At 38.4% G+C, this 71,645-nt stretch overlaps 7 protein-coding genes across 17 annotated transcripts in view; 6 read left to right on the plus strand and 1 right to left on the minus strand.

The window, feature by feature from the left end:
* Nucleotides 1-5,380: 5,380 nt before the first annotated feature.
* ids (iduronate 2-sulfatase) lies at nt 5,381-17,937 on the minus strand. 6 transcript variants are annotated; one of them, XM_079839216.1, is made up of 9 exons: nt 17,902-17,937; nt 17,608-17,693; nt 17,317-17,494; nt 17,018-17,106; nt 12,951-13,151; nt 12,694-12,864; nt 12,419-12,545; nt 8,660-8,833; nt 5,381-6,375 (listed from the first exon to the last, which is right to left on the minus strand). In XM_079839216.1, the coding sequence occupies exons 1-9, from the start codon at nt 17,927-17,929 to the stop codon at nt 5,849-5,851; spliced, it is 1,581 nt and encodes a 526-aa protein (XP_079695342.1). In that variant the 5' UTR covers nt 17,930-17,937; the 3' UTR covers nt 5,381-5,848. The 6 variants fall into 6 exon arrangements, with proteins under 6 accessions (XP_079695342.1, XP_079695341.1, XP_079695340.1 ...); XM_079839215.1 differs by having other exon boundaries at nt 17,608-17,750; nt 17,902-17,934; XM_079839214.1 differs by lacking the exon at nt 17,902-17,937 and having other exon boundaries at nt 17,608-17,886.
* Nucleotide 17,938: 1 nt separating this feature from the next.
* On the plus strand, nt 17,939-24,748 carry lygl1 (lysozyme g-like 1). 2 transcript variants are annotated; one of them, XM_079839221.1, is made up of 6 exons: nt 17,939-18,086; nt 18,629-18,760; nt 19,838-19,921; nt 20,015-20,211; nt 21,914-22,052; nt 22,305-24,748. In XM_079839221.1, exons 2-6 carry the CDS (start codon nt 18,757-18,759, stop codon nt 22,436-22,438), a joined length of 558 nt encoding a protein of 185 aa, XP_079695347.1. In that variant the 5' UTR covers nt 17,939-18,086; nt 18,629-18,756; the 3' UTR covers nt 22,439-24,748. The 2 variants fall into 2 exon arrangements, with proteins under 2 accessions (XP_079695347.1, XP_079695346.1); XM_079839220.1 differs by having other exon boundaries at nt 17,966-18,086; nt 19,805-19,921.
* Nucleotides 24,135-26,187, plus strand: LOC307139985 (lysozyme g-like). The gene is made up of 5 exons (XM_079839222.1): nt 24,135-24,263; nt 24,834-24,917; nt 25,028-25,224; nt 25,296-25,437; nt 25,697-26,187. Exons 1-5 carry the CDS (start codon nt 24,260-24,262, stop codon nt 25,831-25,833), a joined length of 564 nt encoding a protein of 187 aa, XP_079695348.1. The 5' UTR covers nt 24,135-24,259; the 3' UTR covers nt 25,834-26,187.
* Nucleotides 26,188-32,244: 6,057 nt separating this feature from the next.
* On the plus strand, nt 32,245-34,823 carry LOC307139986 (lysozyme g-like). Its single transcript, XM_079839223.1, has 5 exons — nt 32,245-32,325; nt 32,487-32,570; nt 32,665-32,861; nt 33,781-33,919; nt 34,170-34,823. The coding sequence occupies exons 1-5, from the start codon at nt 32,322-32,324 to the stop codon at nt 34,301-34,303; spliced, it is 558 nt and encodes a 185-aa protein (XP_079695349.1). The 5' UTR covers nt 32,245-32,321; the 3' UTR covers nt 34,304-34,823.
* An 8,222-nt stretch (nt 34,824-43,045) lies between these two features.
* Nucleotides 43,046-45,628, plus strand: LOC307139776 (lysozyme g-like). Its single transcript, XM_079838872.1, has 5 exons — nt 43,046-43,082; nt 43,244-43,327; nt 43,420-43,616; nt 44,866-45,004; nt 45,304-45,628. The coding sequence occupies exons 1-5, from the start codon at nt 43,079-43,081 to the stop codon at nt 45,435-45,437; spliced, it is 558 nt and encodes a 185-aa protein (XP_079694998.1). The 5' UTR covers nt 43,046-43,078; the 3' UTR covers nt 45,438-45,628.
* A 15,881-nt stretch (nt 45,629-61,509) lies between these two features.
* Nucleotides 61,510-62,775, plus strand: LOC307140001 (lysozyme g-like; the record flags this gene model as incomplete). The annotated part of the gene is made up of 5 exons (XM_079839243.1): nt 61,510-61,513; nt 61,636-61,752; nt 61,835-62,031; nt 62,215-62,353; nt 62,642-62,775. 5 exons carry the CDS (start codon nt 61,510-61,512, stop codon nt 62,773-62,775), a joined length of 591 nt encoding a protein of 196 aa, XP_079695369.1.
* A 318-nt stretch (nt 62,776-63,093) lies between these two features.
* The window catches only part of LOC307140171 (uncharacterized protein), a 72,749-nt gene continuing 64,197 nt past the window's right edge, over nt 63,094-71,645 (plus strand). The window contains exon 1 of one of the 5 annotated variants that reach the window (XM_079839445.1): nt 63,094-63,219. The gene's annotated coding sequence lies outside the window, so the exon portion shown is untranslated. Of the gene's footprint in view, nt 63,364-71,645 lie in introns of all 5 variants that reach the window. The other 4 variants (XM_079839448.1, XM_079839444.1, XM_079839449.1 and 1 more) reach the window with 4 other exon arrangements.

Raw genomic sequence — 71,645 nt, forward strand, 5'->3', positions numbered from 1 at the left:
TCGATGCGCACTTCTGCCGAGCCCGCACTGGTGTGGGTTACGCAGCGGACTTCTTCCCGGCAGTCAAAGCGGCATTACGTCATGAAAGTGCGGACTCAGAGGAAGACCGTGAGGGTTTAGGGTGCCATTTGGGACAGGGCCATAGTCTAAATTCACAGTACTGATAAGGAGTAGGCAAAAGTCCCTGGGTAACCTACTACTTCCGGCGAGATTCTGAAGTGTGCATTTGATGGACACTTTACTATCCCATGAGGCCACAGGATAGGATTTGTGAATGACAGTGAAGCTACGTAACTGACGCTGGTCAGTCACATGATAATGACAACATGGTAAATGTACGTACAGAATACATTCATACTATACGGAACGTACTTTTTTAGTGGTTGTGAAGTAATTACTAATTCAAAATACAGGTGGGACGCCTGGTGCTCTTTTTTTGATCGCCTTTTTTTCGTATCATACATTTAAGTAATTATCATAAATTAGGTATCATTTGAAAGCTTACAAACTCAAAATTCATCATGTGAAAACCGTTTTGAAATCGGACATTATGTTACCATGGAAACGTTACTCTAAATTATTCTAGCGGGCTCCTTCCCTAGTGGGCGGTGTCATGTTTCATATTACAACAATTATTTTAACTACTTTATGATCAAAATCTTTTCCAATCTTTACAAAACACATATTGTCGGAAAGGTCTGAGTCTCAAGGGTCCATATTTGGTGACTGTTTTGTGATGGAAGTTATATTTGGACAGAAATTTACAGGAAAATGCATCAAAAAACAATCAATGGAATTTGAATAACACCCGGTGGCTATGTTTGGTATAGCGCCTAAACAAAATCATGGGAACTTCAATTTTTGTGATATCAACTTCAAATTTGGAACACAACTTGGTTAGACATATGGCTTTGATTTTATAGTAATTTTAGAGTAAAATTTTTTTTGTAAAATATATATTTTATATGAAATAAAAAATATTTAGCACAGTATTTTTAATTTACAGTAAATTTAAACTTCCATAACTTTTTCATACTTTCATATTTTGAATTGCTTCACTTCAGCAATAATCTGCAGAGTGTCTTCTTTAAAACGAGACCAAACTTTGGTCTATATTCCGAAGCATTCTTGAATTACAGCCCTTTAAGTTTGGATAGTGCATTTTCATGTGTATTCTCAAAAAAGGGGGGTTACAGTTGGTCTGGGGTGAACACAAGCTCAAGACACTTTCACCTTTTTATTCTATAACATAAAATACATCAGTATTACCCTACACATGATTTTTTTAAGCTGTTATGTGTCTTGAAAGATGTGGTTTCTAACGTGGCTAAATGGGACTACAGAGGCTGTCGAGGAGATTAAACGTCATCACACCGAACAGGCAAACTCAGTCCGCTTTTACAGCCTCATAATGCTCATAATTGTGCTCTTATAAACTATACTAGCTCAAACGATCTGGGAAAATGTTTTAGATAAAAACTGAAAGAGTTGTCGGAAGCTTAGTGATGGTGACGTTGAAGTCGAGCGACCGTGGTGTAGTCTGTTTATAGCCTTTAGCTTTTTACTTCTGGCGACTGCAATCAAAATTCATAAAAATTGTGTTCATCTGTGAAAATGACAAAACGTGCAAGTATCATAAACTTTTGTTGATCACAGAGCTTGTTTTTTGCGATAATCCAAAAGCCTATGGGAAAATCGTATTGGGTTTTTGTTGAGGGAACCAGTGCGATGCTACTGCCCGTTGGCCTTCAAAGTCATCATCCCTGCACCACTCTATTCAGTTCACTTTTGGGCCTTTACATTTGCCAAAAAATATAACTTTTTTGTGTTATTAAACAAACAAGCAAACCCTGCACGGGTAAGAAAAATTAACACAAAAGTAACGCAACGCATTAGTTTACATAAAAAGTAACTAGTTACTTTTTTTAGGGAGTAAAGCAATATTGTGGGCCTAATGCATTACTTTTAAAATAAATTTTCTGCAACACTGGTTATTGCTTTTTCTTGATAGTTTATCTATTGAAAGTCATTTGAGAGGAGCAATTTAGATTATTTTAATTAGGAAATTTAAAATACTTCAATACTAAAGCATCACAGAATCAGCTGGTGGGTAAGAAAAGCAAAGTTAGTCTGGTATGAGCAATTAAAATATCAGCTTCAATCAGCCTGTGGATTCTTCTCCGACTGCCCTGACCTTGCTTTTAGTCGACAAGGAAAAAAAGAGAGACAGCAGTGGAATTTTCCGGACCAGCTGGCAATGAAGCCTGTCTGCTGAAGCTGAATATATTGGCGGTCCCAAAGGATCCCCTCAGTATAACACTCCTGCTGCACTCTTATAAGAACACACTTGAAAAGGGACAGACACACAGACACAAATAATGCGCTTGCTTTGTTTTCTTGTTTTTCCTTTTGAGAGAAAGCGAGAAAATGTATTTATGTTGCCACATAAATATTGAATGCATTCCTTCCAAAATAATTCATACTCTGCAGGAGTAAACAATGTGGCATCTAACGCGAAAGAGTGCAGGGAATCCAAAATAAACCTGAAAAGAGAAAGCAGGTATGAGTCTTTAAAATGCAGACTTGTGGCATGAAATGAGTCTGGGGAGAAAACGCTCGGTGACGTCACATCGCGAACGCTGCTTGGAAGACGTTGCTGCAATCGCTTCCCTTTTTAAAACGTTGGCCAATACATTCATCACTGTTAAACTATTCTCTGAGGTGTATCCGGGCAACATCATTTGCAAGTTTTCACATTTAAGCATCTAATTACCTTGGCAACGGTGCAGTGGGAGCGCATGACTTGAAATTCTATAGGCCTATTTGAGTTGATTTTCATCACGCTGCCTGGGAAAACAAGAGCTTTAGTGCTGGCAGAGTCTCTGTCGGCCTCCCAGACAAAATACAATTACAACTTAGTGACCTGATAAATTACTAAAGCAGAGTGTTGTCTGAGCAGAGCTTTCTTGAATTAAACTCATTTCTCACTTAAGTTGACGTTACATCATTTCCATGTATCACGTTCTGAAGGGAATGAGGAAATTAAGTCAATGGACTCATATTTATCATTGATGATATTATCTTAAATATACGTAACAAGTGAATATTCCCATTTATTATTTTAAGAAAAGTGTTTGTATTCCAATTTGAGGAACATGATTAACTTGAAATGCCCTTTTTAAAGGAATATTGGTGCTTAAAATAGCAATAATCCAACTGTGAATGCAAAACAGGTACAGTATTTTTTAATAATGCTGTTAAAGATTATTTTCTTGATTTGTTGTATCATTGCTCAAAATTATAGAAGCTTGTTTCCGCCACAGAATAAAACAAATTCAAAAGGTATTTTTAAAGGTAATGACTTCTCACAATTCTGACCTTTTTTTTTTCAAGAATTGCATGGTAAAGTCCGAATTGCGAGTTATATAGTCAAAATAGCGGTTTATAAAGTCATAACTGCGAGTTACAGTCATAATTGCAAGATAAAGTCAGAGTTGTGAGTTATAAAGTCAAAATTGCGAGTTATAGTCATAATTGCATGATAAAGTCCGAATTGTGAGATATAAGGTCAGAATTTTGAGATATAAAGTCAGAATTGCGAGTTATAAAGTCAGAATTGCGAGTTATAAAGTCAGAATTGCGAGTTGAGTTATAAAGTCAAAATTGTAAGTTAGTCATAATTGCATGATAAAGTCCAAATTGTGAGATATAAAGTCAGAATTGCGAGTTATAGTCATAATTGCATGATAAAGTCTGAATTGTGAGATATAAAGTCAGAATTGCAAGTTATAAAGTCAAAATTGCGAATTATAAAGTCAAAATTGCAAGATATAGTAAGAATTGCAAGTTATAAAGTCAAAATTGCGAGTTATAAAGTCAAAATTGTGAGTTATAAAGTCAGAATTGCATGATAAAGTCAGAATTTTGAGTTATAAACTAAAAGTTGCGAGTTAAGGTCCTTTCACACTGAACGCGAATGTGCTGCGGCGAAAAAACGTTTATTTTTTCCGTTTCGATGTCGATTTTTTTTTACACTTGCAGTGACAGAAAAGGCTTAAACCAATCACATACAAGGAAACAAAGGTGACAAAATGTCCAGTTGATGTCACTAGCCATTCAATCAACATTAACCTTTGCCAGATATCGGATTTCTCACGAGATTACAGCTGTAGTAGTTGTGTTTACAGCTGTAGAGATGCAGCTGTGTTTGCCCACTATAGGCTACAGATTACGATATTATAATCAATATGTTTTTTCTAACCTAATAGAGTCTGGGAAACTACGTCACTGTGCGTTGCATTCTGGGTAGTCGCCGCCATGTTTTAGGACACGCTCGTCAGCTGTCACCTGTCAGTATTGGACACCGCTATAATAAACAGAATAGCAGAAACCACAATGGACCGGATAAATATAAAGCGCAACATTCCATACATAGAAAAGCTGAACAAAGAAGCAAAGTTGCGATACATAGAAAAAATCAATACAATTAACGGGCTTGATCCATACGAAAACAAAGTGTGGTCAGACGATTTAAACGAGTTGCCGGACACTACGTTTCCAGATGTGTTTTCTTATCTTGTTTGTGGTGTCAGTACATACACATCTGAGCAATTTAGAAACTACAAATCACTTGAGGCTCACCTGCAATTTACAAATGGGTGGGTGCAGGACCTGCAGATTTTCCGCGTCAACGAGCAGAAAACGTTTGTTCGCACAAAGGTATGTAACAAACACAAACACCTTCTGTCACCACTATAGTCATAATTGCATGATAAAGTCCGAATTGTGAGATATAAAGTCAAAATTGCGAGTTATAAAGTAATAATTGCATTATAAAGTCATAATTGCATGATAAAGTCCGGATTTTGAGATATAAAGTCATAATTGCGAGTTATAAAGTCATAATTGCGAGTTATAAAGTCATAATTGCATGATAAAGTCAGAATTGTGAGATATAAAGTCAAAATTGCGAGTTATAAAGTCATAATTGCATGATAAAGTCATAATTGCATGATAAAGTCCGGATTTTGAGATATAAAGTCATAATTGCGAGTTATAAAGTCAAAATTGCATGATAAAGTCCGGATTTTGAGATATAAAGTCATAATTGCGAGTTATAAAGTCAAAATTGCATGATAAAGTCCGAATTTTGAGATATAGTAAGAATTGCGAGTTATAAAGTCAAAATTGTGAGTTATAGTCATAATTGCATGATAAAGTCTGAATTGTGAGATATAAGGTCAGATTTTTGAGATATAAAGTCAGAATTGTGTTATAAAGTCAGAATTATATTACGCAATTCTGACTTTATATCTCTCAATTCTGAATTTATAATCTCGCAATTCTGACTTTGTCAAAAAACTCACAATTGAGATAAAGCAATTATCTTTTAAAAAGTTTTATTCTGTGGCGGAAACAAGCTTCCATACCAAATACCGTACATTTGCATTACTATGTAGTAAAAATACTGCAAAATGTATTTAAATCAAAATAAATTTGTTATACTGCATTTAATATATAAAATATATGAATATATTAAAGTATTTTTATTCTTAGTACAAAATACTGCAGTAGATTTTTATTTAAATCAGAATAAAGGCAGTATAACAAATTCTACCATGATGCACAAACCATTTTTATAATAAATTATATTTTTCACATTACAGTAATGAGATGTTATTAGCATTATGATAATGAGAATTGGTGGGAGGGGTACTTAATTATCACGACAATATGTCAGAAAGCAAAATAGGCTTCAGTTTCTTTAAGTAAAATGTAACTTTTTTTTGATAAAGCACGTCCAGACAGGTTTTGTAACATTAATTTTCCCTTTACTGACAAACTAGAGTCACAAAATCCCTTTTGATTTCAAACTGTTGCTGTGAAACATGATATGATGCTTTAAGGTCTCTGTCCATGACGGCAGCATGCCAAGCTTTTGCATTACTGTGGCGGGGTCAAATTCATCAAAAATGTTATTGTCCTCTCCCGGGTCTTCAGCCAGGAGGTACAATTCTCCCGCGTGGATGTCTGTCATGTTAGGCTGGCAGTGGAGCGGGTCAAAGCCCACCCATAAGGTGTACCGGTAGTCAGTGGAGCGAATCGAGTAGCCCATGATGCGGATATCGGCGAGGTTGGGCAGGTCAGAGTTCTCCTGGATGGAATCGGAGGGCCGAGGGTACTGGCTGAATGAGTAGGCTTCCCTGTTGAGGTCTTTTTCTGGGATGCGGATGAGATGAGCCAGGCTTGAGCCCTCGGTGCACAGCTCGATCTTAAAGGACGGCGAGGGGCAGTGGCTCAGAGGACGCAGTCCAGCCAGGCTCGACAGCGTGGGAAAAACATCCACCAGATCCACCACTCTCTCAACTCCTTGACCTGAGAGATGCCAAGAAAGACAAAGGCCTGATGTAAAACTATGATGGAAATGCTGATTCAGATGCATAGCATTATTCTGGTATGATTACGAGAACCAATAATGCATCTACACTGAAACAAATTTGGTTTAGAAGGTATTTTTACCCAGAAATTGCTAGTAAATTTCACAATTAGTTATAAAGAAGAGGCAAGTAACATTGAATCAAATGTGAAATTCGAAAGTAGAAGCACTGGACTGTTTTTTCTTGTAAAGCGTAATCAAATAATCTTATTTACATTTTTTTTTTTTACAGTGTAAAGCCACAATGGTTAGCATTATATTCAGTGTACAGTTGATATGCCCAAACATATACTTTTGTGTTGTTTAACTGCATTTTAGTTTGGCTGGCTAATCCTTTTTTATCAAAAACTTGCTATTTTATGGAGCATAACAGTGAACACCCACACAGCCGCCTTATTCCAAAAGTATTTTTCCCCACTCGTATTTGAAAACTATCTTCAGAAAAAAAAAAAAAAAAGGAAGGAGGGGGGGGGGGGGGCGTACAAAACCGTACTTAGTGTCTTTTATGAGGGAATTAACTACCTGCATTGCATCGCAATTTAATAAAACTGGGAAATCAAAGACTTATTGATTATAAGCATGAAATACAATATATTTGAAGTTTACAAGTTTTATAAGTAAACACTACACTGTAAAAGTGATCAGTTGACTTAACTTAATAATTTTAAGGCAACGGATTTCCTCACTTTTTTAAGTAATAAACTTCATGCGTAGTTGAAAAAATTAAGTTATGTGAACTTGACAGTTACACATGAATTACATTTTTCAATTACGCATGAAGTTTATTTACTTAATAATTTTAAGACAACGGGTTTCCTCACATTTTTTAAAGGTGCAGTGTGTGAATTTTAGCAGCATCTAGCGGTGAGGTTGTGAATTCCAAACACCCCCTCAATATGCCAATTTGCTGATCAAGAATGTCAATGTTCAAAACAGTTGTGCCGCATATGATTTTTGTAGAAACTGTGATATGTTTCCTTTGATACATAGATAGTTTCCTTTTTTTTTTTTTTTTTTGCTTTGATTCCCGTTTCTAACAGTGACTCTTCTGATTGGTGAATCACTGGAAATTGTGCAATACATACAGAATTTGCATGTATTTTGACCTTATTCGACGGAAGTGATGGCGCGGGGACGGCTGATGCAGAGCCATAGAAAAAAATTAAATACATTTTTAAATATGGATATTTTTCTTACACAAATGCATCGATTCGCTTCAGAAGGCCTTTATTAACAGCCCGGAGCCGCGTGGAGCACGTTATTTGACGGACAGATGCATTTTTGAGATTTGAGATGCATCAGGCTCAATGAGATTCTGCTCCCTTCTGGAGCCTGTCCCTAGCGGCCAGTCGATGAATTGCAGTTTTAGTCACTTCCGTATTGGCTTCAAGATAAACTGGAGGAGGTTGCCGCTTGGGCAAGAGTCATGAAATATCATGTTATGTTATTTTATTATTTTTCCAGAAGAGGTTGGCAGAGACACTCAATGTGAGATATTTTGAGCTGAATTAAAAGGTTATGCCTGAAATTGTGTTATTTTGATAAAATTTTTAATGTATTATTTATTGATAAAATCTAGTAATTTTTAAGGGTTAAATAGCCAAAGGGCTCATAGCATGCCTGTCTTTAAACTTTATACATTTTTCAAAAACATTTCTGTATGGAGTAAATTAATGTTGTCGTTTTTATTTTTACTTATGGAACCCAAGTGTTGCTATAATATTAACCATAAAATACAAATAAATGTATGAATTTAGCAATTATTCTGGCCCCAGCTCTGAAATTTCCATGAAATTTACTGATACTGTTACTGAATATAGCGCAGTTCATTAGAGCAACAACAAGCAACAATCCAGAGCCCACTGTGAGAGCAATAACTCTCAGGACTTATTAGCTTCTCTATGCTGTGGCATTATCATTACAGTCATTACTCCAGCTGCTTATGCTGGGTGTTTTATAAAGATTGCCACAAATGTGCACTTGAGAGCTGAAAACGAGAACCAGCACCAGATGCATGCGCTCACAGTACACTCGCAGTAAAAACCTTTGCACGGCGCACAAGCAAAAATAAGAACCAAAGCTCTAAATGGGGCGATACTGTTGCCATAACGTCATTTCCAGAAAGTTGATATCACACGCTTGAGTGACTTCGGTTGGAGTCTCAGGATCTTGAGAAGGATCCTGCGGTCTTTGCGTGTTGACAGCTGCTTTGAGTAACATTACCTTTGCCAAACTGCTCCCGTGTGCCCTGAAACACGTCGATGAAGGGGAACGTCTTCTCCCCAGGCCGAGAGAAAGGTGAGGTCACACCTGGCTTGTACACGATCAATGGCACTCGGGTGGCCACATCAAAGTTGCTGTATTTGGCCCACTCGCCATGTTCCCCTAATGACCAACCTGAGAGAGAAAGAGAGTTAACCGTGAGAAAAGTACTCCGAGGCACACAGAACGATTCGTTCAAATGGGCTTTTCCGGCAGTTACTCTAATGTAAGGCATAACGTAAGTGTGGCCTAATGAATGAACGTGGCAAATAGAAAGCAGGATTGTAATTTGAATTTAAGATGATAGTAAAATTTCAAGAAACTGTTTATCATACAACATATGGGTTATTTCCAGAAACATTAGATATGAAAATAGTAATGAAATAATATGAAATATGTATTTATTTGGCAACACTTAAAGGGGCTATATGCAACTTTTTCCCCAAAATAAACGTAACAATAGCCTTTTTATTTTATTTTACCATTTATGACCCAAACATCTACTGACACCTTGTCCGCTCACAGTGGGTGCACCTATAAGCCTGTATCCTATTTTTCCTATTTTCTGTCGGGTCGGATTTTTCCCGCGCTGTCTGCGGATGTGACGTCACCACCGCTGCAAGAGCGAGCAGAAAATAAGAGCAGTTCTGTTTTTTGGCCACAGGTGTCAGTCGCGAGTTTAAATTTCAGAAAAACGCATATAGCCCCTTTAAGGATAACATTTGTTAACATTCATTAACTTCATTAGTTACTCTAACATGAACTAAGAATGAACAATACTTCTACAGCATTTATTCATTTTAGCTAATGTTAATCTAAACATTTATCAACCCATTCGGTAACACTTTACAGTAAGGTTGCAATAATTAACATTAGTTCACATGATCTAACCATAAACAATACCTCTGTTCAGCATTAATCTTAACTCAAACATATATTAATGCATCTATTCGTTAACAGCGCAATTAGCTACTATTAGTTCATGAATTCACTTCACTGTTTTTGTAAGGTTATTTTACTGTACATATTTACATTAGTTTACGTAGCAGTTGACACACATTTCTAACTCACATCTTACTCTAAATGTAAAAATATCAACATTTATCAACATTATGATTTGGGCTGTTGGTAAACATAATTCTACAGTGGAAGCCATGTTCAGACACACTTTACTATCATTGCTTACTTTCAACAAAGCATGCATTAATGGTTTTTGAGAACCTTATTATAAAGTGTACACTATTTCAACATTAACTGATTTGAAGGTTCATTACAAAGCAGTAAATAATAAATGCTTTGTTAATGATAGTAAAGTGTGTATAAAGATGAACAACCTATCCATTTATATGTTCAGATGGTTTCCATTATAGAATTATGTTTACCAACAGCACAATCAATGGCTTATAATTAAATAATGCTGATAAAGTACACTACAGCATTTTTACCTTTAGAGTAAGATGTGAGTTAGAAATGTTCATCCTTAGTGTGTGTCAACTGCTATGTAAACTAATGTAAATATGTACAGTAAGATAACCTTGCAAAAACAGTGAAGCTACAGGCATTGCCCATGGTTAGTTCATGTTAACTAATGCATTAACTAATATTCACTAATTGCTCTGTTAACAAATAGATGCATTAATATATGTGTGAGTTAGGATTAATGCTGAACAGAGGTATTGTTTATGGTTAGTTCAAGTTAACTAATGCATTAACTAATTTTAACTAATTGCGCTGTTAACAAATAGATGCATTAATATATGTGTGAGTTAAGATTAATGCTGAACAGAGGTATTGTTTATGGTTAGTTCAAGTTAACTAATGCATTAACTAATATTAACTAATTGCGCTGTTAACAAATAGATGCATTAATATATGTGTGAGTTAAGATTAATGCTGAACAGAGGTATTGTTTATGGTTAGTTCAAGTTAACTAATGCATTAACTAATATTAACTAATTGCGCTGTTAACAAATAGATGCATTAATATATGTGTGAGTTAAGATTAATGCTGAACAGAGGTATTGTTTATGGTTAGTTCAAGTTAACTAATGCATTAACTAATATTAACTAATTACGCTGTTAACAAATAGATGCATTAATATATATGTGAGTTAAGATTAATGCTGAACAGAGGTATTGTTTATGGTTAGTTCAAGTTAACTAATGCATTAACTAATATTAACTAATTGCGCTGTTAACAAATAGATGCATTAATATATGTGTGAGTTAAGATTAATGCTGAACAGAGGTATTGTTTATGGTTAGTTCAAGTTAACTAATGCATTAACTAATATTAACTAATTGCGCTGTTAACAAATAGACGCATTAATATATGTGTGAGTTAAGATTAATGCGGAACAGAGGTATTGTTTATGGTTAGTTCAAGTTAACTAATGCATTAACTAATATTAACTAATTGCGCTGTTAACAAATAGATGCATTAATATATGTGTGAGTTAAGATTAATGCTGAACAGAGGTATTGTTTATGGTTAGTTCAAGTTAACTAATACATTAACTAATATTAACTAATTGCGCTGTTAACAAATAGATGCATTAATATATGTGTGAGTTAAGATTAATGCGGAACAGAGGTATTGTTTATGGTTAGTTCAAGTTAACTAATGCATTAACTAATATTAACTAATTGCGCTGTTAACAAATAGATGCATTAATATATGTGTGAGTTAAGATTAATGCGGAACAGAGGTATTGTTTATGGTTAGTTCATGTTAACTAATGTTAACTAATACAACCTTATTGTAAAGTGTTACCGATGCGGTGTTTACGAACATGAACATTTTTATTAACTAACATTAACAAAGGTTAAGAAATGCTGTAAAAATATATTTACTAATTATTAGTTCATGTTAGTTAATGCATTAACTATATGTGGCAGCTGCTCATTATTATATTGTATTATTGTAATTCAATACTTGAATAATGTAATATTTAAGAACATTTCACACTATTATTATTATTATTATTATTATTATTGGAGATCTCTTTTTTTATCCATTTTTGTTTTTGTTCAGGGTTACTATTATAATTGAAACAAAATAAGATCATATAAATAATAATAATAAACATAATTAAATAAAATATAAACTTTCAGCTAGTTACCAGAGTTTCTCATTTTAGTTTAGCTAACTTGAGATGCTAAAATAACTAAAAATAATAATAAAAAAACTATATTGACATATATAAAACAGACACACACAACAAAATTACTCAAATTTACTGAAATTAAAATGAAAATATAAACATAAAATCAAATTCAAAATATTAATAAAAACTATAATAGTGTCTATAACTATCTATAATGATATACTGTATAAAATAACTATAATGATACTAAATCAACACTGCATTATGTTGCCAATGTTGAATTTCTTTGAAACCAAACCATGCATTAAAAATGAGCCTATTAATATATTCAGGATTTTGCACTTCCACAACCCTGTAAGAGCCACTTAATGCACTGCATTAATGATTGTATTATGATGAGAAAAAAACGTCATCTATATGACAAACTGAACCGACTATTCAAAATGCAATTTATGCTAAATGAAACAAAAACGTGATAGCATAATTTCTGAAAAGAGCTTACAGAACAGACAGAAAACCTCAGCATTAATATGAATCAAATGCTTCAATACTGCCACCTAATGGATGTACTACCTAACAACAGGCTGGACTGACAGAACTTTCTTCAACAAACCGTGATCGGAGCTAAACACCACTATAGTGTTCTTGGCGAGGCCGAAATCATCAAGGGCTTGCAGAATTTTTCCCACCTGAGCATCCACATATGACACTGAGGCAAAGTAGTGCTGTCGGATCTGCAGCTAAAAGATGAACATCACGTTTGGGGGTTTATTAAAATCACATCAAATCTTCAAACAACTGAATCGGCCTCAAATTAGCCATAACAACCCATACGTAAATGATATACTGGTAGAAAATCAGCGTGACTATTGTGTTTCTGCATGGCACCTGAAAGTCTTTAGGGATGGGGCCATAAGGAAAGCTCAGATTTAATGCCTGGACATCTTCCCTCTTGCGGATGTCAGTCCAGGGGTTGTAGGCCACATCAGGAAGTTTCTTGGGAACATCTGGGTCTGGAGCCAGCGTCATACTCTCGATGGGATAGAGCTTTAGGTACTCCTATAAAAATGCAATATTTCCCAGATTTACTGACTTAACAGCTGCTCATGAGTGTGTCATATGCTTCACTAAAAACAAACACATACCCGTGGGATTCTGAAAGGAATATGAGGCTTATAGAAGCCAACAGCCAGGAAGAATGGATTCTGAGCGTCCTTCATAGAGTCCAGGAGTCGTATGGCCTCTGCGGTGTTCTCCATGTCAGGAAGGGTTCCTAAAGGCATCTCGGACACATCCACGGGACACAGTAAATTACTGTGCAGTGTGCCATCTTTATCTTTGCAAACCTAACAGATGAATATGAGATATTGGGAATGATGGACTTTTAACTCACAATTCTGGCTTTAATCAGCTTTGCATTACATAAATAAATTATATTTTAAGTCAAGTCAAGTTTACAATGCCGATTGTTTCAAAGCAGCTTCACAGGGTAACAGGAAAATAATGCAACAGAATTTGATTGGGCTGTACAGCCGCTCTGGAGAAAACAGTGATGTCATCCAGCTCATTTCAATTATCATATAGTGACAATGCGGGTAGATCAGTTATTTAGTTGAAAATGTATTTGAATATTTAGTTTAATATTTAGTGTCCCCAACTGAGCAAGCCAAGCCAAAGGCGAAAGTATATTCAAATGGAAAACCATAATTTGTAATATGTACATTTTTTCTGCATTTCTGATCAAGTAAGTGCAGGTTTGATGAGCATAAGAGACTTTTTTCAAAAACATTCAAAATAGTAATGTTTCCAAACTTTTGACCGCTATATATAGTTAAGCGTTATACAGGTAAATTAATGAAACCCAATTTAATTTAAGTTTCAAGATTTGTATGTTACAAATAAAAGCAACTTTTATCTCACAATTCTGGCATTATTTAAAAAAAAAAAAATTATTAAATTGTGAGCTATAAACTGGCAATTCTCACTTTATTTCTCACAATTCTAACTTTGTTTCTTTAGTGAGATATAAACTTGCAATAGCGTGGAGAAAAAAAAAAAAAGAGTACGAATTGTGAGAAAAAAATAATCACAATAGCCCTTATTGTGTGGTGGAAACAAGCTTCCATAGGGAAAAAAACATTACAATAATTTAGAAATCTTTGTATTTTATGGATGTAAGTTACTAAATATAACTTTTTGCCCTTTTCTTATCAAGTTAACAAGTCGAATCATGCTCTCATGGACTTTTCAATTATAAATTACGAATTACATTTTTTTAACCATATTAAAATGTTATTTATATTTTTAATCAAATATTTTACATTGAAGGAGATCCACGCTATAACTTAAAGGGATAGTTCACACAAAATGTTTAATTCTGTCATCATTTACTCTCAAGTTGTTCCAAACATGTATGAGTTTCTTTCTTCTGTTGAACACAAAGTAAGATATTTTGAAGAATGTGGCGGAAGTCAATGGGGCCCATTAACTTTCTGATATACTGACATTCTTCAAAATATCTTCTTTTGTGTTCAATAGAAGAAAGAAACTTATTCATGTTTGGAACAACATGAGGGTGAGTATTTTATAAAGTATAATGTCTAACTGCATTTTTAGCTCTATTTTTTATTACATTCATTATCTAATTTCATGTATTTTTGTACATTGTATCAGATACTACCTTAATTAGCACATCAGACCTCATAAACACTTGAGGCTCTCACAGATTAACCAGCAGGGGTCAGAATTGTATAAAAGTGAGAGAGATCAGAGATTATATAATGGTTTAACAATGGTGGCAGGATGACTTAAAATTAATTAAGTTGTTAAATTATTATTATTAATATTATTATTATAAGACATATAAGACAAATTAACTTAATAAACAAAACTTGCAACTCATTTTTCCTCTCAATAAATATTGTTTTTGTATTTTTTTTAGAACATACATTAAAACAGACACTTCAAATAAATTATGTTTAATTAATTTACCTGTAATAATAATAATATTTATATATATATTTAAATCTCCAACCTATGACGCTTAACTATATATTCCGGTCAAAAGTTTGTAAACATTACTATTTTTAATGTCTCTTATACTCATCAAGCCCACACTTATATGATCAAAAATACAGAGAGAAAAAAAACAGTAATATTGTGAAATATTATTACAATTTATGGTTTTCCATTTGAATATACTTTAAAATATAATTTATTCTTGTGATCATTACTGCAGTCTTCAATGTGACATGATCCTTCAGAATTCATTCTAATATGATGATTTATTATCAATTTTGGAAACAGTTGTGCTGCTTAACCCATAAGAACCCACAGTGACACGTGTGTCACAAATACTGGTGATTACCTGGAAAGGTCTTTTTAAAGCATTATCCTTCCATTTCAACTCAGGAAGTCCCTAAGTGACACATAAGGAGCACCCAGGTTCAGTCATGTGACAATGTGTGCATTTTTTGTTGTCATGGCAACATTTCCAAAATTGGGGCCTGTCTGGTTGGCACATGTTGCAGTGTCAGCAATTGTTTTAAATGCTTATTTTTGTTACTTAAAAGGTATGTTTCAACCCATGCAACAATTCTAATGTTTTAATAATATATCATAGATTACACTTAACCTGATTTTAATATATTTCTTAAACAAATTGATATAAAACAAGTTGTGGGGACATGTCACATGGGTCTGTTAACCTTAAAACAGTAGGTGGAATTTTGATGTGACGTATTTGTCACATTAAGAAAAATGTTAATGAATAGCTCAATTAATTTAGCTGATTCAATTATTTTTTAGTGTTATATACTTTCTCTGTGTTTTATATAAAATCTGGAATTCAGAAAAATGTTAACAGCTCTGTTAAATAAATGGAAATAATGATTGGTATTGATCTGTGCATGGGTCTGCGCCAAATGCCAGGAAATCGTGCATACCTGGGAAAATGACACAAGGTGTCCCATGGTGGCTGACAACATGTCACACAACCGTTTTAAGACTCTGCTAGCATGTCTACATTTCACTGACAACAATGATTTGTAAAATCGGCAAGCAGGGGATAAGTTTTGGAAGATCCGTCCATGGCTTGATATGTTTCATCAATAATTTTGAATAATATGCATCATTTTGATATATGTTGTGAAAAAGAAAATAAACAGAAAAAAACTTTTATTTAGCAAAGAAAACTGATCAAATGTTTTTTTTAAGCTGAGAAATAAATGCCCAATGTAACATATATGTAACATAAAAAGATTATCATAAACGGCCAATGTCACATATATGTAACATAACAGATCTTTCACAAAAACAACTGCAGAAACATGTTACAAGTGGTCCTTTAAGCCTGTTTTATATGCCCCATAATTTTTCCTAAAAGGAGAAATTGGTCCGGGTTCTTTATATTATAACCTGTGATACTTTTTTAGAATGCATTATTGAATAAAAAGATAAAATGAACAGCATTTATTTAAAATAGAACATTTTTGTAACCGTTCAAAAGATTGGGGTCAGTATTTATTTATAATTTTTTTTTAAAGAAATTAATACTTTTATTCAGCAAGGATGTGTTAAATTGATAAAAAGGTATAGTAAAGACTTAGATTGTTAGAAAAGATTTCTATTTTGAATAAATGCTGTTTTTTTGTTTTGTTTGTTTTTTACTTTAATCATCAATGAATACTGAAAGAAAGTATTACAGGTTCCAAAAAAATATTAAGCAGCACAACTGTTTCCAACATTGATAATAACGGAGTATCAAATCATCATATTAGAATGATTTCTGAAGGATCATGTGACACTGAAAACTGGAGTAATGATGCTGAAAAATCAGCTTTCATCACAGAAATAAATTATATTTCACAAAGTATATTGAAATAGACAACCGTTATTTTACATTGTAATAATATTTTATGATATTAAATTTTTTTTCTGTATTTTTGATCAAATAAATGCAGGCATGATGAGCATAAGAAACATAAGCATAAAAAATGTATGTTTTCCAAATATTTTACCCGTACTGTGTAGGTGTATGGGCTGTTAATATATATATATATATATATATATATATATATATATATATATATATATATATATATATATATATATATATATATATATATATATATATATATATATATATATATATATATATATATATATATATATAGTTTGAAAGCACAGACACTGCGGAAGTGCTCACACTGACCTTCCTCTTTTCATATTTAAAAGAGGGTGGATGATACGGCGGTACAGACCAGCTGTACGGGTAATCATCCGAGTGGTTGGAGGCAATGCCTTGAGGACGAGCACGTAAAAGAGAAACATTATTAGTTGGAACATCAAACCAGACAGTTAACACATGAAAGGGTTATAGGGCAAATCTTGCCAAAAAGAAATGCCAAAATGAAAAGGGAAAAAAGTTATATTTGGCATAAAGTAATCCAAATTTTCAGGATTTTGTGGATTGTGGCATCATGCATACAGTACATCATGTGGTTCAGTTACCGGGATGGAAGACTTTGCCCACTGATAAAGTGGTGTATCCATTAGACTTGAAGTATTGAGGGAGTGTGGTGTAGTTCCCTGCATGAACTCTCCAGTATGAGTTGAAATCATACAGCTTTGTGGTGTCTGGTCTTCGACTTGTTAGGAAAGACACCCTACTAGGTCCACAAACAGCTTGCTTTAAAAGAACATAATAGCAATGTGCACCTGTAACTTAAATGTACACTACTAATAAAGATATATATATATATATTTATTTATTTATTTTTCATGACCAAGAATACAACATACCTGTGCAAAGGCGTTATAAAACACTGTGCTTACAGATGCAAGCTGATCGATGTTTGGTGATTTGACCACTGGATCAGAGTAGCAGCCTAAAGTTGGTCTCAAATCATCAGCAAGTAGATACAAAATGTTGAACTTTTTGCTGCCTATTGCAAAATCAACATGTAAGATCAAAACAAACAACCACATCTGAGTATTTACAAACATTATGTTAATATATAATAAAACGATATTTTAAATTCAATACTATCGCCTCTGCATCTTTACTTTATGATGTAACATGTCCAGCTAACTTACATCCAGTGTTTTGCTTCCTGGTTTTCATAGACTCGCTATGATGAACGGGACTGACCTTAAAGGCACAGTACATGTTTTTCTCTTGCCAGCCATGGTTGGGAGCCGAGAAAAAAAATCGTTTGATAAATGCCAATCTCAGTAACAGTTATAAAATATTAGATCTACCGAGGTTGACAACATTGAATGTTAAGTACCTTTCTTACAGTTTGTTTGAAAAAGCACGTTAATCTCTGCATGTTAAATCTGAAAGCAAATTCTCCTGCATTGCCTTTTCAATGGAGTAGATAAACTGAATTTGAAAATAATGACAATATAAATTTTCATTGTGGTGAAATTTACGCAGGTCTTATGCAATGTCAAGTGTATTGATTGTAACATTTGATAATTATCTGGATTCTCTTCCATAGACATGTTTGGTTAATGCATTAGCCTAACTAATGTGAAAATTAGCAATATGAGCAATTATAATTAACCTGTTTACTACAAATACAAATGTTCGTGTTCATTAAGTAATGCTAACAACTTTTGCTGAGATTTTTTGCCAAACTGATAAGCTTTAATTAAGATAAGATAATGAATTATGTCAACTATTCATTGTTAGTTTATGTTAACTAATGAAGTTCACTATGTTAACAAATAACACTTATTCTGAAGCTTTATTTAGCCTATTGATTTATTTATATAATCTGTCTGGTGACTAAAGCAAAAGTTCCACATTTCTCATCAGTAAACACAGATTTAGCCACACCTTAAAGGGGGAAAGAGAAAGAGAAACCAGTTCAACTACGATCACAAGTTCACAACATTCATCGGTCTTGATTGTTTAGTTTTTGTTCACAAGATTTTCGAGTCATCATGGGTAAGAAGAATAATATTCCATGCTAAATAATATTTTACTTAATATGATACTGATAGTTATGGGGCGCCGTTTGTAAAGCGACTCACGCTGAAAATAACAGCAACATTTTGACACATTTAGCTTCAAACAATGTTTAAAAAACTGGTATGAATTTTTGGCGGTCACTTTTTTAGCACATTTACAACAATATTTGTCAACTTAGAGATATTTTAAATAGTTAAATCTAAATGTTAAATGTTAAATCTAAATGTTAATTGTTAAATCTAAATGTTAAATCTAAATCTAAATGTTAAATCTAAATCTAAATCTAAATGTTAGCTATATCTAAATGTTAAATCTAAATCTTAATGTTAAATCTAAATCTAAATGTTAAATCTAAATGTTAAATCTAAATCTAAATGTTAAATCTAAATCTAAATGCTAAACCTAAATGTTAAATCTAAACATTAAATCTAAATGTTACATCTAAATCTAAATGTAAAATCTAAATGTTACATCTAAATGTTAAAACCGGTTATCTGCATTCTGAATTTGCATATTAGTTAAATATTTAGTTTCACCCGAAACATTTAGATTCAACATTTATATTTAGATTTAACATTTAGATTTAACATTTAGATTTAGATTTAGATTTTGTATTTAGATGTAACATTTAGATTTAACGTTTAGATTTAACATTTAGATTTAGATTCAACATTTAGATTTAGATTTAAAATTTAGATTTAGATTTAACATTTAGATTTAAATTTAGATTTAGATTTAACATTTAGATTTAACATTTAGATTTAGATTTAACATTTAGATTTAGATTTAACATTTAGATTTAACTATTTAAAATATCTCTAAGTTGATAAATATTGTTGTAAATGTGCTAAAAAAGTGACCGCCAAAAATTCATACCAGTTTTTTAAACATTGTTTGAAGCTAAATGTGTCAAAATGTTGCTGTTATTTTCAGCGTGAGTCGCTTTACAAACGGCGCCCCATAGATAGTAGCCTATAGTAGACTAATTAATTTAATGTTTATGGTTTTTACTTTTTAAAGGCCTTCAGACGATACTTGCCATGTTTTTTCTAGCATGCATTTATGGAGACATCATGAAAATAGACACCACTGGTGCATCAGAGAAGACAGCAAGACAGGACCAATTAAAAGTGACAGGTATGACTGCTTAACTGGTGTGTCCAGTAACCAAACTTTACCAATATGCACTACATTCCATTTTATTTTAACAATGATTTATGCTTTTCAAAGGTGTTGAAGCCTCCAAAAAACTGGCTGAGCATGATCTGGCCCGTATGGAGAAATACAAGAGTATAATCACTAAAGTTGGCAACGCGAAGCTGATGGACCCGGCTGTGATTGCTGCCATCATATCCAGAGAGTCCAGAGCCGGAGCCGCTCTGAAGGATGGGTGGGGCGACCATGGCAATGGCTTTGGCCTCATGCAGGTTGGTTAGAGGAATAGATGTAGTATATTTGAAAACAATAACTCCAAGACAGGGAGCGCTTAATATGAGGGATATAAGATGACATTTAGGGGCCCTATTTTAACGATCTAAGCGCATTGTCTGAAGCGCAGGTGCACCTAGGGCATGTCCGAATCCACTTTTGCTAATTTAACGACAGAAAAAAAACGGTCTGCGCGCCAGGCGCATGGTCTAAAAGGGTTGTACCTAGTCTCTTAATTGGTCATGGGTGTGTTTTTGGCATAACAACAATAAACCAATTAGAGTCTCATCTCCCATTTCCTTTAAAAGCCAGTTGCGCTTGCACCATGGCAGATTCGCTATTTACATGGCAGAATTTGCGAGAGGAAAGACTGAAAGCTCCAGAGAGGAATCCTTTAATTGTTAATTGTGCAACCGCCTATAGCCGCATATTGCTAATGCGGCCTTTAAATAACACAAAAAATACTGCGCTATTGACTTTAGACCAGGTTTTTTTTGGTTAATGGGCAAACAGATGGGCACAAGTGCATTTGCTATTTAAACAATGTGGCGCTGGACGTGAAAATGATAACTGCGTCAGGCTGAAACTAGCAAAAAACACTTGCATCGCACCTGCCGTCGCATTGCGCTGGGTGTATGATAGGGCCCAGGGTGTTTAAACTAAATCTGAAAATTAAATTGACATACTAATCAGAGATAATATGACATTCTTCTTTCAGACGAATGCAATCAGAGTTATATTAAAAAATGTCCTTGCTCTTCCAAGCTTTATAATGGCAGTGAATGGCTGTTTCTGTTTTGAAGTCCATAAAAGTGCATCTATCCATCATAAAAGTAATCCATGCGGCTCCGGGGGGTTAATAAAGGCCTTCACGAGAGTCAGGCGTTCCAGCGTATGACGTAGGACACTCTGGTGAGAATATGCTAGTTCTCGCGAGAATCAAGTTTTGTTTTGCTCTATCCTCTGCGTGTCCGTGTTCGTCACCGGAACTTGTGCTACGCCTGCGTTCTACACCATACGCTGGAATGCCAGTCTCTCGTAAACGCGTGTATGACAGTTAGCGGAAGTTAGAGATTACATTTTGTACAGTTATGGATATTTTTCTTACACAAACGCATCGTTTCACTTCAGAAGGCCTTTATTAACCCCCCGGAGCCGATTGGACTACTTTTATGATGGATAGATGCACTTTCAAAACAGAAATAGCCCTTCACTGCCATTATAAAGCTTGTAAGAGACAGGACATTTTTTAATGTAACTCTGATTGTATTGGTCTGAAAGAAGAATGTCATATACAGGATGACTTGAGGGTGAGTAAATCATGGGCTAATTTTCATTTTTGGTAAAACAATCCCTTTAAGTAACCTAAATATAATGTGCATTTGGCATTTTTGTTACAGTTCTGAGACAGAAAATAGTTGGGAATGGGAAATTACACAATATCAACCACATGAATGCAACATGTCAAAGCATGTGCACAGTTTGTGTCAGGCCATGCCTCTACCTAATGAGCTAATCTGAAGACCTGTGTTACATAAAAAGAAGATGTAGCGATTATTGTGTAAACTTTTTTTTCCTAACTTCCCTTTTCAAAGCACCAGTTCCCCTGCAAAGCTTCCTTAATTAGCCACAGGTTGATCCAGCTTATTAATCTGTAACATATTTAGTTGTTGTTCTCTTTATTACTTTTTGTTTTTTCAGGTTGACAAACGCTACCACACTCCAGTAGGTGCATGGGACAGTGAGGAACACGTCACACAAGGAACTGAGATACTCATTGGCTTCATTAAAGAAATTAAAGCAAAGTTTCCCCAGTGGACTAAAGAGCAATGCTTTAAAGGTAATACTCTCAGAGACCATTAATTAATGAATTAAAACTTTGATTATCATACAATTAGTGGAAGTTCACAAGGTCTTGCTTTTTCAGTTTTTAAGATTTGTATTGATTAATTTCATTGTTGAATTTGACTAAAATGTACATTTAGAAGATTTCACAAAGGTTTTAGAAGTAATATTAACTTTTCACAGTATGTGATCACCTAGTTTGAGTTGTAGTGAGTGTTTCATATCTTATTTATAATGTCTGTTCTAGGGGGAATATCAGCATACAATGCAGGCGTGAAGAACGTCCGTACATACGAGCGCATGGACGTGGGCACCACAGGTGGTGATTACTCCAATGATGTTGTGGCCCGAGCCCAGTGGTACAAAAGCAAGGGTTACTGAAGAACAGCAGTTATAATCTTTTATTCATTCTAACCATTGCTCACTGTTCTGTATTCTGTTTTTCAATATTTTTGGGAATGAAATAAAACAAATTTTTTTCACTCAAATCATGTATATTTTATGTAACATACATTTAATGAATAGCTTTCTTCTCAGTAAAGCACAAAATGTCTGAGAAGAGAATAAGACGCTGCGTCTGACGTTGATGCAATGTGGAACGCATCATCATGACTGTCTGAAATGCGTGTTCCGCAGTACACCGTGCCTATAAAGAAGCTTTAATGGATACCTGGAACAAAACAACGTTAAAGGGTTAATTCACCCAAAAATGAAAATTCTGTCATTAATTATTACCCTCATGTCGTTCGACACCCGTAAGACCTTTGTTCATCTTCGGAACACAAATGAAGATATTTTTGTTGAAATCCGATTGCTCAGAAAGGCCTCCATTGGCAGCAATGTAATTTGCACTCACAAGACCCATGAAAGGTACTAAAGATGTCGTTACAAAGTCCATCTCACTACAGTGGTTCTACAATAATTTTATGAAGCGACGAGAATAGTTTTTGTGCAACAAAAAAATAAAAAAACGACTTTATTCAACAGGTGCTTGTCTTCCGTCTAGGCCTCTGATGTGAACTCATGAAGCACCACGACGCATGCACGAGAATATGAAGGAGCGCCGACGTTCGGGCATCCAGGAAATGCACACTTTAACCCCATTTTGACCACTACGCCAAGACCTAAAGCACGATCAGTGTAGAATTCAACAGCTTAGAGCTTAGAGGTGTATAAAGCCTCCACATAATAAATCTGCCCACTACCCTTTTGAAAAAATACAGCATATGCTGGTTAGCCTGTTTTGCAGCATGGCAGCTGGTTTGAGCTGGTTGATGCTGGTCCTTAGTTGGTCATGAGCTGGTTTAAGCTTGTCCTTAATCCCGGGACACACTGCACGATTTTTGTCTGTCCCAGATGAAAGATTGCCATTGTGAAACAATCGTGGCGATTTCTGTGATAGTGGGTCCTAATCGGTGGTCCTATGTTGTACAGTGAGAGAGGTTCAGAGATGGCCGCTGTCACAGTCTTGAGACCAAATATAGCCTACAATAATTTTCTGACAGTGTCAGCAATTCAGCATGATCATCTCACAGTGTTTGCTACTACGACCTATGTCTACTGACCAATATAAATGTGACATGAAATCAACACAACATGGCACTAAAACTTAAAACTGCTTACCTCAAGCTCTTTTCCCTTCCTCTTTTGCCACTTCCTCTTTTTTTTCAGCACACATAAAAACTACAACAGCCAAAGTGTGTTTTATCATGGTCTTTTTGTTTACCACCAGTGGATGCTGAAGACATTTTTATTCGGACTTGCATTGTAGCCTGCGAGTCAATAGGTGTCATCATCGTACAGTCTACAAACATGTCATACCCACATTTAATGGATCCATATATTGCACAGTGTGATTTGTAATGAGCTTATAGGATTGCTAAAATCGTGCAGTCTGTACCGGGCTTTAGCACCAGCTTAGGACCAGCTCAGGACCAACTAAGGACCAGCTTAAACCAGCTGTCATGCTTCAAAACATACCTAACCAGAATATGCTGTTTTTTTCAACAGGGTTATCATTGGCTTGGGTGTGCTCTAATAATAAATCCATGGTTGCAAAATTTTGTAACCATACCTTAGTGGAAAAAAACAAAACACTCCCTCTGTGATTATAAATAATCACGTCCTGCACTGGTTTGATTTATTGATAAGACTCATCAAACTCAGTGATTTGCTCTCACACAGAAATTCGAAGTGAACATCATGGGTAAGTTATAATATCAGCTGCTGACTGTTTTATATGATATTGTCTGAATTGAGCAACATCTTGTGATTGTGTAGCACTGCATAAATGTAAAGTGTTTGTTGTGTTCTGGTTTCATTTTCATTCTGTTTTCTGTTCTGCTTTGCCTGAGTTCTGTTCCCTAGTTAGGCCACATCCACACGAAGCCAGAGCTTTCCCTATCCAATCTTTTTTTTTTTTCCTTGTCTACAGAAATATCTGCGTACTATTTAGGATGTATAGTATGTGAATTGGGACGCAGCATCAGTCTCCACACTTTGATTACTCTCCCCTTGTATTTAAGCCTGAGTTCCCGAATTATATGGTTCACTCGCACTGCGTTGCTAGAAACATTGGGAAAACTTGAGTATGTGTCCTTAGTTCCGTGTCCAGCATTGTCAGTGTTTAAAGTGGTTGTGTTCAATCTCCTGCGTATTCTTTGTGCATTTAATAAAGACTTCCTTACAGCCACTGATTGTGATGGTAAATGTGCTGTGTATATAATTGTTTAATGATTGAAAGGGCTTCAGGTGATATTTTCCATGTGGTTTCTAGCATGCATTTATGGAGACATAATGAAAATAGACACCACCGGTGCATCAGAGAAGACAGCAAAACAAGACAAATTAGACATAAAGGGTGAGAATTCATGACTGCATGCAACTCACTGACTTTTTTTCTCATTTACCAATATATGGAATATACACTATGCTGCTTACTCTCTCTGTATTAACAACAATATAAACTAGGGGTTGAAGCCTCTAAAAAACTGGCTGAGCATGATCTGGCCCGGATGGAGAAATACAAGAGTATAATCACTAAAGTTGGCAGAACAAAGAAGATGGACCCGGCTGTGATTGCTGCCATCATATCCAGAGAAACTAGAGTTGGAACTTTACTGAAGAATGGATTGGATAAAACTGGCAATGGCTTTGGCCTCATGCAGGTAAATTAAAAGAATGGATCTAATCTTTTTGAAAATAATTCACAGAAACATTTATATGAGGTTTCTTACAGGTTGACCTAAGCAAAGGCCACACTCGAGTAGGTGCATGGGACAGTGAGGAACACATCACACATGCTACTGGGATTCTCATTGGCTTTATTAAAGAAATTAAAGCAAAGTTTCCCCAGTGGACTCAAGAGCAATGCTTTAAAGGTAAAATATTTCCGCTCAGAGAAACCACATCATCAGATAAGTGCAAAAATGATGATTTGATTGCAATTCATAGAAGAATATTGATAAATTAATTGATTGATATATTTATATTTTTACTTTGATGCATTAACTAAAAACCTTTATTTTAAAATGACAAAAAAAACGACATTATTTATAGGTATTCAAACTTAAATGTTAATAGAATGATGTTCTGATTAAGTGAGTGTTACATGTCTCAGTTATAGTATGTTTGTTTCAGGTGGAATAGCAGCCTACAACAAAGGTGTGAGTAGAGTCACTGCTCAATATGAGAACATCGATGCGATAACTGCAGGCCTTGATTACTCCAATGATGTTGTTGCTCGAGCCCAGTGGTTCAGAAGCAAGGGTTACTGAAGAATAGCAGTTACTAAGCTGTAAACTCTAATTTTTATATATAGCTACAGTACATTAACCTCATTATTGCAGTTTACTCTATGTATTAGTATGATACGTTAAATAAACACTCTGAACATAACAATCTGAAATATTATTACCATTTAAAATAACTGTTTTCTATTGTAATACATTTTAAAATGTAAAAGCTTAATTTCCAGCAGTCATTATTTTTCGTTTCAATATCCTTTTTTTTTACTAGTAATCCAATAGAGCTAAACTGCATATTACATTATGAAATAAATAAATTTTCCCCTCAAATCATCATTGTTATGAACAGTCTTGCCATATCCACATTAAATGACCTCATATTCTACATTGCTCCTGGAAGTCAATAGTATCCAAATGCAGAGCTCTAAACTACATCAGTTTCCAGCAGAGCCAGCCCAGCAGGTTCAGTACACTAGGGTGCTTTCATACTAGGTTTGATTGCTTGATTCAAGGCTATACCCCTCCCCTGCCTCAACTAGATTCTATTCAAACTCAGTTTTGGGTCAGAACTGCACATTTGCATCATCGAAAATGTAGATGTCCAATGCAGTTTGCTTTCATTGTGACTAGACTGGATGGGTTAATACACTCACCTAAAGGATTATTAGGAACACCTGTTCAATTTCTCATTAATGCAATTATCTAATCAACCAATCAAATGGCAGTTGCTTCAATGCATTTAGGGGTGTGGTCCTGGTCAAGACAATCTCCTGAACTCCAAACTGAATGTCAGAATGGGAAAGAAAGGTGATTTAAGCAATTTTGCGCGTGGCATGGTTGTTGGTGCCAGACGGGCCGGTCTGAGTATTTCACAATCTGCTCAGTTACTGGGATTTTCACACACAACCATTTCTAGGGTTTACAAAGAAAGGTGTGAAAAGGGAAAAACATCCAGTATGTGGCAGTCCTGTGGGCGAAAATGCCTTGGTGATGCTAGAGGTCAGAGTAGAATGGGCCGACTGATTCAAGCTGATAGAAGAGCAACTTTGACTGAAATAACCACTCGTTACAACCGAGGTTTGCAGCAAAGCATTTGTGAAGCCACAACACGCACAACCTTGAGGCGGATGGGCTACAACAGCAGAAGACCCCACCAGGTACCACTCATCTCCACTACAAATAGGAAAAAGAGGCTACAATTTGCACGAGCACACCAAAATTGGACAGTTGAAGACTGGAAAAATGTTGCCTGGTCTGATGAGTCTCGATTTCTGTTGAGACATTCAGATGGTAGAGTCAGAATTTGGCGTAAACAGAATGAGAACATGGATCCATCATGCCTTGTTACCACTGTGCAGGCTGGTAGTGGTGGTGTAATGGTGTGGGGGATGTTTTCTTGGCACACTTTAGGCCCCTTAGTGCCAATTGGGCATCGTTTAAATGCCACGGCCTACCTGAGCATTGTTTCTGACCATATCCATCCCTTTATGACCACCATGTACCCATCCTCTGATGGCTACTTCCAGCAGGATAATGCACCATGTCACAAAGTTTTAATTTGTGAATTATTTCAAATTAGTTTCTTGAACATGACAATGAGTTCACTGTACTAAAATGGCCCCCACAGTCACCAGATCTCAACCCAATAGAGCATCTTTGGGATGTGGTGGAACGGGAGCTTCGTCCCCTGGATGTGCATCCCACAAATCTCCATCAACTGCAAGATGCTATCCTATCAGTATGGGCCAACATTTCTAAAGAATGCTTTCAGCACCTTGTTGAATCAATGCCACATAGAATTAAGGCAGTTCTGAAGGCGAAAGGGGGTCAAACACAGTATTAGTATGGTGTTCCTAATAATCCTTTAGGTGAGTGTATATTAAATAGACACAATATCTTTACACATGGAATTCCAACATCAATCGTACAACTTTCCAACTGTAATCATGTGAATATATGATGATTATATTGGCAATTTACCAGTGGATCTTGACATCCAGTTTCCCCAGTTTGGATCTAATGGGTGGAGGCTGAAGGTTTAGCCACACCTTAACTCTACCCCTAAACCTAACTGGGTCGAGTGCACACATTTGCCTCTGCAGTGAGCACCACTTGATTTCAGCAGTACTGATTACAACATGATTACAGTGGGAAATATGCAAGTTTTGTTTCCAAATGTCCAAAGTAATGATACAGTGACAGTGGTGAAACCTTTAGACGCAGCTTCTGATGCAATGTCTCGTTCCCATCATCTCAGGGAACTGTGATTATGTGCATAGCCGAAACAATTTAGCACAAAGGGAATTAATAATTATGTTTATATGGAATTTTGGAAAGAATCACTTGTTTTACGGCTGAAAATAAAATGAATCGTCCAGAGCTCAACTGAATGTGCCATAATAAACTCTGCAGCAGATATTAATATCCAAACTATAGTGAAAACACTATTTATTAGCACTGTGACAAGATCAGCAGTTTAAGACATTAAATTTGTAAGCACATAACACAAGACACTTTAAATACTTTATTGACTATTCCAAACACATAAACTAATATTTAACACAAAAACACTCACATACACATTCACATGAGTTGCAAAAAGGTAGAAAATGAGGAAAAGAAATTTTCAGAGAGTGAAATTATGAAATCTCAACAATGCAATTTGTAAGACCTAACCTGAATGAACCATCAATCATAAATGTAATCCTTCTATTGTTTCTTAGGCGGGGTTATTACATTTTATTTAGGGAATTTCCTTCTGTGGTGTCCTTACTGAAAGGGGTTGTTCAGGCTCGTTCATTCACTGGAGGTCTTTTCTCATCTGAAGTGACGACTTGGGAAGCCAATCATATTCCGGTGTGTTGGCGGACACTGAAGCTTTGCGGAAAAAACTTAGGAAAGCGAGACTCTCAACAGAAAAGAAAAGGAACTAAGTAAAGAAAGAAAAATAAGTGCTTCATGATGGTGTTTTAGGGTCAACCTTAGTCTAAGTCTTAACCATGACCTTATGCCTCCTTAAAACCAACCTTAATGCTTTGTTCGTGTCTTTTTAAACTCAGATGTTTGTCCGTCTCCTAGAGGAGATCTGACCAATTAGGTATTGTCTTTGGTTCAGGCTGTGACTATTTCTCTTCCTCTCACATAAATTACATATTATCTGATTAGTCACATGGTCTCTTAACTTTCCCACTCTAGCAGGGTATGATTTCGACTTGAATTTTATAATAAGAGTAAAATACATTTTATACAGATTTGATCCATACCATAATTCAAGAACTGAGACATGAGATCATTCACACACATAGTAAACAAGACACACAACCATGCAATAGTTATAACAATTGCGTTAATTATGTGTGATCTAAGCATAATAGTGACATATGTAGACATTACACTCACCTAAAGGATTATTAGGAACACCTGTTCAATTTCTCATTAATGCAATTATCTAATCAACCAATCACATGGCAGTTTCTTCAATGCATTTAGGGGTGTGGTCCTGGTCAAGACAATCTCCTGAACTCCAAACTGAATGTCAGAATGGGAAAGAAAGGTGATTTAAGCAATTTTGCGCGTGGCATGGTTGTTGGTGCCAGACGGGCCGGTCTGAGTATTTCACAATCTGCTCAGTTACTGGGATTTTCACGCACAAATATTTCTAGGGTTTACAGAGAATGGTGTGAAAATGGAAAAACATCCAGTATACGGCAGTCCTGTGGGCGAAAATGCCTTGTTGATGCTAGAGGTCAGAGGAGAATGGGCCGACTGATTCAAGCTGATAGAAGAGCAACTTTGACTGAAATAACCGCTCGTTACAACCGAGGTTTGCAGCAAAGCATTTGTGAAGCCACAAAACGCACAAGCTTTAGGCGGATGGGCTACAACAGCAGAAGACCCCACCGGGTACAACTCATCTCCACTACAAATAGGAAAAAGAGGCTACAATTTGCACGAGCACACCAAAATTGGACAGTTGAAGACTGGAAAAATGTTGCCTGATTAATAATGGATAATGCACCATGTCACAAAACTCGAATCATTCCAAATTGGTTTCTTGAACATGACAATGAGTTCACTGTACTAAAATGGCCCCCACAGTCACCAGATCTCAACCCAATAGAGCATCTTTGGGATGTGGTGGAACGGGAGCTTCATGCCCTGGATGTGCATCCCACAAATCTCCATCAACTGCAAGATGCTATCCTATCAGTATGGGCCAACATTTCTAAAGAATGCTTTCAGCACCTTGTTGAATCAATGCCACGTAGAATTGAGGCAGTTCTGAAGGCAAACACAGTATTAGTATGGTGTTCCTAATAATCCTTTAGGGGAGTGTATATAGAACTATGCAATGATTGAATGATGTTTGATTGAGTCCGTCTAGCATTGTTTTGGAATGATCTATAAAGACAGTCTCTAGAGAGGATTTCAGTCCTGTGTTTAACCCTTTCATGCATAGTGGTCACTACAGTGGACAGCAATTCAAAAATAATTTTCTTGCATATGCATGGGTTTTGATGCCATAGTTGCACATCAACCTCTACAGTGGACCCTTGTGCATCATGCTATACATTGCTACCAAGTGGCAAGTCGTTGTATGTCGATTTTTTTCCCTCCAAACCAAGATGTCAGTCAGAAATGCCAAGTTGCTCTGGAATATCCATCCATTCCTTCTATCCTTAGAGACTATAAAAAATAAAAAAAACAAATTGTAGATCAAAAGTTAGATCAAAAGTAATCTAATTACGTAATGCACGTTACTTGTAATGCATTACTTGTTAGATCAAAAAGTAATTACGTAATGCACATTACTTGTAATGCATTACTTTGCTTGTAACATCAAAAAGTAATCTGATTACGTAATGCACGTTACTTGTAATGCATTACTTGTTAGATCAAAAGTAATCTAATTATATAATGCACAGTACTGCATTACTTTACTCGTAACATCAAAAAGTAATCTGATTGTGTTATGCATGTTTCTTGCAATGCGTTACCCCCAACAACACTGCTCATTTCAAATGAGATTGAAAACACCTGATTGCTAGATTTTCGTGTCCATCTTGAACATAATCAGAATGATTAGCTAATAAGGGAAATTGACATACTCTGGTACAGTGGAGGGAGCATCTGATTTGGGTTCCCACAGTTGACAGGTTGTAGAGATCTCTGATGGAATCACGTCCTCATGTTCTGATATCAAAGATACACGAAGTTCAACTTGTATGAAGTTCAATTGCATTTGTAATTTCTCACATCTATATTTATTGTATATATTTTATAGTTTTCACACGATTTTATACAATTTTATTAATTGGTTTGTTAAATACACACCATATTGCGGTGTTATTACTGTAGCATATTTAATTGTGTTTAAGTGTGTGTGTGTGTGTGTGTGTGTGTGTGTGTGTGTGTGTGTGTGTGTGTGTGTGTGTGTGTGTGTGTGTGTGTGTGTGTGTGTGTGTGTGTGTGTGTGTGTGTGTGTGTGTGTGTGTGTGTGTGTGTGTGTGTGTGTGTGTGTGTGTGTGTGTGTGTGTGTGTGTGTGTGTTTGTGTTTAGTCCGAGCCAGTGTTGTTTGTTCTGTGTTTTAACTTGAAAAATCTTTAAAATAAAGTATTCAGCAAAAATCTTCTGATCTTCTGAATGAGATGATGTCTGTAATTGTTTTTTAACAGTCAATTGTAAACATAAGGATTTTGCATCACCGGCACAGCCCTGTTTTTTTTTTTACTTTCAGTGTCACTTTCATTGAAAATAAAAAGATTGATTAAATATCTTAAAATATGAATAAGATTAAAACGTCTATATGTTTTAATGTCCCATTATGTATAAACAATTGTAGTAATTTGTTTGGAAAAGCATTTTAATCTCTGAATTTTACATTTGAAAGCAAATTTGTGGGCATTGCCTTTTCAATGTAGTATAAACTACATTTGAAAGTAATGACAATATTGTTTTTCCATTGTGGTGAAATTTACGCAGGTCTTATGCAATGCAAAGTGTATTGATTGTAACATTTGTTAATATTCATTTGGATTCTCTTCCATAGAGATGTTTGGTTAATGCATTAACTAACGTGAAAAATGAGCAATATGAGCAATTACATTTAACCTGTTTACTACAAATACAAATACATATGTTCGTGTTCATTTTAGTTCAAGTGCCAATGCTAACAACTTTTGCTGAGATTTTTTGCCTGAACTGAAGCTTCATTAAGATAAGATAAGATAATAAATTATGTAGTATTGTTTGTTGTTAGTTTATGTTAACTAATGGAGTAAACTATGTTAACAAATTAAACTTATTGTAAAGCTTTATTTATTGATTTATTTATATAATCTTCAAACTGTCTGGTGACTAAAGCAAAAGGGAATTCCACATTTCTCATCAGTAAACACGGATTTAGCCACACCTTAAAGGGGGAAAAAGAAAGAGAAACCTGTTCAACTACGATCACAAGTTCACAACATTCATCAGTCTTGATTGTTTAGTTTTGTTCACAACTTTTTCGAGTCATCATGGGTAAGAAGAATAATATTCCAATGCTAAATACTAATACATTTCTTAATATGATACTGATTACTGAGTAGCCTATAATAGACTAATTATTTTAATATTCTTTTTGTAAATCAATTATTTACTTTTAAAAGGCCTTCATACGATACTTGCCATTTATTTTCTAGCATGCATTTATGGAGACATCATGAAAATAGACACAACAGGTGCATCAGAAAAGACAGCAAAAGAGGACGACTTAAAAGTGACGGGTATGACTGCTTAACTGGTGTGTCCATGTAACCAAACTTTACCAATATGCACTACATTCCATTTTATTTTAACAATGATTGATGCTTTTCAAAGGTGTTGAAGCCTCCAAAAAACTGGCTGAGCATGATCTGGCCCGTATGGAGAAATACAAGAGTATAATCACAAAAGTTGGCAGCGCGAAACAGATGGACCCGGCTGTGATTGCTGCCATCATATCCAGAGAGTCCAGAGCCGGAGCCGCTCTGAAGGATGGGTGGGGCGACCATGGCAATGGCTTTGGCCTCATGCAGGTTGGTTAGAGGAATAGATCTAGTCTATTTGAAAACAATAACTCCAAGACAGGGAACGCTTAATATGAGGGACATAAGATGACATTTAGGGTGTTTAAACTAAATCAAAAAATTAAATGGACATACTAATCAGAGATAATGCATGCAAAGCATTAAGAAAGCATTAATGTTGTATATTGTTTTGCATTAAAGGGATAGTTCACCCAAAAATGAAAATTATCCCATAATTTACTCACCCTCAAGCCATTAGGTGTATATGACAAAAGTAATCCACACGGCTCCAGGGGGTTAATAAAGGCCTTCTGAAGAGAAGCGATGCGTTTGTGTAAGAAAAATATCCATATTTAAAACTTTATAAAGTAAAATGTCTAGCTTCCGGCAGATCGTTTTCTGTATTCAACTTGTGCAGAAAGTGTAACGCCTCTCACAGTTCAAACTGGGCTTAGCCAGGACATTTTTTAATATAACTCTGATTCTATTCGTCTGAAAGAAGAATGTCATATACACCTAGGATGGCTTGAGGATGAGTTAATCATGGGGTAATTAAAATTTTGGGGTGAACTATCCTTTTCAGTAACCTAAATACAAAGTGCATTCTTTAGCCTTTTTGTAAACAGTTAATGAGACAGAAAATGATCGGATGGTTGGGAGGGATTGGGAAATTACACAATATCAACTGCATGAATGCAACATGTCAACGCATGTACACAGTTTGTGTCAGGCCATGCCTCTACCTAATGAGCAAATCTGAAGCCTTGTGTTAAAAAGAAAATGTAGTTGTTTTTTCAATTATTGTGTAAACTTGATTGTCCCAACTTCCCTTTTCAAAGCACCAGTTCCCCTGTAGTGCTTCCTTAATTAATCTGTAACTTATTTAGTTGTTGTTCTCTTTATTACAGATGTTTTTTCGTTTTTTCAGGTTGACAAACGCTACCACAAGCTAGTAGGTGCATGGGATAGTGAGGAACACGTCACACAAGGAACTGGGATACTCATTGGCTTCATTAAAGAAATTAAAGCAAAGTTTCCCCAGTGGAATAAAGAGCAATGCTTTAAAGGTAATACTCTCAGAGACCATTCATTAATGAATTAAAACTTTGATTATCTTACAATTAGTGGATAAGATCACAAGGCCTTGTTTTTTTCTGTTTTTAAGATTTTTATTGATTAATTGGATTGTTGAATTTGACTAAACATTTTGAAAATTTCACAAAGGTTTTGTAAGTAATATTAACTTTTCACAGTATGTGATCACCTAGTTTGAGTTGTAGTGAGTGTTTCATATCTTATTTATAATGTCTGTTCCAGGGGGAATATCAGCATACAACGCAGGCGTGAAGAACGTCCGTACATACGACCGCATGGACGTGGGCACCACACATGATGATTACTCCAATGATGTTGTGGCCCGAGCCCAGTGGTACAAAAGCAAGGGTTACTGAAAAACAGCAGTTATAATCTTTTATTAATTCTAACCATTGCTCACTGTTCTGTATTCTGTCTTTTAGTTTTTTTGGGAATGAAATCAAACTCATTTATTCACTCAAATCATGCATCTTTCATGTAACACATATATTTAATAAACAGCTTTCTTCTCAGTAAAGCACACAACGTCTGAGAAGGGAAGCATCATCATGTCTGTGTCTCAAGCATGTGTGAAAATATTCCGCCGCAGCTATAAACGATACCCAGAACAAAGCAGCGTGAAGCAGCTTCATGTGTCTTCAGCAAGCGCAGTTAGCGCACTGTGTTTCTGTTTCTTATTTTGTGTTGTTTGTCCCCTAGGCCATTCACTTTTACATGATGTTTTATTAACAAGGTTCGGGAGGAAAACATTCAAATAATCAACTCAATTAGCACGATCGGAGGTATACAGCTGACTTACCTCTGTCCCACAACAGTTTTCCAGCATTCCTCCACCACCCGGGCTCCTCACTCCTAACTACCCTTAGTGTTCTATTAGTATACTTCTTTTAAACTAAAAATAGGAAATTATACTTTCAGACTACTTTTTATATACAGTACTTGAAATATTCTTTATGTTCTTCTCAGAGATATACTTAAGTATTCTTGACTTATACTGACAGAAAAGTCTTAGTATATTTGGCCTATACTTGTACTCAATCTTTTGATTGAGATATACTTAAAAGTATAATTAAGTTTCCAAAGTATACTTGGCTTGTAGTTGTGTTTAATCTTTTGATTGAGTGGCCTATTAAAAAAACGACTGCCTAACTAGTATTAAAATAGTAAACAACTAGTATACTTATAGGTTAACTTGTAGTACAGATGCAGTAGCCTACAAATGAGAAACATACTTGTGAACTAGTTATGTACTTAAAGTTTACTTCTGTTACACGTAGTACACTTAAACGTATACTTTTATTTACTAAAAGTTGGCTAATTTAGTCCCAAAAAGTTTTGAAATAGTACACTTACAAGTTTACTACTAGTACACATTGATATTTGTATACTTACTACATAAGTATACATAAAAATATACTTGAACATTATTTAAAATAAACTTGAAGTATACTGTTCTTCTGTTTCGTATGGGTATTCCTCTCCCAGCACGAGATATGGGGTTCGGGCCAAATTCCGAGCTCAGAGCCCTCCCTTTGGACAGTTCGCATAAATATGCTTCTATTTCATTGTTCGAGACCTCAAGAGACGGTCAATACATGGTGGAAGGAGTCACGTCTCGCGCATCACATCGAGAATCCTGTATCAATTTAGTCAGTTTAACCGATGACATGTCAGAAGCTATATCAGTTTCCGAGTATGTCACGAGGAACGTCATGGGAAGTAACCCATTCTTGGTTCAGGCCACCAACTCGCCCTATGACTACTCACAGACACCCCCCAAAGATAGTGAAAATGCCCCCCGTTCAGGGTTTGTGGCAGTGGCCACTTCTTGGGCAGCATTATGCGGTGTGCCTCTCTCAGAGGTATATGCAGCAGCTACATGGGCATCACCTTGCACATTCACAAGGTTTTATAGACTTAATCTGGCTCCTACTACTTTTATTTCTGCTGTTCTGCCGCTTGAGTTCATATCCATGTGACTTGGCTAAATTCGTCTTCCACCATGTATTGACCGTCTTTGGCGGTCTGGAACAATAAAATAGAAACCTGGTTACTGACGTAACCGTGGTTCTATGAATGGTGGAAGACCACCAGAGTCTCTGGTCACTAAGATTGAGAATGACTAAGAGACCGACCGTGACATACTCGGAAGCTGATATAGCTTCTGACATGTCATCGGTTGAAGTCACATGTAACTGAATTGATACAGGATTCTCAATGTGATGCATAAGACTTGACTCCTTCCACCATGTATTGACCGTCTCTGGCGGTCTTCCACCATTCATATAACCACGGTTAGGTCAGTAACCAGCTATACTCTTTCTGATTACTATATGCAAGTGCTATTCAGATAATGACTGCCACATTTGAACAAATTCTGGCTAATTAAAAATTCCTACAACAATTTGATCAACAACGTTTATATTGTGGATGCTTTCAATCTGGCAAATGCTAACATTTCTAGGAGCAATTTTTTTTTTAAATTTTATTTCACTTCCTTCTCTTGCCTGCTCATGCTAATTAAAGGATTTAACTAATACATGTATCAAAAGTGACTACATTTTACTGTGTGAAGCCTTGACCTATTAAATCTGCCCACTTTCCAGCAGTCATTCTCCACACCTTAGTGGGAAAAAAAACATTGGAGAAAAAAAAAAAACACTCCCTCTGTGATCATATATAATCACGTCCTGCAGCGGTCTGGTTTCTGAGAAGTACATAAAGAATATTTCTGAGAAGTATATAAAATGTAGACTGAAAGTATACTTTCTTATTTTTTAGGACTGGCGTGATATGGTCATATTTTCTATGTCTGCTCAGAATTCTGTATGAGCTAGAGCTGTCTAATGGTCTTTTTGGGAAGGCCGGTGAGAAGACCATTACAATAGTCCACCCTACTGGTGATGAAAGCATGAACGAGTTTCTCTAAGTCTTGCCTGGAAACAAAGCATCTAATTCTTGCAATATTTTTCAGATGATAGTATGCTGATTTAGTTATTGCTTTGAAATGACTACTGAAACTCAGGTCTGACTCCAAAATCACAGCCATATTCCTGACTTGATTTTTTGTTATTAGACCTTTAGCCTCAAGATATGTGTTCACCTTGAGAATTTTATCTTTGTTTCCAAATGTAGTGATTTCAGTTTTGACTTTGTGTAACTGAAGATAGTTTTGGCACATCCAACTATTAACTTCATCAATGCATTTGCACAGAGAGTCAATGAGGCTATAGTCATTAGGTGATAGTGCTAAGTAGATCTGGGTGTAGTCAACATAGCTGTGGTAAGCAATTTTGTTCTTTTTCATTATTTGGCTCAGTGGCAGCATATACAGGTTGAATAGGAGTGGTGCAAGAATTGACCCTTGTGGGACTCCGCATGTCATGGATGTCCACTCAGACTTATGGTCACCTATACTCACATAATAACCTCTCCCTTCTAAGTATGACCTGAACCATTTGAAGACCATCCCAGAAAGCCCAACCCAATTTTCTAGCCTGTCAAGAAGTATGTTGTGGTCAACAGTGTCGAATGCAGCACTGAGGTCGAGAAGTACCTGAATTGATGTTTTGCCTGTATCTGTATTGAGGCGAATATCATTTATTATCTTTATGAGCACTTTCTCTGTGCAGTGAAAATTGTAAAGGATCCGTTTTTTAAATGATAACTTTTTCAATGATCTTGCCTATGAAGGGGAGATTTGAGATTTGTCTGTAGTTGCTCAATATGGAGATATCCAGATTTCTCTTTTTCAGCAGAGGCTTAACTACTGCGGTTTTAAGGGAGTTTGGAAAAGTCCCATTGAGAAGTGAGGAGTTTACCACTTCTAGGAGATCTGCTTCTAAACAGTTAAAAACACTTTTGAAAAAAGAAGTGGGGAGTGTATCAAGGGCACAGATTGATGTTTGAAGGTGCTGTACCGTTTCTTCTAAAGTTTTACCATCAATTGCTTCGAAATCAGACATGGTAACTTTCTGAGGTTGTGGTCTGATCTGACTCACCCCAGAACAACTCAAGGATGTGCTGTTTGTATGTTTGTACAACTCAAGGATGTGTAAGCAATGCAATTTGTAAGACCTAACCTGAATGAACCATAAATCATAAATTTAATCCTTCTATTGTTTCTTAGGCGTGGTTATTACATTTTATATCAATGAATTTCCTTCTGTGGCACCCTTGCTGAAAGGGGTTTCCCAGGCTTGTTCATTCACTGGAGGTCTTTTCTCATCTGAAGTGACGACTTGGGAAGCCAATCACATTCCGGTGTGTTGGCGGACACTGAAGCTTTGCGGCAAAAAAGTAGGAATTCGAGACTCTCAACAGAAAAGAAAAGGAGCTAAGTAAAGAAAGAAAAAAAAAATAAGGTCAGCTGATCTGACCTTATGCCTCCTTAAAACCAACCTTAATGCTTTGTTCGTGTCCAGAGTTTTTAAACTCAGATGTTTGTCCGTCTCCTAGAGGAGATCTGACCAATTAGGTATTGTCTTTGGTTCAGGCTGTCACTATTTCTCCTCCTCTCACATAAATTACATGTTATCTGGTTAGTCACATGGTCTCTTAACTTTCCCACTCTCAGGGTATGATTTCGACTTGAATTTTATAATGAGAGTTAGATACATTTTACACGGATTTGATCCATACCATAATTCAAGAAATGAGACATCATTCACACACATAGTAAACAAGACACACCTCCAATAAACCATGCAATAGTTATAACAATTGCATGAATTATGTGTGATCTAAGCATAATAGTCACATATAGGTTTGTAGACATTACATAGAACTATGCAGTTGAACGTTGTTTGATTGAGTCCGTCTAGCATTGTTCTGTCTAATCCATTTTGATATATAAGGCAGTCTCTGGGGATTTTAGAGAGGATTTCAGTCCTGTGTTTAAGAGGTCAAAAAGAAAGTCTGTTTTAAGTCTCTATTGACTTAATCCTGCTTAGCTAGACTGGTTGACACCTAAATCACAGGATCTTCTGATCCTGACCTTCTGAACGAGATGATGTCTGTAATTGTTTCTGAACTGTCAGTTGTAAACATAAAGATTTTTCATCACACCGGCACAGCCCCACCAATGATTTCCAAATTATTTTCCTGGGTTTTTTTTACTCTCAACGTCACATAAAAAGAATGATTAAAAACCTTAAAATATGAATACGATTAAAAACATCTATATCTTTTAATGTCCCTATGTAGAAACAATTTTCTTAACAGGGGAGGAGTCAATTAGGCTGCGGTCAGGCACGGTACGCATTAGCCATAATTTTAAGTTCATCATCAACAGCACTCATAATGGAGCACAATTTAATATCAAGCAAAAGACAGAGAATTCAAACACATCTCAGAATATCTCAGAAGATAACAACAGACGTATTGTCCTCTTGTAATCTACCATTGGTGAGTATCTGCTTTGGGGGCTTTAAGGCCCTTGTTCTTTGCTTAGGGACCAAAATAAGTTTGAAATACCTGAGCAGCGTTATACTATCTAACATCCCAATGCCGCCCACACTGTCAAGAGCAGCATTTAGTAAAAGTGCTGCAAGCTGTCCTCTCAACAACAAAAGTGTCACAGTAGTGTGGTAAAGCAAGGAAGCGAACAGAGGATATAGTTGCAGTAATCCATTTTCTGAAAGAAAACTAAACAAAACTTTAAGGTGTCATGAACTGGCTTTTTAAAAAAAAATGTATACTGTTGTCTGAGGTCAACTTATGATTTATTTTCTGCCATGGTTTTTGAGGCTCTCTGAAAAACGCTCGGTTTTGATGGGTGTGCTGCACTGAAGACTTGGAAGTAAACGCCCACGGCTAGGATTGGATAAGATTTGCATATTAAATGAGTTTCCGCTCCCTTGTCAGTACACGTGAGGAATTGTTTTGAAAGTGTCTGGAGAAACGTTCACAGGGCTCGAAAAATATCTTTATCAAACAAACACAATGATTCATCTCTCATCCACCTGCGATTGATTGGAATGTTATTTCTGTATAACTTCGCCCAATCATCAGTGAATATAACCGCGAACCGCACTCCAAAAAAGTAGTCCTATATCCCTAACCCTAAACCTACCCCTACCCATAACTTATCCCTAAATCCAGAGGGAAATGATAGGTGAATAACACTGATGTAGAAGAACCTAGATGTAAGCCTAAACTTGACATAAACTGTAAACTTGTCTCTCAAATCTGATTGGTTGATTGGTTTATCAACAGTGTTCCAGGATCAATAAACATGTTGTACTGGATGAAATCCCGTTCACCCTATAACTACACAGTCCAAAATGGCAACTAACCAAGACAGAAGTTATAAATATAAAATGGAACCTGATCTGTTCATTGGCTAGCTGATCTCTAAGGGTTGCATCTGACTAAATGCTTCTACCAACAACTCCCCCGTGTGAAATTGGTTCCATGATCTGATAGAAGCTCGTAGCGTTTTCCCTATATGTAAAATCAAGCGTTGGAGAGACAACAAGCATGAATTTGGATCCATATGGACCAGAAGAAGTGGACCACTCGAGTAGTGTGGCACTTATAGAGGATAGCCCACCTTTTCTCTGTGCAACGGCCCACTTTGACAATAAAGGGGAAGAAACAATCCTCCCAAGTGCATTCCTACACATTGCTGGGTGGAATGTCTTGTCGGCCTCTCCACTTTTGGCATTCAGGAATATTGCGCTGCTGTTTCTTATAGGTTCAGTGTGTAAATTTTAGTGGCACCTAGTGGTGAGATGGCGAATAGCAACCAACTTTCAAAGCACATAGAGAAGCTGTGGTCGACACAGGACAAAGATGTCGTCTGAGACAGCAGAGAGTAGCTAGCGCTCTGTAGAGCAGATTGTCTGTTTAGAGCTACTGTAGAAACATTTGTACTCCACTTGGGATATCCTCTATAAGTGCCACACTACTCGAGCGGTCCACTTCTTCTGGTCCATATGGATACAAATTCATGCTTATTGGTGTTCTAGCCCTATATATTTTTAAAGCATTGCTCTTGGGTCCATTGGGGAAAATTTGCTTAGATGTCATTAATAAAGCCAATGAGTATCTCAGTACTTTGTGTGATATGTTCCTCACTGCATGCACCTACTATACTTCAAAAGCAAGGGTTACTGAACAGCAGTTATAATATTTTTTATTCGTTCTAACCTTGTTCACTGATCTGTATACTGTTTTGTATTTTGGGGATGAAATAAAACTAAATAAAACCAATAAAACATCCAGTGTCTTTCATGTAACACAGGGGTGGCGAACTCCGGTCCTGGAGGGCCACTGTCCTGCAGAGTTCAGCTCCAACCCTGATCAAACTCTCCTGCCTGTAGCTTTCTAGTAACCCTTCAGACCATGATTAGCTTGTTCAGGTGTGTTTGATTAGGGTTGAAGCAAAACTATGCAGGACAGTGGCCCTCCAGGACCGGAGTTCGCCACCCCTCACATTAATCTAATGAAAATTCTTTCCACTTCTGCATATAAAACCTTGTTAGAAATCCTATAACCCATTTCCTTTTTCATTTACTTCTCAGTTGCCCTAGAATTTCTCTGTCCTAAACATACATGGGCAAAAGTAACAGTAAAGCACAGAACCCATCAGATTTGGAAGGATGGTCCCATGTGGTGTAGTTTCAATAATTAATTTATGATCTGAATCCATCAGTGCTCCTGAGTCAAATCATACACAGATCAAGCATAACATTATAATATGTGTTGGTCCACCTTTTGCTGCCAAAACAGCCCTGACCTGTCGAGGCATGGACTCCACCAGACCGCCGAAGGTGTTCTGTGGTATCTGGCAGCAAGATGTTAGCAGCAGATCCTGTAAGTTGCAAGGTGGGGCCTACATGGATCAGACTTGTTTGTTCAGCACATCCCACAGATGCTTGATTGGATTGAGATCTGGGGAATTTGGGGGCCAAGTCAACATCTCAAACTTGTTATTGTGCTCCTCAAATCATTCCTGAACCATTTTTGCTTTGTGGCAGGGCGCATAATGCCACTGCTACTAGGGAATACCATTTCCATGAAAGGGTGTACATGGTCTGCAACAATGTGGTGCATGTCAAAGTAACATCCACATGAATGGCAGGACCCAAGGTTTCCCATCAGAACATTGCCCAAAGCATCACACTGCCTCCGCCGGCTTGCCTTCTTCCCATAGTGCATCCTGGTGCCATGTGTTCCCCAGGTAAGCAACGCACAACACCCGGCCATCCACGTGATGTAAAAGAAAACGTGATTCATCAGACCAAGCCACCTTCTTCCATTGCTCTGTGGTTCAGTTCTGATGCTCACGTGCCCACTGTTGGCGCTTTCGGCGGTGGACAGGGGTCAGCATGGGTCCCATTGGTCCCATACGCAACAAACTGCACTGCACTGTGTATTCTGAAACCTTTCTATCAGAACCAGCATTAACTTCTTGAGCAACTTGAGCTATAGTAGCTCGTCTGTTGGATCGGACCACACGGGTCAGCCTTCGTTCCCCACGTGCATCAATGAGCCTTGGCCACCCATGACCCTGTCGCCAGTTCACCACTGTTCCTTCCTTGGACCACTGCAGACCGGGAACACCCCACAAGAGCTGCAGTTTTGGAGATGCTCTGACCCAGTTGTCTAGCCATCACAATTTTGCCCTTGTCAAACTCACTCAAATCCTATGCTTACCCATATTTTTCCTGCTTCTAAATCATCAACTTTGAGGACAACATTTTTACTTGCTGCCTAATATTACAAAAAGGCTTTTACACTGGTGTGAGTGCCAACATTTCCAGAAAAAAAAACTTTTTCCCACAAGTTTTTATTTCTTATTACTTCCTTCTCAGCAAAGTTGGGGATTTCACTTGGCATCAAGTAAGTTCATCAAAAAGTTTAAGGTGTAGGAAGCCTCCACCTGATGAATCTGCCCGCTTATGATTCACTGAGCTCGGGTGTGCTTAGTCTAATATACATTTTAAAAAAGGATTCCAAATTTTGCAACATTCACAGTTGTAAATTTTGTAACCGTACATTTCTCCACACCTCAGTGAAACATCTAAGGAAAAAAAAAGAGGAACCCCTCCCTCTGCGATCATATATAATCATGAACTGCAGCCGTCTGATTTAGTGACAGGACTCATCGAACTCAGTGATAAGTCATGGGTAAGTTATCAGCGGCTGAGTGTTTTTATATGATATTGTCTGTCTATTGTTATGAGGAACGTTTTTGTGATTGTGTAGCATTGCATAAATGTGCTGTGTATACAATATAATTATTTAATGATTGAAAGGGCTTCAGGTGATATTTTTCATGTGGTTTCTAGCATCCATTTATGGAGACGTCATGAAAATAGACACCACCGGTGCATCAGAGAAGACAGCAAAACAAGACAAATTAACCATAAAGGGTGAGAACTCATGACTGCATGCAACTCAGATGTGCCTTTTGTAGTTGCCAAATATTACAGTTTATTTGAACATTGATTTAAACTTGTTATAGGGGTTGATGCCTCTAAAAAACTGGCTGAGCATGATCTGGCCCGTATGGAGAAATACAAGAGTATAATTACTAAAGTTGGCAAAGCAAAGAAGATGAACCCGGCTGTGATTTCTGCCATCATATCCAGAGAGTCCAGAGCCGGAGCCGCTCTGAAGGATGGGTGGGGCGACCATGGCAATGGTTTTGGCCTCATGCAGGTTGGTTAGAGAAATAGATAGTCTATTTATAACATTTAACGTACTGAGCAAGCTGATAAAATATTTCGACATCAACAAGGAAACATTGCAAATATAAGCAGAGAATGTTAAAGGGGTCATGAACTGGCTTTTTAAAAAAAATTATACTGTTGTCTGAGGTCAACTAATGACGTTCGCGTGGTTTTTACATTAAAAAACATCATAAGGAATAAGCAATAGGCTATTTTCTGCCTTGTATTGAGGCTCTCTGAAAAACGCTCGGTTTTGATGGGTGTGCCGCACTGAAGACTTGGAAGTAAACGCCCACGGCTAGGATTGGATAAGATTTGCATATTTAATGAGCTTCAGCTCCCCTGAGTACATGTGGGGATTGTTTTGAAAGAGTCTGGGGAATCGCTCACAGGACTCGCAAAATATCTTTATCAAACAAACACAATGATTCATCTCTCATCCACCTGCGATTGATTGGAATGTTATTTCTGTATTACTTTGCCGGCCCGATCATCAGTGAATATAACCGTGAACAGTACACACACACACACACACACACACACACACACACACACACACACACGTGATAGCCTGTCTGAAAAGCACATAGCCCCGGGACATTGGGGTTTGCGAGCACTGGCGTTACAAGTCCGAGTCTGATCACGAATTAACCAATAACACCTTCTCCAGCCTGTGACAACGTGCTAAGGTATGTAATCAATAGATATCAAACGATCTGTAACAATGCAATACTAACACATATTAAAAAAACATGTTTTACTTACATAAGTGTGTTGCACCATTCCTGATCCAAAATAGAAGGCACAGCATTGTGTTTTAATCTTAATGTCTGCAAATCCAGTCTCGACCTCTATCTTGTTTACAATCGATTCTGCGGTGAAATGAAGTGAACAAACGCGCAATGTCTTACCCACGTGAGCTGGAACCGGCATGTTTATTGCCCGGTAGCGCGACCCGTTTAGCTCCACGAGTCGGTGGGTGGGCTTGAGGCGGTGCATTCTATGACATCAGTGGTCGACATATTCTGAGATCTCTCGTTTTCTGGTTCTGGTGTCTATAAAAGTTTTTCTTTGACTAACAAGGACTTTTCAGCTCTGAAACTTACAGGATATTCTTATATCACGATGAACTTTTACATATCAAAGGCTCAAGGAAAGTTGATTTCTCAATTCATCACCCCTTTAAAACATTTCCGAACATTTCTAATTGTTCTCTTCTTGGATGGTGTTTCTTTCAGGTTGACAAACGCTCCCACAAGCATGTAGGTGCATGGGACAGCGAGGAACATGTCACACAAGGAACTGAGATACTCATTGGCTTCATTAAAGAAATTAAAGCAAAGTTTCCTCAGTGGACTCAAGAGCAATGCTTTAAAGGTATTTACACTTAATAGCATTAAAAAAGATTAATAAAAGCAGATAGCACAGGAACATCTCTAAGATGTCTGCTAAAGAGCACTTAATCTGTAAAACATAGGATAAACGTTTTAGAAAAAGCTGTTTTATACACTATAAATTATAAACATCTTAAAGACATTTTCCAAATGTCTATTTTTCATGACAGGAAAAGTTAGATGAGCAAACACTAATGCAGACATCAAATAGACGTCTCTGTGATGTACATTGTGCAATGAGATAACTTTCATGTCTCAGTTGTAATATAATATTTGTTCCAGGGGGAATATCAGCCTACAACGCAGGCGTGAAGAACGTCCGTACATACGAGCTCATGGACGTGGGCACCACAGGAGATGATTACGCCAATGATGTTGTGGCCCGAGCCCAGTGGTTCAAAAGCAAGGGTTACTGAAGAACAGCAGTTATGAACCTGTAAAACCCTTACATTTCTGAAATGAGCACAACAACTCAAGATGATAAGTCCTAATTTTTAATATCAAGCCTATATTTTGCTATAAATTAGAATGCTGATATAGCTTGGGCCGTTTTCAAAACGAGTAGGCCTACATTTCCTGTGATGAAATAAAAGTCATTTATTTACTCAAATCATTTGTTTATTATTTACCACAACAGTATTATGAACAGTCTTTCTAAATCCACACCTCATATCCTTCATTGCTCTTGGAAGTGTCTGCCAACACCACGTCTTGGAACTTGTTGTTCTCCACGACAGAGGGCGATGTTGAGCCTTATCCTGCTCTCACTCACGACACTGTAGAATGTGTCATTAGTACAAATCTCTGATGTTTCGCTCGTTTACGAATGACCAGATATCTCGAGGATTTCAATGCTTCGTAAGTACATGTCTGCTTTAAAGCAATAATAAGATAATTTTGATTAATTGAGGCTTTCTGACGGGTTTGAGCTCACTACGCTGGACAAAGCGGCTGTTTGGGAAGTTTGGGAAGGAAACATCTCCATCACTTTCCGCTAGTCCAGTAAGTAATGTTATGGGAACTTTTTTAGTGAGTTACAACCAATGACATATCTTCTTCAGTGGTTTAAATAGAATCACACTTTGAATGCTCGGTTGTCTGTTGTAAAACAGGATAACTTAAGGACATTGAGTAGTGCTAATATCTAAAATATTCAGTGCAGCGAACTGTCACAACGCCTTAAATATTTTTTTTTCAAATATATGCAACAACCTGGAAATTCCGATATTGTATCCTGTAAGTAGGCTACCATTTTTAGTTAAACTTTGTGATGTTTATGTACTGTAAAATCTTTGTTTTCATGTTTTCATGCACCATATACCAGTTGATTGGTAGAGTACGTTTTGCCTTTAGGTCTATATGAGAAAATGTCTCCAGTTACTATCGTAACCTCGGTTCCCTGAGAGGCAGGAACAAGACACTGCGTAAAACGCTGCAGGAAATTCCTTTCCTTACAAATTCTTGAATCTTATAGGCTAACGCCAGTTAGGAAAAACTGCCCAATCGCAATATACAAATTGCATGCAAATACTGACGGGGTAACCTGGCAGTATAAAAGGCAAAGAGAGCGGCCATTACCTTAGAATCATGACTGAACGCGAAGCCTAGTGAGCGGCGAGCACGGCGACTTAGTGTCTCGTTCCCACCTCTCAGGGAACCGAGGTTAGGAAAGTAACCAGAGACGTTCCCTTTCGAGAGCAGTCACTTCAACACTGTGTAAAATGCTGCACTGATAAGGAACTAACACAATAACATGAAATTAACTGGAAGATACGAGTGAACACAGCGTCGACAGCGGTAACAAACTGTGCTGCAATACTTGTAATAGTGAATAGAACAAGAAGTGAAAGCTGCACTGATAAGGGAAGTATAAGTGACAATAACTGTGTTAATAATAACTGTGCAGTGTAAAACACTTGAATAGTGACTTTAACTCACTGAGAGCACTTGTGAAGCCACAGATGGTACGTCCAGCTTGTAGAATCTGGCGAAGGTGTTCAGAGAAGACCAGCCAGCAGCCAAGCATATTTCTTGAATGGACGTACCTTAGACCAAGCCCAGGAAGATGCAATGGCTCTCGTAGAATGTGCCCTGATGTGGAAAGGGCAATCCTGGCCCAGGCTAGCATACGCCAACGCAATAGCATCCACTATCCAGTGGGACAGCCTCTGTTTAGAAACCCCATAGCACACAAAGAGCTGGTCTGACTGTCGAAAGACGGCCGTTCTATTAATATATACTTTGAGCACTCTAACTGGGCAAACAGGACGTGGAGGCAGAGCATCAGCGTGCACGATCTCCATGGGACTCGAGACTTGAGTCAAAACTTAACTCACATGTGCAGGAGACCCAGATGGCAGGCCGAGGAGGCGGACGCCATCAACCCCAGAAGCCTCTGGCGGATTTGCAGCAGGATCTGCTTCAACGTTGTCATCCTGAACGCATGCTTGTGAAGGACTCAGTTAATAGGTCTCAAATCGAGAATCGGACGGAGGCCTCCATCTTTCTCCGCCACAACAAAATAGAGGCTGTAAAAAACGTTTTCCCACTCGCTCAGAGGGACGTGTTGAACGTGTTGCGGAGCGCTTGGTTGCCATGAGGGCAAAGTCTGTCACCTTGTCATTCCGAAGCGTCTCGCCTGGGCTAAAGACAAAAAAGACTGGACTGCTGCTGAGTGGTCCAAAGTTATGTTCTCTGATGAAAGTAAATTTTGCATTTCCTTTGGAAACCAGGGTCAGAGAGTCTGGAGGAAGAGAGGAGAGGCACACAATCCACGTTGCTTGAGGTCCAGTGCAAGGTTTCCACAGTTAGTGGTTTGGGGTGCCATGTCATCTGCTGGTGTTGGTCCACTGTGTTTTCTGAGGTCCAAGGTCAATGTAGCCGTATACCAGGAAGTTTTAGAGCACTTCATGCTTCCTGCTGCTAACCAACTTTATGGAGATGCAGATTTCATTTTCCAACAGGACTTGGCACCTTCACACAGTGCCAAAGCAACCAGTACATGGTTTAAGGACCATGGTATCCCTGTTCTTAATTGGCCAGCAAACTCGCCTGACCTTAACCCCATAGAAAATCTATGGGGTATTGTGAAGAGGAAGATGCGATATGCCAGACCCAAAAACTGCAGAAGAGCTGAAGGCCACTATCAGAGCAACCTGGGCTCTCATAACACCTGAGCAGTGCCACAGACTGATCGACTCCATGCCACGCCGCATTGCTGGAGTAATTGAGGCAAAAGGAGCCCCAACTAAGTATTGAGTGCTGTATATGCTCATACTTTTCATGTTCATACTTTAAAGTTGGCCAAGATTTCTAAAAATCCTGTCTTTGTATTGGTCTCCCAGATACTGAATTTGGGATTTTCCTTAGTTGTCAGTTATAATCATCAAAATTAAAAGAAATAAACATTTGAAATTTACCAGTCTGTGTGTAATGAATGAATATAATATAAAAGTTTCACGTTTTGAATGGAATTAGTGAAATAAATCAACTTTTTGATGATATTCTAATTATATGACCAGCACCTGTATGTCCCTTTCGAATGTGCTTACGAATTCAATGTCCCTATAAGTATAAACAATTGTCGTAATGGGGGAGGAGTCAATTAGGCTGTACTCAGGCAAGTTCATCATCAACGGCACTCATAATATGACACAATTTAATATCTCTGAAGATAACAACAGACGTATTGTCCTCTTGTAATCTGCCATTGGTGAGTATATGCTTTGGGGGCTTAAAGTATGTGGTGATTTTAGACTCAAATTGATTAATAAATGCACACACAATTATCCATGAACTTGATAAATGTTGCAGACATGTTTTACCATCCACAAACAAATGCCTTTTAACTTGTGTGTGCAAAATACAGAATTACATGAATGTGCAACGATTTGTAGATAGATACATAGTTGTGAATACAAAACTTCGATTTTGTATTAACGTAAGAATTTGTGCATGCAACGAGTAAGATGTGCAGTTTTTGGATCCGGTGACACGCATGCATTCATTGTCTCGTTTGTGAGTCGATCCTATTTGATTAATTCGGATTTTGAGACTTTCATTTAGCCGGTTTGGCCTTGCACAATCCACACACACAGCTGTCTAAGAAAACCTGCTGCCACTAGATGGCAGTATCTGCCAAAACAGACACTGGCACCGTGAGCGTTATTCTGCCTATAAGACGCTTTATGTGTCCTCGTTATAAAGACGAGGATCGAAGTTTTGTATTCACAACTATGTCTCTATTTGTACAAATCGCTGCACATTCATGTAATTCTGTATTTTGCACACAAGTTAAAAGGCATTTGTTTGTGGATAGTAAAACATGTCTACAGCAGTTATCAAGTTCATGGATAATTGTGTGTGCATTTATTAATCAATTTGAGTCTAAAATCATCCCATATTAAAGGCCCTTGTTCTTTGCTTAGGGACCAAAAGAAGTTTGAAATACCCGAGCAGCTCAAACCAGCTGCCACACTGAAAAAAAAGTGTGTTGGATTTACATGATTTAATTGTATATATCGGTCCCACGTGAATCAATTAAGTTAAACAAACATAATTTGTTCATGTAACTTCAACATCGTAGAATGAATACATTTTAAGTGATTTAAATAAGTAGTCTCAACGTGAATTTTATGTGGCTCCCTGACATGATTCAGGAATTCAATTTAATATATTCATTCATCCACTTAATTTAATATATTTTAATGTTACACAACTGAATTAAGATACTGCACTAGCTAGTTGACAAACGTTTAGATAGTAACAGCAAACATTTCCATCTTTAATCCTACGCTTTTAAAGCTTTTTCAGCAAAACCATTATGACATTAGGTGTTTAAGTCCACACCCTAAGCAAATGCTCCACTCTTCTCCACAATGGTAACCCACTGTAATTTAAATTGCTCTAATAATTCCAACATAATTGAAAATTAAACAATATTAAACACAATCAAGTCTCCCCCTTTCTCATCTTGCTCAAAATACATAAAATAACACTTTTACATATAAAATAACAACATTTACTCTCTCTTGATTTAGTAATTTGCAAAGCATGCTGGGAACTAACAAGCCCCGCCCAGTTTCAGTTAATGCAACACAAATCATTAATGTAATCTCAACACAAACAGATTAAGTAAACTTAAATTTGACTTATATTTAAGTGGATTGAACATAATCAAATTAAGTTAGGACAAAATGTGTAGCAATTGTGTTGATTTAGCTAATTTTAACTAAGCAATTTGATCAAGCAGTAAAAAAAATGTTTTCAGTGAATACTTCAAAACATACCTAACCAGCATATGCAGTTTTTTTCAACAGGGTTATTGTGTGGTCCATCACTCCCTTCTGTGGTTTACGTGTACTTATAAAATGTTCTTCCAGGATCAACAAAGATGTTGATCCAGGAACCTGTTGTACCTGGTGAAATTACGTTCACGCTATAACTACACAGTCCAAACTGACAACGAGGTTAGAAACATAATCAGTCAAATGGAACCTGGTCTGTTCTTTGGCTAGCTGATCTCTAACGGTGGGTTACATCTGACTATGCTTCTAACAACAACTACTTCCCCATGTGAAATAGGGGTGTAAATCGGACTGTTCATCGCGATTCGATACAATATCGATTCTCATAGCCAGCGATATGATATTTTCCGATATCTCAAAAAGTTCTGCGATACGTTTACGATACGATTCATATTTCGATATTATGATATTATGTGCCTATTTTACACAACCAGTTACATTTTTATTAATTCACAACTGCAAACAAAATATATAACATAAACATTTATTTCAAAATTTCACATCCTGCACCCTGATTGGGACATCCACAAATAAAAAAAATTCACCGCAATTTTGGGCCCTATGAATGAATAGGATGTTGGGCCCCCTACCGCACCAAACTAGCTATCCAAAATCTTTGTCTGCAATGTAATAATACTGACCAATTAAGCTCCGCTCGTTCAACCCAGAATGCCCCAATTGGCTGATGAAACATTGATTACAATTAAGATACAATCTATACAAAACAAAATTTACTTTAAAAGAAAGGCTTTCTAAAAAACAAAACTTAATGAAGGTGTCACAATCAGGTCTGACCCACTCCATGTCTCCTGGCATTGCATATCTTATGATGTGTCCTCTCTCACTCATGCTGTTCACTTTTTATAATCAACATAGATTGACAGATTGACCACATAGATAGACATAGAATAACATTATAATATTTAATTTTAATTTAATTTACCTTTTCTTAATGGTACTACACCAAGTATAGTAGCCTCCAGTACAGAGAAATGTCATGTCGGAGTGGGATTTGAGCAAATGTCGCAACAACATATTATAGGTAGGACAGAACAAGACAGGCTATTAATATTCTTTCATTGTGCAAAAGTATTATAATATCAAAGGCTCCAATACAGAGCGGCACAAAGCACTTATGCGCATCCCGTGTACAGAATGATGCACTTGAAGCAACACAGAGTCCTATGCAGCAGTTTGAGCATTTTCCTTTAACAGTTTTAAATTTCAGTGAAGAACGCTCTATTCTCCTTAAATGCAAAACCATACACCTTTATCTACTGAAGCACAACAAATAAATAAAAGAAGACTGGCCTATTTGTGCTCTGTTTGAGATTGAGTGCGCCTAGAATGAGCCTTGAAAAACCTAAGGCTGGATGGCATTTTCTGAAAAGGAATTTCTGGCCGGCCTCTCCACTTTTGGCAATCAGGACTATAGTACTGATGTTTCTTAAAGTTTCAGTGTGTAAATTTTAGTGGCACCCAGTGGTGAGGAGGCGAATTGGCTCCACCACTCACCCCTCCCTTTCAAAGCACATAGAGAAGCTATGGTGGTCAACTCAACACAGGACAAAGATGTTGTTTGAGACAGCAGAGAGTAGCTAGCGCTCTGTAGATTTATTGATAGATCAGATTGTCCGTTTAGAGCTAATGTAGAAACATTCTTACTCCACTTGGGAGGATTGTTTCATCCCCTTTATTATCAAAGTGGGGTGTCGCACAGAGAAAAATCCTCTATAAGTGCCACACTACTCGAGCGGTCCACTTCTTCTGGTCCATATGGATACAAAATTATGCTTGTTGGTGTTTTAGCCCTATATACTTTTAAAGCATTTCTCTTGGGGTCCATTAGGGAAAATGTGCTTTAATGTCATTAATAAAGCCAATGAGTATCTCAGTTCCTTGTGTGACATGCTATACTTCAAAAGCAAGGGTTACTGAACAGCAGTTATAATCTTTTTTTATTCGTTCTATCCATTGTTCACTGGTCTGTATACTGTTTTGTATTTTGGGGATGAAATAAAACTAATAAAACATCCAGTGTCTTTCATGTAACACATTAATCTAATGAATATTCTTTCCACTTCTGCATATAAAATGACCTTGTTAGAAATCCTATAACCCATTTCCTTTTTCATTTACTTCTCAGTTGCCATAGTATTTCTCTGTCCTAAACATACATGGGCAAAAGTAACAGTAAAGCACAGAACCCATCAGATTTGGAAGGATGGTCCCATGTGGTGTCTTTACAATGCAGATTGTTTCAAAGCAGCTTCACGGTGGTAACAGGAAAATAATGCAACAGAATTTGATTCGCTCTGGAGAAAACAGTGATGTCATGAGCTCAGTTCAGTTCCATATAATGTCAATGTGGGCAGATCAATAATATAGTTGAATATTTAGTGTTTCATTTTAAGTGTTTAACTCCTGTAAGTTGTGAGGTGGGGCCACAGATCCGCGATTGGATTGAGATCTGGGGAATTTGGTAGCCAAGTCAACACCTCAAGCTCCTCAAACCATTCCTGAACCCTTTTTGTTTAGTGGCACGGCGCATTCTCCTGCTGAAAGAGCCACAGCCACCAGGGAATAACGTTTCCATGAAAGGGTGTACATGGTCTGCAACAATGCTTAGGTAGGTGGTACGTGTCAAAGTAACATCCTCATGGATGGCAGGACCCAAAGTTTCCCAGCAGAACATTGCCCAAAGCATCACACATAATTCTTCCCATAATGCATCCGGGTGCCATGTGTCCCCCAGGTAAGAGACGCACACACACCCGGCCATCCACGTGATGTAAAAGAAAACATGATTCATCAGACCAGACCACCTTCTTCCATTGCTCTGTGGTCCAGTTCTGATGCTCATGTGCCCACTGTTGGCGCTTTCGGCGGTGGACAGGGGTCAGTATGGGCACCCTGACTGGTCTGCTGCTATGCAGCCCCATACACAATAAACTGTGATGCACTGTGTATTCTGACAGCTTTCTATCAGAAACAGCATTAACTTCTTGAGCAATTTGAGCTACAGTAGCTCGTCTGTTTGATCGGACCACACGCGCCAGCCTTCACTCCCCACGTGCATCAATGAGCCTTGGCTGCCCATGACGCTGTCGCCGGTTCACCACTGTTCCTTCCTTGGACCACTTTTGATAGAGACTCACCACTGTAGACTGGAAACACCCCAAAAGAGCTGTAGTTTTGGAGATGCTCTGACCCAGTCGTAGCCATCAAATTTTGGCCCTTGTCAAACTTGCTCAAATCCTTAAGGCTGATTTATACTTCTGCGTCGGACCTACGCCGTATCATCTACGCAGCAAGTTACGCGACGCGTCAGTTTTCATTTATACTTCTGCATTGTTGTCCACGTCAATGTGCAATTACACATGCAGACCGCTGGTAGGCAGTGTCCACGGGCATGTTGATGGTGTAACCCACAGTATTAAGGCAAAAGCCGAAGAAGAAGCAGCTTGTTTACATTGTCGGAGTAGCAGCAGCAGTGATGGCGGCAAATAGATAGCCACTTTTCTTGCAGCTTGAGTTGTTTTATCTAATACAAATTTAGCATCTCTAGTTGATGTAAATAAGAGGCGATCTGGTGCTGGAATGCGTTTTTGAAATCATGCAGAGTGGTCGTGGCCGCTGCTTTTTAGTATTGGTGGCTCGTGCACAGACAAGCGCTCCAATCGATTGCTGTTGCAGATTCCGTTGAAATCACAAAACTAAATGCACCCAAATGTTTCCCTGTTCTTGATATACAATCACTGATTAACATCTTTGGTTTTAATGAGAAAATAAATAAATAAATACACTATACAATGATGGATTAGAACCCAGAACCTCTGGCAAATTCTGGCACTTGACCATCAAGAGCTCACACACACTCACAGCGGATCTATGTATTTATTCACTAACATAAAGAATCTCTGGACTACAAAATATTGTGTTATATTATAGCAGATGTAAGAATGAAACTATTATCCCATTTTTGCCCACACACACACAAACACACTCCTATAGCAGATTTTATTTATTTATTTATTGACCTGAGGGAGGGGTTCTGGCAGGCCAATCATAGCGCTTGCGGTACGCGTAAAATTGATGCGTTGTTAAATTTTTTGGAGACGTAGGCTACGTGTGCAACACACAGCCTACGGTGTAGCTACACTCAACGCAGAAGTATTGGGCTTTACGCTTTCCCATTTTTCCTGCTTCTAACGCATCAACATTGAGGACAAAAAATTAATTTGCTCCCTAATATATCCCACCCACTAGCAGGTGCCATGATGAAGAGATAATTAGTGTCATTCACTTCACCTCATAATATTGGTCATAATATTATGCCTGATCTGTGTATATTGTTTATACTTTGAATTTTTATTATTTCTGTATATTTTTATGTTTTTTATTTATTGATAGAAAATACTTTATACATAATTGCAATATTATACAATATAAACATTCAGACCTGTACATACATGTTACAAATAGATTGTAATGGAGTTGCCTCATATAAATAAATAGAAAATAAATACATTAAGTAAAATATTAGGCGGGGGAAACAGTTTATATAATATTTAGTTTGACCTTCTGAGGTTGAAAATGGTTTTATCAAGTTTAAACACCTACCCTTTGCTAAAAAATAAATCAATACAAGGACTTAAAGCTACACTATGTAACTTTTCTGTCCACTAGAGGTCGCCTGTTCAAAACAAAGGTGTAGTTTGATGACGGCACGTTTGAGCGCAGAATCTCGGGACATGTGGTCTTCACCTCACAGCCGGTGGAAAACAGTCAGGATAGGACTCGGGCAGAAATCATGTTCATGGATGCGATTATTAACATTACTGTAGTGAAGCAGAGCAGGAGCGAGTGTTGTGGAGCTGAGCAAGGCCGCAGGAGCGATTGAAGAGCGGGACTGTTATTATGGCATAGTCGCTGGCGGGACTTTTATTATGACACGGTTGCCGGCGCTACTTCCTCTTTTCCAGTCATGAGTATATGAGGTAACGCAACTCTGTTTATCGTATTAGATATATCTGAGTGTGTTGAAAAGGAAGTTATGACGTTCGCTCGGCGGCTGCTATGACACTTGTTCACAATGCAGTGAGAGTAAAGTGTTTCACTGAATAAAACCGGAGACCGAGGGTGACGCAGATATGACGCAATCGACAGGCGACTCCCTCACACGCATAGCTCACACGTCCCGGTTCCTTGGTTAAAATAGCAATTTTCTCACGATTTACAAATAGTTTAAAACATTTGGGATATTCTAAGTACTCAACTGAACAAAATATATAACACTGGCCTAGTGATTTCTGGATGTTTTACTGCAAAAATCCTACATAGTTCACCTTTAATCTGGCCTTGTATTCTTTGAAAGTGTTAGAGGACGGGTGCCAAATTTGATATATTTCTATTGGGGCCCATAACTAAACAAATCCTACAACCATTTGATCAAGGAAGTTGAAACTTGGCATACTTTTACACTGGTAAAATTTCCAGAAAAAACAACAACTTTTTTTTCTTATCACTTCCTTCTCAGCAAAGTTAGTGATTTCACTTGTCATCAAGTAAATTCATCAAAAGGGTTAAGGTGAAACCTCCACCTGATGAATCTGCCCGCTTATGATTCATTGCGCTCAGGTGTGCTTAGTCTAATGTAAAAAAAAAAAAAAAAAAAAAAAAGGATTCTAAATTTGGCAGCATTCACAGTGGCGTATTTTGTAACCTTACATTTGTCCACACCTCAGTGAAACATCTGAGGGAAAAAAAAGAGAAACTGCTCGGGTTATGTATATAACCCTTGTTCCCTGAGAAGGGGAACGAGCACTGCATCGGGACGACGCTTTGGGGATGCTCCCTTAGCATCAGCGAATCTGAAACCAGAATGCCAACTAGGCCAATCCGATTGGCGTGCGTGATGACGTCATCGTGACGGCATACCCGGAAGTATAAAAGGGGGGCTGGAACGTAATGGCGGTAGTAATTGCTCTGAAGCATGCGCTCCAGGCGCGCCGAGGTGTGGCGTCGGGATGCAGTGCTCGTTCCCCTTCTCAGGGAACAAGGGTTATATACATAACCCGAGCAGTTCCCTTTCGAGGGAACTCGCACTGCATCGGGACGACGCTTTGGGGAACGAGTACCCACTAGGCCACACCGAAGGGTAGCGCCTGCCCTAGTGTGAAGCCGGAAACCGGGCACAGCTAGGACTGGAGCACCCTAGCACCAGGCGTCGTAGGGAGATCCAGGCTATAAAACCTGATAAAAGTGTGTGGGGTAGCCCACCCGGCCGCCTCGCAGATAACCTGCAAGGGGACCCCAGAAAGAAGGGCCACCGAAGAGGCCATGCCTCTGGTGGAATGAGCCCTCACAGCCACAGGTGAAGGCAAACTGCGCACCTGATAGGCCATGGTAATCGCCTGGACAATCCAATTACTGATTGTCTGAGTAGACGCAGGCAATCCCTTCTTAGGTGAGCCAAAACACACCAACAGTTGTTGTGATCTCCTCCACTGTGCAGACTTCGCCAAATAAACTCTGAGTGCCCTAACCGGGCAGAGTAGGTGAAGTCTCCCCTCTTCCGCCGTCACATGAGGCGGAGGATGAAATGCCTGCAGGACCAATGACCTGACCACCCTTGATGGCACCTTAGGCACGTAGCCCGGCCTAGGGTGTAAGATGGCCTTTACTCCTCCCGGGGCAAACTCCAGGCAGGTCGGCGTTACCGCCAAGGCCTGGAGATCTCCCACTCTCCTGAGAGAGGTAATGGCAAGGAGAAAAGCCACCTTAAGGGTCAGATCCTTTGGTCCAGCCGACTCCAATGGTTCGAAGGGGGCCTCAGCCAATCCTTCGAGAACCACTGCCAGGTCCCAGGTTGGAACTCTGGTCCGAGCCGCAGGCCTCATCCTCCGAGCCCCACGGAGGAATTGTACAACCAGCTGGTGCCTACCCAGAGGCCCATCACCCAGAGGAGTGTGGAAAGCCGCAATGGCAGCCACGTACACCTTGAGTGTGGACGGGGTAAGCCCTGCAGAAAAACAATCTTGGAGGAACTCCAGCACTGAAGCCACTGGGCAGTTAACTGGGTCCACCTCACGTTCTCTGCACCAAGTGGAAAATACATTCCACTTGAGGCTGTACAGTCTCCTCGTAGACGGAGCCCTGGAGCTGAGTAAGGTCTCTATCACCTCCGCCGATAGGCCAGCCTCTATGTACCTGGTCCCCTCAGGGGCCAGACCCATAGGTTCCAAATCTCCGGGCGGGGGTAAAATATCGTACCCGCCGCCTGATTCAGAGGAATCTCCCACGGCTGACCTGCTAGCAGAGCTATGATATCCGAGAACCAAACTCGAGTCGGCCAACGGGGTGCTACCAGAAGTAGACTGACCCCCTGTCGACGGACCCTTTCCAGGACTCCCGGGAGCAGAGCAATCGGGGGAAAATCGTACAGACGCAGCCTCGGCCACGTCTGCACCATGGCATCCAGCCCCAGCGGAGCTGGATGCGTGAGGGAAAACCACAGTGGACAGTGGGACGTCTCTCGAGACGCAAACAGATCCACTTCCACTGGGCCGAACCTCTTGCATATGGCCTCCACCACCTCTGGGTGGAGTCGCCACTCCCCGGGCCTCAGCCCCTGCCTCGACAGGATGTCTGCTCCCTGATTTTGGACCCCCGGGATATACATTGCCCTGATGGACAACAGTTTCCCCTGGGTCCACAGGAGGACTCGGCGTGCTATCCTGTACAGAAAGCGCGACCTCAGTCCCCCCTGGCGGTTGATGTACGCTACGACAGACGTATTGTCTGTCCGTACCAGGACATGCTGGCCGCGGAGGTGCGGGAGAAAGCTCCTGAGAGCTTTGTAGACCGCCATCATCTCCAGGCAATTTATGTGCCAGGAGGAACGACGGCTCTCCCATGGGCCCCTCGCAAAGCGGCCGTCCATGACCTCGCCCCAGCCAGTGAGGGAGGCGTCTGTTGAAACGGATTTCCGGCAACAAGACGCTCCCAACACTGGCCCTTGGGACAGAAACCAAGGTTTCTTCCATATGGCTAGGGAACGAGAGCAATTGCGCGTTACCCTGATCATACGGAAAGGATTCCCTCTGGGGGAAAACCCCTTGGTTTTCAACCACCACTGGATGGGTCTCATGTACAGCAGGCCAAAAGGTATTACGTTGGACGCTGCTGCCATGTGACCCAGCACTCTCTGAAAGTGCTTCACAGTGATGTTGTGGCCTAGCCTTATTCCTGAGACCATCGCCCGTATGGTCTCGACTTGCGCGGGAGACAATCGTGCCCGCATCGTTGTCGAGTCCCACACGACCCCGAGGAACGTAGTCCTCCGGGACGGCGTCCACACGCTCTTTTTCGTGTTGAGTCTCAGCCCCAAGCATTTCATGTGGTTCAGAACGACATCTCGATGCCGAACCGCCACCTCGTACGACTGGGCCAGTATGAGCCAGTCGTCGATATAATTCAGCACACGGATGCCCTGAAGTCTCATTGGAGCCAGAGCTGCATCCATGCACTTCGTGAACGTGCGTGGGGAGAGGGCTAGGCCAAAGGGAAGCACTCGATATTGGTACGCTTCGCCCCCGAAAGCGAACCTCAGGTACTTCCTGTGACATGGGAGGATGGAGACATGGAAATATGCGTCCTTTAGATCTATCGTGACGAACCAGTCCTCGGACTGGATCTGACTCACGATCATGGGAATAGTGAGCATTTTGAACCTGAAGCTCCTCAGAGATAGATTCAAAACCCTCAGATCTATAATCGGACGCAACCCTCCATCCTTTTTGGGAACTATAAAGTACCGGCTGTAGAACCCGGACTCTCTTTCCAACGGAGGAACACGCTCTATGGCTTCCTTCGCTAGAAGAGTTTTTACTTCTAGTTCCATTACCCGAACCTGCTCGGGTATCACTGCTGTCCAGTATAACCCCCTGAATTGTGGAGGAGGAAAACCGAACTGCAGTTTGTACCCCTTTTCTACAGTACGCAGGACCCACGTAGAAATATTCGGAAGGCATTTCCATTCGCCGAAATAATCTACTAAGGGAACCAGCCTCTCGAGGCTGGCGTCGGGTGTTACACGGTTCCCGTTCCCAACCTCCTGAAGCGGCTGACCGGCAGGAAGTAGTTGGGAACGGTTCTCCGTGTGCGGACGCGCGAGCTGACCAGCCGCAGGTCTTTCCAGAGGCGGCTGGGGCAGCATGCGTTCGCGGGAAATCGATGTGGCCCGAAGCGTCATAGACGGCGGGATTACCACATCGATTTCCCCAGAGTGCCGCGGAGGAAACAACCTCGGTTGTTTCTCCGCGGGGGGGACCGCTCTTAGAAGCCCTGCCGTGGCTAGGACTTCTTCCCAGCAGCCTTCCGCGCCTGAAGGACGTTCCGAAGATCGCCCTTAGGAGCTGAAGGCTGCTGCTGAGAGCGCCGCCTCTGTTGCCAGGCTCCCGGGGGAGGGGCTCTAGAAGCGACGCTCTCCTTTTGCACCTTCCGGTGCGAGGAGCTGGATGACGGCTGAGGCTGCCCGCTAGGGCCAGCCTTCCCAGGTTTAGAGCGGCGAGGGAGATACTGGTGGAAGGCTGCCGACTGTTTCTTCGCCTCCTGGTGTCTGGAAACTACGGTGTTAACCGCGTCTCCAAACAGTCCAGAAGGCGAGATCGGGGAGTCCAGGAGAAAAGCTCTATCCTTCTCCTTTATCCCCGACAGATTCAGCCAGAGATGTCTCTCCACGGTCACCATGGAAGCCATGGAGCGGCCGATAGCGCGGGCCGTCTCCTTGGTGACGCGGAGAGACAAATCTGCAGCCTTCCTCAGTTCCAGAATGTCCTCCGGAGAGGGACCATCTCCCTCGTCCAACTCTTTAAGGAGGTCGGCCTGGTAGGCCTGCAGAATTGATAGTGTGTGCAGGGAACCACCAGCCCGACCAGCCGCCATATATGCTTTGCCCACCAAAGATGAGGTATCCCGACAGGGTTTGGTGGGCAAAACCGGAGCCTTGAGGGACGATGCAGAGTCGGGTGAAAGATAGCTCGCGAGAGCTTCCTCCACCCGAGGCATCGCCCCATAGCCCGCCTCGCGTGCCCCCAGAACATTGGAATAATCCAACACTGGAGGATTGGAAACACGCGAGGAATAGGGCCGTTTCCATGATCTACACACCTCGGTGTGTAGATCCGGGAAAAAAGGCAGGCCCCGGCGAGGTGTTTGAACCCGGTGTGAGAGGAACCGGTCATCCAGCCTGCTGGGTGGCTGGATTTCCGGAGCCTCTTGTGGCCAACTTATATTTAATTTGGCCACTGCCCGGGTCAACACCTCAACCAGCTCCTCTTGGGCGGGTGGATGAAGTGATGAAACAATTCCTGCTTCATCCCCCGCCTCGGTGCCTATTTCCTCCGGCTCCTCGGAACCGGAGAGAACAAGCAACGGACCTCCCACCCCGGGGGAAGAAGCCGCAGAGCGGGCTTCCACACGGGGAGGAAGATCCTCGGAACTGTCAGAGGAGGATCGGGAAAGTGCCGCAGCAGTCCCGAAACCCTCTGACAAATCCCGCTGTGAGCCCCATGATCTGCGACGCCGAGCCGCCTCAGCGACTGCGGGTCCAGAACCACGGGGCTCACGAGGCTGGCCGGCCTCATCAAACGCAGCCAGCCGAGAGCGAAGCACCCTGAGCGTCAATTTCTCGCAGTGCTCACAAGCGGCTCCCTCGAGAGCCGCTTGGGCATGCTGGACGCCCAGGCAGTGCACACAAAGCAGGTGTGTATCCGAGCCCGACATGAACCTGGGACACGGATGCACACACTGTTTGAATTCTTTCACTCTCACACTTTCCATACTTTTTCACAGACTTTCACTGACAAACAACAGTAAATAGACAGACAGTTTACAGATAGCGCTTGCTGAAGAGCAATAACTACCGCCATTACGTTCCAGCCCCCCTTTTATACTTCCGGGTATGCCGTCACGATGACGTCATCACGCACGCCAATCGGATTGGCCTAGTTGGCATTCTGGTTTCAGATTCGCTGATGCTAAGGGAGCATCCCCAAAGCATCGTCCCAATGCAGTGCGAGTTCCCTCGAAAGGGAACCACTCCCTCTGTGATCATATATAATCATGAACTGCGACGGTCTGATTTAGTGACAGGACTCATCGAACTCAGTGATAAGTCATGGGTAAGTTATCAGCGGCTGAGTGTTTTTATATGATATTGTCTGAATTATGAGGAACGTTTTGTGATTATGTAGCATTGCATAAATGTGCTGTGTATACAATATAATTATTTAATGACTGAAAGGGCTTCAGGTGATATTTTCCATGTGGTTTCTAGCATGCATTTATGGAGACATCGTGAAAATAGACACCACCGGTGCATCAGAGAAGACAGCAAAACAAGACAAATTAACCATAAAGGGTGAGAACTCATGACTCACATCTGACTTTTATAGTTGCCAAATATTACAGTTTATTTGAACATTGATTTAAACTTGTTATAGGGGTTGATGCTTCTAAAAAACTGGCTGAGCATGATCTGGCCCGTATGGAGAAATACAAGAGTATAATTATTAAAGTTGGCAAAGCAAAAAAGATGGACCCGGCTGTGATTGCTGCCATCATATCCAGAGAGTCCAGAGCCGGAGCCGCTCTGAAGGATGGGTGTGGCGACCATGGCAATGGCTTTGGCCTCATGCAGGTTGGTTAGAGAAATAGATAGTCTATTTTGAAATATAATAGAGTAGTCATAACATTTAACGTACTGAGCAAGCTGATAAAATATTTCGACATCAACAAGGAAACATTGCAAATATAGGCAGATAATGTTAAAACATTTCTGAAAATTTCTAATTGTTCTCTTCTTGGATGGTGTTTCTTTCAGGTTGACAAACGCTCCCACAAGCATGTAGGTGCATGGGACAGCGAGGAAAATGTCACACAAGGAACTGAGATTCTCATTGACTTCATTAAAAAAATTAAAGTAAAGTTTCCTCAGTGGACTCAAGAGCAATGCTTTAAAGGTATTTACACTTAATAGCATTAAAAAAGATAAATAAACGCAGATAGCACAGGAACATCTCTAAGATGTCTGCTAAAGAGCACTTAATCTGGAAAACAGTTTTAGAAAAAGCTGTTTTATACACTATAAGTCATAAACATCTTAAAGATATTTTCCAAATGTCTTAACAAATGACAGGAAAAGTTTGATGAGCAAACACTGATGCAGACATCAAATAGACGTCTCTGTGATGTACATTGTGCAATGAGATAACTTTCATGTCTCAGTTGTAATATAATATTTGTTCCAGGGGGAATATCATCCTACAACGCAGATGTGAAGAACGTCCATTCATACGAGCTCATGGACGTGGGCACCCCAGGAGATGATTACGCCAATGATGTTGTGGCCCGAGCCCAGTGGTTCAAAAGCAAGGGTTACTGAAGAACAGCAGTTATGAACCTGTAAAACCCTTACATTTCTGATGTGAGCACAACAGCTCAAGATGATAAGTCCTAATTTTTAATATCAAGCCTATATTTTGCTATAAATTAGAATGCTGATATAGCTTGGGCCGTTTTCAAAACGAGTAGGCCTACATTTCCTGTAATGAAATAAAAGGCATGTATTTACTCAACTCATGTGTCAATTATTTACCACAACAGTATTATGAACAGTCTTTTTCTAAATCCACACCTCATATCCTTCATTGCTCTTGGAAGTGTCTGCAAACACGTCTTGGAACAGCTTGTTGTTCTCCACGACAGAGGGCGATGTTGAGCCTTATCCTGCTCTCACTCACGACACTGTAGAATGTGTCATTAGTACAAATCTCTGATGTTTCGCTCGTTTAAGGATGATCAGATACCTGTAGGATTTCTTCGCTTCGTAAGTACATGTCTGCTTTAAAGCAATAATAAGATAATTTGGATTAATTGAGGCTTTCTGACGGGTTTGAGCTCACTACGCCGGACAAAGCGGCTGTTTGGGAAGTTTGGGAAGCAAACATCTCCATCACTTTCCGCTAGTCCAGTGAGTAATGTTATGGGAACTTTTTTTTAGTGAGTTATAACCAATGACATGTTATCTTCTTCAGTGGTTTATAATAAAATCGCACTTTGAATGCTCGGTTGCCTGTTGTAAAACAGGGTAATTAAATAAGGACATTGAATAGTGCTAATATCTAAAATATTCAGTGCAGCGAACTGTCACAACATTTTTTTTTCCAAATATATGCAACAACCTGGAAATTCCGATATTGTATCCTGTAAGTAGGCTACATTTTTTAGTTAAACGTTGTAATGTTTATGTACTGTTATGTCTTTGTTTCCATGTTTTCATGCACCATATACCAGACTATAGTTGATTGGTTGAGTATTGCCTTTAGTGCTATAACCTCAAGTGTGTATGGGTCATTCCACGAAATCGGTGCCTTTTCAACTTAGAAAAAATAAAAAATAAAATAAGTTTAATTTATGTTTTAAAAATATCCATGAAATGAAGACAGCTTAAAATGACAATAAATTCTATTGTGCCATCTCAGGCTACGAAATTTTTTATTTTATGACTATTTATCTACCTCATGTTTTGATATTTTTGTCATCCCTGTTACAGACACAAGCGTTACTATATACAATAGTTTTAATTAGAAATATGTTATAGTTTTAACGTATTTGAGCAGTTTTTTAGTCCCTCTTTTCAGTTGGATTGTTTCAAATTTTGGATAATTTTTTTCAATCTTATATTTGTCTTTCAGATGACCAAGAATTTACTAATTTTAGAGGATGATCACATGCCAATTAAGAAAAATATATATTTGTACAAGAGAGATATTAAAAGAAGGGCTTTGTTCAAAATACAATGTTGATAGGTTTACAATGGAAAAACTGGGAAGGCCATTTCAAATATAATTTTAATATTTTTTATGAAATTAATGACGGTAACAGGATTGACATCATGGTAACAGGACTGACCAGAGTAACAGGGATGACAGGACACACATTCTTCAGCATACACTGCACAAATTTGTTTACATAATATTGTAAACTTTTTAAATTGCATTATATTTTTTGCACTTACTTGGCATAGTTGTATTAGTGAAGCACATTACATTTCAAAGATATCTAAAATGTTGACTACCATTGACTACCATAGTAGGAAAAAAATACTATGGTAGTCAATGGAGGGCGAGATCTGCTTGGTTACAAACATTCTTCCAATATCATTTGTTTTTCTGCTGCACTTAATGGCATACTACTATCATCTGAAAAAAGTGCATTAAAGTGCAAATATAAAATAAAATTTAAATCACACAAATGTTAAAACTATTTAAACAGTTAATACTTTAATTACCAATAATACTAATACCAACAATTCTAACTAAAATGTAACTGATCCTCATATACCACCCACTCTGAATAATATAGGCATTAGCTCAATAATACACGCAGGATGACATTTAAAAATGTTTGCATTTTACACAGATAAACTTTAAAAACAGTGTGGCTTAGATGACACATGTCATGTCATCCCTGTTACCCAAATGTCACAACCTGTTACTAGAAAAGTAACTGGGCTGACGGTAACAGGTTTGACAAATTCAAGCTAATTTGCTAACTGCTAGCTAACAGTCAATACCACAAAAGCACATGGTGTAAACTTTGAAGCGATATTACTTGTAGATATTGATTTCATTATGTTAAATAAATAATAATTTTAATTTATACTTTTAAAAATGGTAACAGTTTTGACATTGCATGATGTCCCCACCTCAGTCAACCCTCATAAATCATCAAAAATAGAACATTATAAAAGAGAGAGAGAAAATTACTTGTGTTTTAACTGTTGGAATAATGATGAGAGATGATGTAACTTCCTGGAAGTGATGTCACTGGAATGTACAATTATTTTAAAGGGTTTTTTTGGTGAGGGTAACAGGAATGACATGGAATCAAGGGACAACGATAAAATGATTTATATGTTAAAAAAAAAAAAAGTATACTTATGCCCAAACACTGCTTAACAATGAGAATATACTTATAGCTATATGCAAATGTGATTTTAGAATAATTTTGCCTTCAGTTTGCAAATTAAAAGTCCTGCTGAAAAAGAACAATCATATCGAGGGACATGGCAAAAACCTTACCCTTATCATCTTAGAAGCAATTTTAATTACTTAAAATAATATTTAATTGACTTTAATTTAATGTAATATTGAGGAAACAATACATAGTATTATTATGTTTTTAAATCACAAATGTATGTGTTGTTATAATAATTCTATGTCTGATTATTTCTTAGGGACACAAAAGGCACCGATTTCGTGGAATGACCCGTATATAAAACACACACAATGCATATATATATATATGCATGTGTGTGTATTTATATATACATAGGCTAATATATAGAATGTGATAATGTTACATGATCTAGCTCAATCAAGTTAAAGGACAAAAAAAAGCATTCTAATCTACATACTGATTTGCAGGTTTTCATACTCTTTATGGGAAAACCGTTTGTATTTTAGCTGTCTGTGTCTGTGGTAACATTGTCTGTGGCGCCTGATCTGGCATCATCACCCTGCTGCTCAGAGATCAAATGACCCTCCTCTGTGTGTGTGTGTGTGTGTGTGTGTGTGTGTGTGTGTGTGTGTGTGTGTGTGTGTGTGTGTGTGTGTGTGTGTGTGTGTGTGTGTGTGTGTGTGTGTGTGTGTGTGTGTGTGTGTGTGTGTGTGTGTGTGTGTGTGTGTGTGTTTGTGTTGATTACTGTACAGGTAGTACAGCCTCATCATCAAAAAAGAGCCTCAGAATCATGTCTCTCATTTGATGTCAGGCTGTGTGCAATTAGTATTTGGAGAATTTTAAAGGGTGGAAAGTTTGAAAAGAAATGGTGATCAGTTACAGAACGTAAAATATATACTAATTTAACATAGAAGCTTGTTTTCGCAATGGAATAAAAAAATTAAAAAGATAACTGCAACTTTTTATTTTACAATTCAACCTTTTTTTTCTCAGAATTGTGAACTCTTGTAATTGCAAGAAATAGAAAATTGCAAGAAATAAACTCTTTTTGTGAAATTGTGAGAGAAAAAAAATAGTTTTTTATCTCGCAATTCTGACAGAATATCTCACAATTGTGATAAAAAAAATTCTGATACATTAACTCTTCCCCTTCTTCTGAATCAGTTTCTGGTTCAAACCAATGACTGAATTAAACCAATAATTCCACTCTCCACTGTGCAGCATTTACTACAGTAAAGTTGATCGAGTGGATCTCTGATCTGGCGTGAGTGAGGGGAGATATTATTACATATTCATGGATCCGTGTATACTAAATGAAGCAAGGATGTAGAGCTATTTTAAGCATGAAGAACTTATTTTCACAGGAATATTTTCACTTTTTTTAATGTGTAATTTTGAGTAGATGCCATTTAACAGAACAATGTCTAAAAGCTGCTATCAAGTCAAGTCAACTTTATTTATATAGCGCTTTTAACAATGTAGATTGTTTCAAAGCAGCTTTACAGTGTTAAACAGGAAAATAATGCAGCATAATTTTAATCAGCTGTATAGCCATTCTGGAAACATTTAAAGTATCATACAGTGACAGTGTGGGCGTTAGATCAATAATTCGATCAGTAATTTAGTTTAAATGGTTAATTTAGTTCAAATTTTTCAACTAAACATCGAAATAAATCTAAATAATAATGTCCCCAACTGAGCACGCCAAGCCAGAGGCAACAGTGGCAAGGAAACCAAAACCCCATTAGGTGACCTAATGGAGAAAAATAAACCTTGGGAGAAACCAGGCTCAGTCGGGGTGCCAGTTCTCCTCTGGCCAATTAACAAACAGCGTATTATTATTATTATTCTGGCAGCTTTACAGCTCGGAGGTCATAATAGATCAGAATATTCGAGGGACCAGGGGCAACATGCTGGAGACGGGTTTATTGAGGATGATGTTGAATAAATAATTATTAAAGTGCAATATTCGAATGATCGGAGGCAACACGCTGGAGACGGGTCTATGTGACAGGGTGTACAGCAAACAAGCTAAAAAACACAGAACTAAGCTTTTAAGGAGACAAAGTGGATCAGGCAATAGGACGTGAAGCATCAGCATGAAGAATGGGTACAGTATGCCTCAGTATGCCTATGTGTGCAGTAAACATTTTGTTACTGTTAAGTAAAATATCCAAATGTCAGTTTTATATATTATATTTCCTGTCGTTGATTACGTTCCCCTCTAGTGTAGTTCTCAGTGTAATATAACATGTTGCGCTCTGTCTCAATTGCCTGTATACACTTTTTGGTCCTTAAACGCTTGTTTTTTGGGTCAACAGGTTATAAAAACTTCTAGGTTTTTGGTTCTGGGTTTTTTAGCTTTTTTTTTAGCATTGTCCTTTTTGTGTTATAAGTCATAAATGAGAAGGAGGCAGCCTCACGCAATACAAAGTCAATGGAGAGTGTTGGATTGGCCCGGTGTGGGCGTGGCCTAAATGCACTTTGTCTCTATGCATTTTGATGATCGAAGATGAGTTTTAAGGGATACAATTATTGACTACAGGGGGACTTTAAGTCTTTAAGTGTTTGAGCTGTCTTACTGAAAGCAATCTTATAAAAATCTTTAAAAAAAAACATGTTTTTGCCATTTGTTTTGTCTCAAGATGCAATAAAGGCATTTTTTTCTAAGGCACATTTGTAAAAGCTACTTAAAGCTACACTGTGTAACTTTTTTTGTTTATTCTTAGCTAAAAACACTTAGTTCTTTCAAAAATATATGTGCTCATTAATAGTGTTAGACCGATATATCGGCCAGTCGATATATCGGGCCGATATTTGCGTTTTTTACGTGTATCGGCATCGGCCGATACAAGGCTGCTGCGTTCGCCGATATTTTTTTCCCTGCATTATTTACAGACAGGCGTCCACAGGCAGCTCTCACCGTTTTCAAACTGTCTTGCTCTGGCTCCCTCGCGCATATTAATCAAAATTAATTGAGAATTGACACGATGGTAAAAGGTTGAAAGACTGAAGTTTCACGTGGAGCATTGGGAGATTTTTTTCCTGAATTACCGCTGGTGTTGCTCTACAAGAGATTTAGTTAAGTGCACCTACACTCTAAAAAATGCTGGGTTAAAAATAACCCAAGTTGGGTTGAAAATGGACTAACCTATCAATTGGGTTGTTTTAACCCAGCAATTGGGTTGTTTTAAGCAAACATTTAACCCAACCGCTGGGTCAAAACAACCCAATTGCTGGGTTAGTCCATATTCAACCCAACTTGGGTTATTTTTAACCCAGCATTTCTTAGAGTGTAACCATTAAATGACTAGGTTGTAAATAGTTTTAAAATTAAGTAGTACAGTCAGTGTGCATTTTATTATGCTGCTTGCGTGTTGATACTGTGTGCAATAGTGTAATTATTTTATTTATGCTTAAATATTTATTTTCAGAATACATTTTTTTTTACCACTGAACTCTTTATTTTTTTCTTGTTCTACCTCACCTGTTTTTACTATTTGTTAAATATTGTTTTTTTTTTAGTTCAATAAATGTTCCTTTTTTAAATTGTACATTTTAAATTGTTATCATCATGATCATTGTGTCATTTTTATGTTGTAAATTGAGGGAGCAAAAGCAGTATCGGCTCCAAATATCGGCTCAAGAAAATCGGCAGCCCATATTGGTCATCGGCTAAGGCTGATGAAAAAAAATCGGTATCGGCATCGGCACTAAAAAATCCATATCGGTCGATCCCTACTCATTAATGTATATTTACTTCTTTCAAGTAATAAAGTATTCTCGTAAGTTTATAATATGCCATTGAAAATACATACAGGTAAGGGGTTTGAATGCGGGTCGCCATGTTGCCCCTCCATCTTGAAACTACATTAGCCAAAGAGGGACATACCCGTAAATTCAAGCTTCGCCTTTCACGTTATAACACTTAATGGCACCGTGTCGAATGTGGACGAGGTCAAACTGGAAGCCATGTTAATCTTGGACTAAATCGGCCACCGTAGGAGTTAAAACGAAATCGGAATTGAGAGGAACAGAAACAAAAATTCTCTGGATGGTCATATACCTTTTCACCACTAGATGGGGGAAAATATCACACAGTGTAGCTTTAAATGTCCTAATTTAACTAATTCCAAATCCTGGCTTAATCTAAGCCCCGTCTGTGAAACCAGGCATTATTATTGTTACGTATATCTATAAATTCTATAAAGTTAGAATTGTGAGATAAATTCGCAGTTACAACGGTCAAGCTTCCATAATAATCTGTAGTAAAAAAAAAATGCATTTGTTACCTTGTTGAAAACAAGAGATGACGCTTCACGCAACATCTGTATAGTGATTGACACTCAATAACTTTCTGTGTATTTCATATGAGTTGTGTAAGCAGGCAAATAGCTGAACAGTTCTTTTATAAGTTAATTAAACCTGTCCGAGCATGTGCTAAGAGAGCCTGTTGTCCTGTAAAGTGTCTTTTGATGATGAGCCATGTTAAAAGTCCTGTTGTGTCTGCAAGATACTTTGAAAACAAAAGCGTCGTAAAAACCCAGGGTGCAATTATTTCATTATTATCATCTCATTAAACAATTAAGATGCTCCATTTGGAAGCCTTCCCCCAGAAACGCCACACACCGAGTTTTAAAGAGCCTGGAAAACAAGGGGATACAAAGTTAACTGGTCACAGATAGAGGAAAAGAGCAGCTGAATGGGCTGCGTTCATTGGTCAAGCTGTGTGGACCCAGCTGGATACTTTTTATTGTAAGGGTGAAGGACTTAACGGACACATGGAGAGCTTAACAGAGAGCTTGGCCTGCTCGTGGCTTTGTTTTAGAAGTTCTTTCTCAGGAGAGGATAGACTTTGTATGGTGAGAGGAACTTATATATTCATCTTATAAGTTATTTCGAAACATCAATCCACACGTCCCGCTTTTCAGGCCTCTAAGCCGAGGGGTATCATTTCTTGGGTTATTTACAGTTTGGCATACATGGCCTTAATTAGAGTGTGGGGTAGAGCGCTGCCTCAGAAGATGCATTCCAGATGTGGGCTGGAATTCAGAGAGCTTTGTAAAGAAAAGAAACAGTGCTCTGCAGGAGATGCCTAAAGAAACTTGAGGCAGAGGAAAGTGTTGAAGGGAATTGACAGAGTTGAACGGGGGGAGTGAGTGAGAAATATTCATGAATATGTCTGAAAGTCTTTTAAAAGAATGTCAATTTTTTTCTGGCTATTATTCTGTGATGGTTAATATTACAGCACTATCACCTGCTGTGACGACCTGTGCCAAATGCATAAATGTAAAAAAAGTATAATTTAAGGTTAAAATTCACATGGTAAAGCATATTATAAAACATATTAGAAAGTACCGCTTGGGGTTGGTAAGACTTTGTAATGTTTTTGATGTCAGGGCTGCATTTATTTGATCAAAAATTACAGTGTTATTGTGAAATTTATTTATATATATATATGTGATGCATCATTACTCCAGTCTTCAGTCATATGATCCCTCATAAATCATATGTTGATTTGTTGCTCAATAAACATTTCTGAGTATTATCAGTGTATAAACAGTTGTGCTGCTTCATGTTTTTGTGGGTCATTATTAAGTGTAAAATCAACCAAATTTCGGAAACTTCCACAGCTCAGATTTTTTCTGAAGAAAGATAAACATAAATAGTGATGAAAGCCAAAATATTAAAGGGGTGGTAAACCACGATTTCACTATTCTAACTTTAGCTAACGTGTAATGTTGCTGCTTGAGCATAAACAACATCTGCAAAGTTACAACGTTCAAAGTTTAAAGCAAAGGGAGATATTTGCTTTTAAAGAAATCAGTTTCTAAGAACTACAGCAAACGGCCAGTAGGCGACTACACACATTCCTCCAGGGTTGGTGACATCACCAGGCTCAATATTTACATAAACCCCTCCTCCGAGAATATTAAATAAGGGGGGGTGAGGCCATTTTGTATCGCGGCGCTGTTGTGGTATAGTTAGGCTGGAGTGTTGTTGCCGCGATGCCAAGGAAACGCTGTTATTTTCATCCGGATTGCAGGTCTGGGGTACTTGCTCTGTTCAGCCTTCCTTGGGACGGGGGTGCGTTGCAGAGCGTTTAACATACAGCATGTTATATGCACGTGTGTTTGAGTCAGCGGGGAATCAGGCGCGCGCAGGGCTCCCTGCAGCACATCTAACAGAGGAAAACATCCACCGTCTTCGCGATTTCAATGCCAGATTTGCACAACGTCAGCTGCATGAAAAAAACACTGCCGGTGCGTGGATGCATGACGTGCGCGCTGC

This window comes from Gobio gobio, assembly GCF_949357685.1.
Source record: "Gobio gobio genome assembly, chromosome: 16".
Lineage (NCBI taxonomy): Eukaryota > Metazoa > Chordata > Actinopteri > Cypriniformes > Gobionidae > Gobio > Gobio gobio.

Bases quoted from the DNA above. Each gene is read 5' to 3' on its own strand.
- ids (XM_079839214.1), bottom strand. From the start codon at position 17,811: ATGTTTGTAAATACTCAGATGTGGTTGTTTGTTTTGATCTTACATGTT. The intron at 17,495-17,607 runs GTATGTTGTATT...GTTCTTTTAAAG, and splicing joins TTTATAACGCCTTTGCACAG to CAAGCTGTTTGTGGACCTAG. The intron at 6,376-8,659 runs GTAATGTTACTC...GGCATCTCTCAG, and splicing joins ACGGGAGCAGTTTGGCAAAG to GTCAAGGAGTTGAGAGAGTG.
- LOC307139985 (XM_079839222.1), top strand. The intron at 24,918-25,027 runs GTGAGAATTCAT...AATATAAACTAG, and splicing joins AGACAAATTAGACATAAAGG to GGGTTGAAGCCTCTAAAAAA. The intron at 25,438-25,696 runs GTAAAATATTTC...TGTTTGTTTCAG, and splicing joins TCAAGAGCAATGCTTTAAAG to GTGGAATAGCAGCCTACAAC.
- LOC307139776 (XM_079838872.1), top strand. The intron at 43,328-43,419 runs GTGAGAACTCAT...AACTTGTTATAG, and splicing joins AGACAAATTAACCATAAAGG to GGGTTGATGCCTCTAAAAAA. The intron at 43,617-44,865 runs GTTGGTTAGAGA...TGTTTCTTTCAG, and splicing joins ATGGTTTTGGCCTCATGCAG to GTTGACAAACGCTCCCACAA.
- lygl1 (XM_079839220.1), top strand. The intron at 20,212-21,913 runs GTTGGTTAGAGG...TTGTTTTTTCAG, and splicing joins ATGGCTTTGGCCTCATGCAG to GTTGACAAACGCTACCACAC. The intron at 22,053-22,304 runs GTAATACTCTCA...TGTCTGTTCTAG, and splicing joins TAAAGAGCAATGCTTTAAAG to GGGGAATATCAGCATACAAT.
- LOC307139986 (XM_079839223.1), top strand. The intron at 32,571-32,664 runs GTATGACTGCTT...TGCTTTTCAAAG, and splicing joins GGACGACTTAAAAGTGACGG to GTGTTGAAGCCTCCAAAAAA. The intron at 33,920-34,169 runs GTAATACTCTCA...TGTCTGTTCCAG, and splicing joins TAAAGAGCAATGCTTTAAAG to GGGGAATATCAGCATACAAC.